The following is a 69,984-nucleotide window of genomic DNA, read 5'->3' as shown; positions in this document are numbered from 1 at the left end:
TGGTCTCTGTCCTGAGCTCAGAACCCTCCAAACGTCTATTCACAGGTGAATCTTCTCTGAAATGTATTTCACCCATGAAACACCCCTGTTCTTTGGTCTTTCTCAGAACTGAACTTGAAGGTGAGCAATTTAAGGACAGGCTATTCCAAAATATGGCTAATTGTGTATCTATATTGCAAGGTAAAATCACTTGAGGATTGTCTCGGAAAGGGCCATTTAGCTTGTGGGTTTGGGCTGCAGCAAGTCATTAGGATTCATTGGGGATGTGCTTTACACCCCTAAAAATAGCCCTGATCACCAGAGACTGGGCCCTGGGTCTGCAATGAACCAGATACTAGCTTGGTGACGAACCCATCGTCCACTCCCTTGTATCATGCTCCCCTACTATGTCTTAGCAACACCCCTAGAAGTAACCAGCCCTGTCCAGACATCCATCTTTCTGTCATGCATTCATGAATACATTGCTCCATCCATAGACTATAAAAACACCATGCTTTTTTATCATCTCTTTGAGCTTAACTAGTAAATATCTCCATGCACATTTAAAATCAATGAAAGTTTCCTCTTGTTAATTTGTTCTTATATCCATCTGAAGAGCTCACATAAAAACTCAGCGTAGTGGGGGGAGGAGAAGGAGGGGGAACTAGGGCTAGTATGAAAGATGAAAACAATTTAAATAAACAAGAATTAAAACAAAAAAAAAAGAAAGAAAGAAGGAAGGGGAAAATAGAGATGACCTCTCTTTTCCCTGCAGACAAATCCATCCTACAGAGAACTTCTGTAACAAGCCAGCAGTGCCTAGCTCTAAACCAGTGACTTTCAAATTGTGTCCTTGGCACCTCCAGGGTTAGGTACTGTGAGTGAATCTGGAGAGTAGGTTCTGCCACTTGTAATCAACAGTGTTGCGGTTGGTTATCTTACGAAGTTAAAGGTGAATCTGGAGGGTTAGATTCTGGGAGTAAGAAGCTTGAAAGCACTGTCAAATCTGACTTGTTTATAATGAGGAAGCAGAGCCCCATATTGTTCCATAAAGATAGAAGCATCTTGGCAGGAGCAAGGCTATTCTAAAGGGAGCCACGTGTGTCCTCTCTCTGTCAGACTATCACAATAAGGGTCTCCAAAGACTTGAGATTTTCCCAGGGATCTCATGGTGGGAGAGAGGAGGTTAGGGAACCAGGGAGCTTGTCTCTTGGAAAGAGATTTCACAGTTTGACAACTTACCACACAACTGTGTGGGAGAGGCTGAAGTCTGACAGTGATGAGAGGGACCACAACTGTCTAGGACTGTTTAGTTGTGCATACCTCTTGGCATCTCCTTAAACCCAAGACTCTTGCCAGGATCCCAAAGATGGAGTTGGGGGGCTTGTGGAGCCCATTATTTATTCCTTTTCCTAGGAGGGCCCTGGAAAATGAACATCCTTTCTCTGCTCCGCCCCCTCACTTGTCTCTTTAATTGGCATATTAAACATGGGTAGCCAAGACACACAGATAGGCAGGACTGAGATGAGTATCGTCTCCACTGTGTCCTATGCTTCCAGTTAAATAAAGCATTAGTGTGGCTGTGTTCCACTCTCTGGAACTCTAAAGTTAAAGGTGTGGCACAGAACTCTGCTCATAGACCTTCATGTTACTACCACCACCACCTCCACCATCACCATCACCACCATCACTACCTCCACCACCACTACTACCTTCACCACTATCACCCACAACCACCATCACCACCATTATCACCCACCACCACCACCACCATCAGCACCACCACCACCACCACCACCACCACCACCAGCACCACCCACCACCGCCACCACCATCACCATGGCCACTAGATGGCTTTCTTGGCTCTGTACCTCTCAGTGGGAAAGAGTGTTTCTCCCATTTTTCCCAGTCACAGCACTCCACAGTTACTCATAATTCTTTGCCTGACTCTGAGGCCCTGTGAGCCTCCCCCTCCTGCAGGTCACTGTCTCCACTGCTCAGGTCATATTTAGGCAGCCCTGTTGATGAGGCTTTGGGGTCAGAGCTTTCTATGTTTCCTTGGAGCGCAATAATGTCTTTATACTGCAGTTTACAGTGCTTTATAAAACTCCTGTGTGTTAAGCTAAAATGAGAGGCTGGAGATGTGCCTATTTATCAGGGCACTGGGTCAGATCCCTAGAACCACACACCCTGGGTATGGAAGTTCCTGCTGTAATCACAGCAGTCCGGAAGTGAGGGTAGGAAGATCAGAAGTTCAAAGTTGTCCTAGGCTCCATAGTGACTTCAAGGCTAGCCTGTGCTACGTGAGGCCCTGTCTCAAAAACAGAGTAAAATAGAACAAGTAGGGCCTTTATTCCCACATAAGTTTGCGGTTAACATGTTTTCTAAACTCAGAGAATAGCTCTGGCATCACTTTTTGGTACAAGTGTAATATGATTTGGTATAAGTGTGATATGATTTCCATATTTTAAAATCCTTTTAGACGTGTAATTAAAGATTTTCTCCAGTCCCCAACTGGAAGTGGGTAGTGGCCGTGGTAATGGTGTGTTACAGAGCAAAGAGATACATGTAACAGAAGACTAGTAATTGTCTTCCAAGTGATGGGCATGCTTAACTAATATTCATTTGTTTTGTAATCAGTACTTGGCAATATCTATGTGAAATGACATTAAAATGGAAATAGTCAAATGGAATTTTCAAAAATTATACATCAGCATAATTGCATATTTGGTAACTGATGACCAATAGCTTTGAATTCCAATCAAATGTAGTGTTACCTCTTCAAGAATTTTGTTTTTATTATTGCCAGATTTGTTACTTTTTTTCCACCTAATTATTGCATGTTTTAGATTTTGCAAAAAAAAAAAATTGTTACGATTTCTGTTTTGCTGCATATGGGTTCCTATGTATTATTCCTCAACTCACAAATACCTAGGATTATCAGTTTGGTCTTTACAAAAGTTTGTTCCCTCCTGATTTAACCTATAGCAGAACAACAAGCAGAAAGACAGATGGCAGACAGACAATAATCATGATGTCGAATATTTAATACTTTGTTTCTTGTTGGTAAATATGCTCCGGAATCTCAGCTAAATCCTTAGCTCTGCAGTGTGGCTGATTCCTTTTGTAGCACCATACTGAGAGGACGCCCCGTACTGTGAAAAGCAATTTAATTAGCTCTGAGTCAGTTCTATGCAATGTATTTATGAAGCCCTCCATTGGCAATCGGGAAGCTTAAGGGGTTAGTCATTTGAATTGGTCAGGCTGGTTTTTCCTTTCAGGGAGCCCCCTCTCTCTCTCTCTCTCTCTCTCTCTCTCTCTCTCTCTCTGAAGCAGGAACAGGAAGGGAGGAGGTTGAGGATGAGCTCTGGGCCTGAAATGGTTGTGCAAGGTGCCGAGCTCAAAGGCCTCTGGGTTGCCTGAGAGATGGAGAACAACAAAGGCTGTCTTCTCCAGCCCAAGGGTGGTGGGGCTCTGGGCAGGGACCAAGCGTGGTTAGGGTTTGACTCAGCCCTTTCTCTAGGCCAGGGAACCTTGTTCATTCTCCTGCCACCTTTGTGTTCTTCTGTATATGTCCATTAGGGGGAGAGTGGAGAAAAGAAAACCCTTCACCAGCCTCACCATATGCTGAACAGTCTGAGAGCAGAGTCTTTCTCCCTCCCCTCTCTTCTTCCCTCCCTCTCTTTCCTTATCCCCCACTGTTTCCCTCCTCCCACTCTCCCCTCTTTGGTTGGAGATAGAAGTCAGGGCATTGTGTATGGTAAGAATGTGCTTTACACCGAGCTCCTGAAGACAGATTTCAACTTATTTTGCTTTGAACTCCCACTTAACGCCCACTAATAACCATTACAATACGCTATGTACACAGACAGCATTGTACATTTCGCAAAGCATTTCCTCGTCCAGTGTCTCATTTGACCCCGTGTGAGACATGTGAGTGTCCATGGCAATAAGATAAGCAAAGTAAAGTTTAGAGAAACTAATGAATGGATCAAGGTTCCACAGACAGTATGAGGTAGAATTAGCACTGGGCCCAGAGTTCTTCCTCTGAGTCTCATACCGGTTTCCTCTGGGAGCTGTGCAGCCACTGATGGCTAGTCAGAGGGTTCCTCAGAAGACGTCCTCCTTCTAATGTTACTATGTCGAAAGCACCACCATTAGATTATCCCACCTCTCTCTTGGTGCACCCTCTTCCAAAATAAGGAGGGAGGCCTTGGGTCAGTACCAAGGCAGGGGCGGTCATAGGGGAGCCCCTTTCTTAGATTGTTTGTACCCAAGACAAGAATGTTAATATTAGGAGTTTTACAAGAAGGGGAAATGACACTTCAGAAAAGTGAGGGATGCTGGGTACACTCAAATTTCTCTCTTTCTAACTTACAAGTTTTATTAATTGAAAGTCTTTTAACTAAAGATTCCCCCCATTCCATAGTTTCTGTTTGGCATCTCATGGGACTCACAGTTCTTTCTGTGGTTGAGAAAAATAAACTTGTAACACTCTCAAGAGATATTAATGACAGAACTGTGGGCTCCACCTCCTGTCCTGTGCAAGCCCTCTTGGTTTACTGCCTCTGCTGGCTGGGCCATTCCATCAGATGAAAGAAGCTCTCTCTAGGGGACAGCCTATCCCCACCCCTGGGTAGCCCTGGGACATAGTGGTGTACAATCTACCTGGACCTCTTCTTCTTGGTTTCCATCCTGCCTTTGGAACTTTTAAATCAACACTTAAATCTTTCTTGTATGTGGCTTCAGAAAAATGACCAGTGTTGCTGTCTCTAATGTTTTATTATTTGTCCCTGGCTTCTGTTATTAACTTTTTCTGACATTGTGAAGTCTCCAGAATATTCTCAATCCTGGCTACTGTCTCCAGATGTTCTGTAGTTTGTAAGCTCTTCTCATAAAACATGGCACTCAGAAGTCCACATGCTCATTTGTATGCAGATATTCACGTAGTTTGTTCTATGCCTGAAAGATTGTATTATTTCTGACAGTTATGCTAGATTGATGTAATAGTCAAATCACCACACATGTATACTCACGGAGCTACAAGCTGGGGTGCTGTGAAGGAGCCCACCACACCAGGGACTGCTTCTTAGCTGCTAAAGCCAGTTTGAAGGAAGCTGGTGCCCTCCGCCAGCGGGACAAACACAGAGTCTCATAGACCATAGTGTGGATTCAGGATGGGAGTCCTGAGAACTCCACAGTCCTTTCAACCACTTATTCCAAGAAGAGTTTCAGGTACTTACAGATCTGTTGAAGTTGTGATCAAACTCGTTATAAACCTCTTAAATCTGGCTCCCTTTTCTTCTTATTGGGAGACTATTGAGGCAGAAACAGAATAAATTCGCACTTAAAAAAAAATAAGATATGGGGGCTGGAGAGATGGCTTAGTGGTTAAGAGCATTGCCTGCTCTTCCAAAGGTCCTGAGTTCAATTGCCAGCAACCACACAGTGGCTCACAACCATCTGTAATGAGGTCTGGCGCCCTCTTCTGGCCTGCAGGCATACACACAGACAGAATATTGTATACATAATAAATAAATAAATATTACAAAAAAGTAAGATAGATATATAGGTAGGTAGGTAGGTAGATAGATAGATAGATAGATAGATAGATAGATAGATAGACAGATAGACAAGGAAGTAAGCAAATAAATAAATAAATGGTCTTGGGAAAGGCTCAGTTCCTTAGACTCAGCCAGTTCTGGAGGTTGTTTGTATTAGGCCTTTTATTTTATTTAAATTGAATTTAAGAGTTGTCCCTCAGCACAGGCTACAGTCCCAGCAGATTCTCTCCTGGAATGCCTGAGTGGGTCAGAGGTGGCTCAGCTGTTCCAGGCTGTCTCTCTGACTGTACCACAGAGCTCTGGAGTTGGCTCTGAGTAGCTCCTCCTGATACCAGCAGTGCACAAACCACATGACACACAGAGAATGATGCTCTGTGGAGACGTAGTCTCCTTCCATTGGCTCAGTGATGACCAGAAGCTATCAAGTAGCTACTTGTATCGCTATTCTTGTTAATATCATCATTGGCTGATTGTTCCATTCATTGCAACAATCTGAAGGAGTTATCTGGCAGGCAGTTGCTCTGGGACCAGGTTAGCTCACTGCAGGTCAGAAGTAGCTAGAGAGCCTTATAAAGTGTCCTGATGAGTAAGGTGTGTCTCCTGTGACAGCTGGAGTCAGTGACACAGTTCTGATCTTTCATAGCACGGGGCACCTTGGGGTGAGAAGGCTGAAAAGCGTGAGTCATTGAGTTTAGAGGAGTTTGATCTCCATCTCTATGGCAGGTCCCCTTGATGTTCAGTGCTTCTCTAGGAGCTAGGCTCAAAGAGATTGAGATTTAGTCCAAAAATAACAGACACAAAACCCCTGGAAGAGAACACAGGAAACCCCAACCCCTGTAGAACTTTTTGAGTTAACTCATATGGTGGAGCTTGGCTGCTAGTTCTATCTAAGACAGTGACATTCAACCTTCCTAATGCTATGACTCTTTAATACAGTTCCTCATGTGGTGGTGATCCCAACCATAAAGTTATTTTTGTTGCTACTTCATAACTGTAATTTTGCTACTGTAATAAATTGTAATGTAAAGAGTTTTGGAGACAGAGGGTTGCCAAAGGACTCACAACCCACATCTTGAGAACTGCTGGTCTAAGGCCTTCACAGAAGTGATTTATTTGAATATGCTTTAAGAACAATTGGTGGGCTTACAGCGCCTCCTAAAGGAAGCACCTTGAAATAACCACCCTGGTGAGAAAATTGACGGAGACTAATCTGTGGGCTTGGAAATTATTGTGAAGGAACTTGTTAACTTGCAGTTTTAAGAAGAAGAAAATGAGAGAAGTTAAATTAAAAGTTTCCTTTAGTAATTCTGAGAGAAGGGGAGTCTGGCTCTGTGTTTTAAAGTATCTCTCAGGGTGTCTTGATTCTCTGTTTAAAGTTTTGTTTTTGATTCTCTCTTCTTTTTGTAAACTTCTGTTGTATAATACGAGCATTTTACTGATTTTATGTGACAGTATAGGCGTTCCCTAATGTCCTGATGGGATGATAGGGCCCTGTGTCTATGAGGTAAGAATATTGCTGCCTGGCTCGACAGCCCAGGGTACTGAATGTGGTTAAAATGAACCTGGTTGAGCCTCAAGACCCCCAGGTTAACCCTTGAGTGACATCTCAGCCACATCCTTCCAGTGCCGTAACCTAGCTTCATGCTAGTCCCCAGAGCTGGCTGTCACAGATTTCTGAGCGAGGCAATCCCAATGGGAAGCTGTCATGTGTTCACGGGTATTGCACTCCCCTGCCACGGATGTAGGTACCTTGGGATACCTGTAAGTCGAGACTTGTAATGAGGGTCGGAAAACTGGGCTTACATCGCATTTTTCTCAACTTTGGTCATATGATGTTGGTCAGGTCCTTCCGCCTCTAGTTTTCATACTTTTTTTTTTTCAAAATGCAATATAGTCTAAAGTTGGAAGGAGACAACATTACCCCCTTTGATGCTGTTGGTATTGGTTTTGGCTATAAGATGCCCAGGCATGGCTTTGGGTGTATAACTCAAGCTAAGAGGAACTACAGATCTCTCTGTGGTAAATTCTGGCACTAGCACCAAGTCATGGAACTACACTGGAATTTGGCATTTCGGCTGTGTTTTGCTCTGGTCCTGTTCTCTGTGGTCTTTATCTGCCAGATTTCATCTCCTAACTTTATGGCCAACAGTATGCATGAAAACTTAATTATGCATATGGTCTAAAGAGACCATTTAAACTTTGTTCTGACTTCATTTGTGCTTGTGAGTGTAAATGTTCACCATTTTTGCATGGATGTGGATGTACATGTGTGGATGCAATGTATGTAGGGCCTAAGGTGGGTTCTGGAACTCACCCTTCACCCAGTTCATTAGGCAGAGTTTGTCAATCAAATCCAGAGCTCTTCAGTGTGTGATGTTTTTCTAGCCATCTTGCTTTGGAGATCTTTCACCTCCCAGCCTTTCTGAGACTGGAGTAACAGATGGGCTGCCATACCCACGCCACATTTGTGTGGTGTCTCTGGGATCTGGATTCCTGTTTCATTGCTTTCTAGGCATGGGACAAGCATTTTTACCCCAGAGCCATCTCTCTAGCCCCAAGATTCCCTTTAAGGAATGTGTGATCTAGTTTTTAGATTTGGAGCTTTGGCTATGAAAGAGGTGTAAAGCCCCTAAGTTAATGGCAATGTAGTAGACCCATGGGCACAGTTATTACCAGGTTGACTGAAACCCAAAATGAGTGGAATCTGTGTTTTATTGCTTTCTAACTACTGTGAGCCAGCATAGGCTACAGCTCATCCCGTAGGCTAGAGTAAATGCTCAGCTGAAGATGTGACCAGTGAGTTGGAAAGACAGGATGTTCCCTGGATATAAACCTATTTCAGATCTGGCTGTGTGCTTTTGTGTGGCTAGTGAGGGAAGCTTTTGCTTGTCACCAACCTTTTGTGCATAAAACACGTATGGCCTCCTACAGTGTTCTCGGGGCCTGTTGGTATAATAATTACACTCCACAGACATAGGGACTTAAGGTTTTGACTGGATAGGCTTGTAAGTGGTAGAGATGGCACCCATGCAGCAAGGTGGGGTTAGCCTTATTTTGTGAGGCTTAAATATACTAATATAAAACTATAATCTAACTTTCTATTTAAAAAAAAAGGCTTTGCATTTAAAAAACTAGCTTAGAGAACAGTAATTTTGTTTTACTAACCTTATAAAATGTGACATTTAAAGCCTAACAATTAATGCTCGGCAGTGGTGGTGCGCGCCTTTAATCCTAACTAACACTCAGGAGGCAAAGACAGGTGGATCTCTGTGTGTTTGAGGCCAGCCTGGTCTACAGAGTAAGTTCTAGGACAGTCTCCAAAGCTACAGTCTTGAAAAACCAAAAATAAAAAATAAGTAAGAAAGAAAAAAAAAAGCCTAAAGAAAGAAAAAGAAAAAAAAACCCTAACAATTAGATTTTTTGGGGAGGGAGTTTCTCTGTGTAGTCCTGGCTGTCCTGGAACTCACAGAGATTTGCCTCCTCTGCCTCCTGAGTGGAGTACTGGGATTACTGAGAGGGCCATGGCCCCTGGCCTCCAGCACTAGGACCTGAGTAAGGAGAATGGAGTAGGATAGGGGAGGAGTTCCTGATTTACATGTGAAAGGTGACTGCTAAAGGCTGAAAGCCTGGAGAAAAACAGAATATGCAGAAACATGTTTAGCATGCAAATGATTGATAAAGATGACAAAGCACCCCCTCCATTTAATCTGCTGGAGCAGATGCTTAGCATGTAAATTATCGATAAAGATGACAATGTGCCCTTTTCATTTAATCTGTTGGAGTGGAGCCAGGTCTGGCACAATGCCATGCTGCAGGTAGGTCTCACTACTTTAATAAACCATCTCATCTCTTACTCTGTAAGACAGACATCAGCAGGTACCCTCCAAATTCCCATCTGTGTTTGTAACAAATATAAACAGGTCTTAGTGCTCAGTGTGTATGTTTTCCCATTAGGCTGAAGCCTGCCTCTTGTTGGAAAACCACTGCCTTCACAGTAGGGAAAAATGTATTATAAAGAATTATATTTGATACTTCTGCCCCGAAGTATCAAATATGCAACAGGTTATCTCTCTGTGCAAAAATAAACAAGCACATCTACCTCTGTAGCATACAAACTTACTCTAATCTTACGTAAGTGCTAAAATTATATGTATACCAAATGTATTGCCTCATTTGTTTAAAATCAAATTTATGGCTTAGTCGAACACAGGCCTGAACCTTATAGACCAGATCCCGGTTTGAGTCAGGCCACGCCTTCCTGCAGCTCTCGAGAACAGCTGGCTCGTTTCTTCTTTGTCACACATGATGCAAAACTTCCTGCCAGCTCTCCAAAACTTAGAAAAGTTAGATTTCCTGTTTGTTTTGGGGATTGGTTTAGAAAACCCTCAGAGAAATTCCTCAGAAGACTCCTCACTGGAACTTGAACACGTGTCCGAGTCCCCACCCCCACCCCAAAGCCCTCTCATGGTGTTATTCTTCTATCTCTAGTTCTTTCTGCTCCCTCAATCCTTCCTTTAGTCTTACCCTTTCCCCTAAATTCTTTATATTTACTTATTTTATTGTACGCCTATGAGTGTTTCATTTGCGTCTGTAAGTGCTTCTTACAGGTCTGGGTGTCCTTACAGGTTTAGAACAGGGCATCGTAATTCCTGGAACTGAACTTGCTACCCATGGCTGTGAGCCACTGGGAACCTAACCTTTGTCTTCTGTAAGAACAACAAGTGCTCTAAACTGCTGAGGAATCTGTCCAGCCCCCTTACCTCGCTCTTAAAGAAGCTCTCCTTCATGCTTAAAGCGAAAGCCATTAAGCTCTGTCTTTCTAACCATCGTTCCTTCTCAAGTATATTGTGCCATCTTGCCCAGTCATTGTAAGAGGCTTCATTCCTGAAAGGAATCGTGTCTAAGCCTCCTTTCTGGACTGACTGCAACTGCTCTTCTCTTTCTAAGCCTCCTTTCTGGACTGACTGCAGCTGCTCTTCTCTTTCTTTAATTGTTAACAGTGACTATTGGGTTGGATTGGAGTGGATTGGATTGGATAGACGGTGTATCAGAAGCCTTGGTCAATTCAGCACCCGCTACACTGGAGCCAGAAGGTTAGTGAATGTCGACACCTGCTGGCCATTTTGGGAATTACAGCCTATCTTTCAATTCACAAAGCCGTGCTTGGGTTTGGGATAGTCAGTTTGGTGTCAAATATGAAATCCCCAGCACAAACTCCATATTTTATTTAATCTCACTACTCTCATGTTATTGGTAACAGAATTCCCCCTTTTAATTTTCTATGTAAAATCCCTAGGATTATAGGATTAACGCCCTGCCTGGCACACAGCAGGTTATGATATTAATCAAGTATTTTCAAGCTATCTCTCATTGTAGATAAAAACCAGAGGCCAGTGAGGTTAAACAACTTCTTCCAGGTCACATCAGCAAGACATAGACACACTGACAGATATATATGTTATTAGAGGGTCCTGAAAAAAAAAGAAACCACTTTCCACTGAAGAAGTTTAATTGTATAGCATTTACCACAGGGCTTTGCCCTTTTTCAGAACTTGTAGTGTTTTGAAGATGCATGCATCCTGTAATGGATTAAGTTAGTTCATTAGTGTGAACTTTCTCATTGGAGGCTTTCTTTGTCTTATTTAATATAGGTGCTAGAAGGAATCGTGGGTTCTGCACAGGATTCTAATAAACAGTACTGCCTCATTTTTCCATCTTATTCTGAACAGGTTAGAAAAGTAGTGTAGAAAGAAAACAGCGTATCCGAAATGCTATGCTTTCCAATAGCAGCAGTTAAATAACAGATAGTGGCTTTAGGTCTTTTAGCTACACTTTCTTATTCTTGGAACAGAATCAGGCAATCTTACCCACCCAGTTATGGCACGACTCCCAGCCGGTAGGTCCAGGAAATCATGGATTAGGCTCCAGTTGTGACATAGGCGATCTCTCCAAAGTTAAAGCAGGGCAAAACTGAGTCAATGGATCTTACAAAGCACACCAAATAAGTTAAATCTTTAGGGGGAAAGAAAGGCTTTCCCAAGACGGAGCAAAGATGCTCACCTCTGGTGAAGTCTGTAGACATCTAGTGAACCATCTTTTCCTACAGACGCGGTAGAATGCAAGAGAGGAGGAAGATTCTGTTACAAGCTCCAGACCAACACACCAGCTCTCCTGATCTGAGTTCACAGTCCCAGCTATATTCCCTGAATTGTTCTCCTCCAAGCGGGCTGAGGAGGTTCTGCTTTAGAAAGTGTTGCACAAGGGACGTGGTATGAGGGGAAGGAGGAAATACTGCCGCTCCAGTAAGTGTTCGCAGTGAAGGAGAAACAAGACAACACCTGAGCATTTCAGATGAGTGTTAGACTCAAACCCTCCCATACTCATGGCCCCACTCAGTGTCAGAACAAGGAATTGTTTTTCATGTTGTAAAGTTTATTATAAAAAACTGGAAAATAAATAAAAACATCACACACTAAAATTAACCGGACCCAAAGTCTAGATAACGCCATAAACTTTCTATACAGGTAGAATAGGCATTCAGAACTTTGGCTGTAGAGTTTTACTTAATTTTACATGTTCATAAATACATAAAATATCCATAAAATCTAGCACACTCTTGAACGTGTCAAAAAGGAAAGAGGCAAGGATTTTTGAAGTCTATCTGTAGTAGGATTTTTCTGAAAAACAGAAGCAGTAGGATATATATGTATAAAAAGAGATTTATTATAAAGAAATTGGCCTACGATTTTGGGCAAGCCCCGAATTGGCAGCAGTGTGGAGATGCAGGAGCAAAGAGACGCAGCTGAAGTCTGAAGGCTGTGTGCAGGAGCATTTCCTATTGCTCAAGGATGCTGGGCGTTTGTTCTGCTCAGGCCTTCAATGGATGGGATGAGGCTCATTCACATCACATGGGGGCAGTCTGCATCATGATCTTTCAGTGATTTAAATGTTAATTTCTTTTAAAAACACCTGTCAAGTTCACATATAAAATCAAAGAGCACACTAATTTATTTTGACCTTTTGAAACTTACATTTTTGTGATTTTGATTTGATCTTACTACTTTCACTTTTTTTTAAAAGACTTACAGTCCTACCTCCCATATCCCGGTAGTGCAGGCATGAAACACTAGGCCCTTTTGCCATCATAATTTTTGCTGTAATTTGTGCATTATGTACTTAACATATTTTTTTGAACTATTGTTAACGGCTTGAGAATCAGCTTTGTACTCAGTGATATCTGTACTGGATGCATTTTTTTTTTGTTTAAAAGTAAAACGAACAAGAATAACACTTAAACAGATATGCAGCAACTATAACCATTTTCCTACTCCACTGGAGTAACCATATCATCAAGGCTGCCCTGATAACCAAGGTGCCTGTGATTCCATCTGGTCACCAGGGGGCGCAACTGTCTCCAGCCTAGAGAGCTAGGAAGGAAGTTGAGGAAGTCTTGCAGTGACTTAAATGTAAATTTCATTTGAAAACACCTGTTAAGTTAGCATATAAAATCAAAGAGCGCACTAATTTATTCCCCCCTGACCAGAGCTGGACCGTGAGTGTTCTCAGTCGTATCCAATCAAGGGGGTCCTTTCAGGGACCAGCAGGTTTACCTGGACACCCCTGGCAATTCCGAGGCTCCTGGGCGCACAGGCCTCCTCATAGGGGTGACTGCTACAGTTCTGTCGGCCTGTTGGTCACTTTGTGCACACACGTGGAAAACGCAAGAGTATCAGCCTAGGGATCTCCACCCTCTGAGTAACTCCCTGTTACTTGGAGAAAAAGAGAAAAAGCCACTTCCGGCCTAGGGGCTGCCTTTCACGAACTGTGTTTGTGTTGGGAGCAGCTTTAAGCTTGAGCTACCTAGAAGCAGGTACAGAACTCCCTGGTGAAGGTAGAGAAAGCCGGTGGCAATCACAGCGCCGGGGAGGAAGAGGCGAGCACATTACTGAAATTCGGACCCGCCTGGTCTACACAGCGAGTTCCAGGTCAGTCAGAGTTACAAGGTTAGACCCTGTCTCTCAACACAAACTGAAACCAATGAGAGTGAACTTAGAAATCCTGAGGCCAGCACTGTGGCTGTGTTTGGTGTAAAGCCAGACTTGGGAGGTCAGGGGTAGTGTGACCTCTTAATACTGGGCAGCACGTGTGTGTCAGTACCTCCCAAACAATCCGTGCGCACCTTGTCTTGAACGTTCTTATTCATGTTTTAGTTTACGTTGTCGGCTTATTGCTACTCTTTAAAGGAATGCTTACCCGTTAACTGGCGACAGCGCATCAGTGGACCGGATGTGAGGACTGAAGGAACAAATCGAGAAAAGCGCTTAGGATAGTATCTAATATGTAAGACCCCAGTGCTAGGCAGCTACTGCTATTACTGGGTGTGTAGTCCTTCACGGGAGGATTCACTACCTCCTGGGACCGTTGGAGATGTCTGATCTCCAGCATCCACACACTCCCCGTTTTTACTGGGAAAGCTTGGCTGTCCTTGGGTGGGTGGGGGAGGTGAGTATCCCCTGCAGCTTTTACTCCCTGCAATTCTTGTCACTTAAGTTGCTTAAGTAGACACTAAATCGGGTTGACAGCAGGTGGCTCCAGAATACTGCGGATGTTTGCCCTTCGCTGCCTACTAACAATTAGTAATTTAACGAGGGCTTATTGAACAGACTGCATACTACTGCATAGGGCTTACAGGAATACTGGGAGAGTTAAGACTGTGAATGGGAAAATGACTTCAGGGAGAATTTAAATGATTCATTATTCTAGTCTTTCTTTTGCAAGACCCCACCCCCATATTAAATTTATTTAACAAATATTTATTGGATGTTTTCTCTGTTCCATAAACTATTCGGTCATTTGAGGTGTATCAAATAGAGCAAAGATCTTAGACTAGCGAGTCAGTGGGTGGGTTACAGGATTAGGCAGAGTAGTGAATACAGACCCTTTAGGAAGGCAAGATTTAAACAAAGGCTTGGACTTCCCACAGGACAGGGAACCCTGATTGCTTTTCGGGCTGGGGGGGGGGGGACTTAATTGGGGGAGGGGGAGGGAAATGGGAGGTGGTGGGGGGGAAGAGACAGAAATCTTTAATAAATAAATAAATTAAAAAATTTAAAAAAAAAAACAAAAAACAAAGGCCGGAAACATGGAATGAGAAAGCCAAGTGGAGATCTGAGGAAAGAGTGTTCCAGAAACTAAGATATATATGTGTGTGTGTGTGTGTATAAGTTTTATGTATGCATGTATATATATGTATATAATATATATGTATTTATGTATGTATTAAAGCAGTTGCATTAGCCTCTTTATAGATAAAATAACTTCCCAGGGAAGTGAAGGAACGTCAAGGATCTTATAGGAGGTCGTTGACAAGGCTGGTCTAAGTCTACCTTCTCATTTCTAGTCCTGTGCTCATTCACCAGATCTCATAGCCTCTCTCTTTGTCAAGATGACAGAACATTCTAGTAAACTTGTGCCATCCATAGCTTGCTAAGTGATGAGTTATGTGTTTGGGCATAATTCTACCTATTGGGTAATGCCCACATGTCTCTGGTTCTTCTTTTTAATGTCATCTACATGTATATTTATTTTGCTTAGGGCTATGGATAGTAGAAATGAGGCACCAGGTATGGCCCTTTTCTTTAAAGGATCACTTTGTACACCATCAGTTTTGGTTTTCGTTTTCTCTCTTTCATTGACTGTACACTCCACTCCCACCCCCGCAGCAGGCCCACTAACAATCTTCTTCCAGTTTAGAGTTAGGTCAGGCTCTTAATCCTGGTTCCCGCATTCTTCCCCAGAGTTCCTCTGCTGTCACTTGTTAACTAACCAATCTTCTTAGTTTCCCAAGTTAGTAAGTCTTGACTACCTCTGCCCCATGCGGACTGGTCGGTCCGTAGGGCTGGGTTTATGCTTTATTCTTACTACTCAATTAGATGTTGCACCTATATCCTCCTTAGTCCTATATACTCCCCCGTCACCCGAGTCCTTGGTCCTTAGACTCCTTTCACTTGGTTGGCGACTCCGTGTCCTCCTGTTTGCAGCTTGTGTCTCTTGGACACTTGTTGAGTCGTGGGGATGAGCCTGGGCCATTTCTCTCTGCCTCTGGCTGTGAGAACTTTCATGTACCAACTCCCTTTCTCTCCAGCCCACACATGCTGGGAGGAGACTGTGGTGCCTTATGTGAGAATCAAAGTGCCGGGTTATGGCCCAGGTAAGACAATAGTGAGGTACAGAACAGCAGTTTGGGGTAACTAATCGTCAGAGAGTGAGAAGTCGGCCTGAGAGGAGAGCTTGGGAACTCAGTCTAGAGGAATGAGGAAGATGGCACTTCCTGGCCTTGAGGAAGCAGCAGAATTAATAGGGGTGAGGGGAGGAAGGAGGTGGGAGGACAGCATGGTCTGTGTGGGCCAATGAGGTGATTAGCTAAAATGGATCGGAGAGGGTGTGTTTGGGAGTGGAGGTGAAAGATAGATGGGCAGGTCTGAACTGGAGCAGGCCCTGGGGCACAAGCTTGAGAAGTCGGCATTGCTGAATTGTGAAATGTTCTTAAATACGGCAGTTCCTGGGAATCAGAAGTCAAGACATAACGACACGTGTCAGAGGACCTGCATAGCCACCTCCCTGACTTCGAGCACTTGATTTATTATGTCCTCCAATGCCCCCTATTAAAGGGACCTCCTTGATTATTTTTTCGCCGTGTCCTACTTATTACCTGTTTATTTGCTTGTCCAGCTCCTCGAGCTTACCCTGAGAGTGAGTGTTGCCAGAGAGGTAGGGTCTGCTTTGGCTCCTGCCAAGTGTCCAGAACCCAGCACAGTATCAGATACACGGTCAATGTTCCAAAAGTGTTTGTTGAGTGAATAAATACCAAAAGTAAGCTTATTTCTCCAAACTTACTCTTTTTTAAAACCTCTGAGTGCTTGTGGGACAGTGGTGACGCACGCCTTTAATCCCAGAACTCAGGAGGCAGAAGCAGGTAGAACCCTGTGAGTTCAAGGCTGGCCTGGTCTACAAAAGAAGTTCCAGGACAGCCAGGACTACACAGTGCAATCCTGTCTTGGAAAACCAAAAACCAAAACCAAAACCAAAAACACCTCTGAGTGCTTGAATTCTGTTACTGCTGAATTCTGGTACCACCTCTCTTGTCTGTTAAAGTCAGAAATGTGGCCTTCACCTTGATGAAGCCATAGGTGTGGTACTTGGCTGTGAGGACTATAGTCCCACTGAGGTCTTCTTGCTTACTCCAGGTGACTAAGATGACCTGGAATTTCAGATGTAAAGACTGAAAGCATCAACATGAATGAACAGTGAGCCTAAAGGAGCAGGAAGTCATCGCGAGCCCAGGCCACTTGGAAACTGTCCATGTGCATCTCTGAATAAAACCATTGCATTAGCTGTTTTGTCTCCTAGGTGGCGAATTACATGACGGTTAAGATGCCAAGCCCAAATCCTGGCTCTGCCCCTTTCTCTGCCTGTGCACAGAGAGTGTCTATTTAATACCCTGTGGTTTAACTGCCTGGTATTTGCTTCTTTGATATGTGTGGAAGAGAATAACACCCCTACCTCCAAGAGTTTGAGTGGAGTGTACAGGAGCTTCTTAGAGCAGGGCTCAGACGTGGGAAATTCTTAGAGCTCTTAGCTATTAGTGCTTAATGAGCCATTTCACTATGAATATGTTGTCATTTGGGGCTGCTAATCACGTAGGAACTGACCTTTGTAAGGTGTGACTAAGGGTATCATTGGAAGGGCAGTTGAGGTTTGTTGAGTGAGGACTGAATTCCTCAGAAGTTGGCAGTTGCTCCAGAGGGAGGCTCCAGACGCAGATGGGATTGCTTCTGTTGGAATGCAGACCTAGATTATCCAACACAAGGAAATGTTACTCTCTGCAGGCTGCCCGGAACACAGAGAGAACTCTGGCACTGTCTTGTTTTTGCTTTGTAAGAGAAAATAACAAAGTCTAAAGCCAGGGAAGTGAGGCATGTTGTTAACGCGTTCACATTACTGTTCTACCTCCTTATTCTCTCTCTTTCATCCTAAACCAGAAGAAGCGGAAGATTTTAAATGTAACTTTATGGGGATGATGTAGACCTTTAAAGAGGAAATGAAAAACTCCCTTAAAGAAGTGGGGGGAAAGCCAACCAAAAATGGAAGAAATTAATAAATTAATTAATTAATTAACTCTTAAAAAAAGCAAGAAAAAAAACCCAATCAAACAGGTAAAGCAAAAAGTTCAAACAGTTTAAGACTTGAAGACTAAAATGGAGACAATGAAGAAAACTCAAACCAAGGGAATTCTGGGAATGGAATGCAGTGGCATTTCAAGTGTATTTTAATAATAAATACTGCCTGAAGATCTGAGAGTAAAAGGTCCCACTGGTCAGCCTTACAGACCAGATTATGGTAACACACACCTTTGATCCCAGTAGCCACAATGACATGCACTTTTAATCCCAGTAGCCACCCTAGTTGTCACAGAAATTGGGTGGTGTATGCCTTTAATCCTAGTGGTTCATGCCTTTGGCCTCAGCCCTAGGGAGGAATATAAAATGGGGCTAGACAGCTCTAAGACACATAATTTCATCCTGAGATTCTGGGAGTTAGGATTGCCATTTCAGCCTGAGGTCAAAGTAAGAGCCAGTGGCTGGGGGTTTTGCTTTTCGAATCTCCAGGTTGCACCCCAATTTCTGACCCTGAGTTTTTAATTGCACATCAGCGGAAAATCTGAGTAAATGGATGGGAACTACAGAGGAAAGCATAACCAACAGAATACAAGAGATGGAAGAGAAAATCTCAGGTGTTAAAAATACTGTTGAAGAAAATGTCAAAGAAAACATTAAATCTAACAAATTCTTAACAAAAAACATCAAGGAACTCTGGGACACTATGAAAAGACCAAACCTAAGAATAATAGGGATAGAAGAAGGAGAAGAAATTCAGCTCAAAGGCATAAAAATATATTCAACAAAATCATAAAAGAAAACGTTCCCAACCTAAAGAATGATATTCCTATGAAGATACAAGAATCTTACAGAACACCAAATAGACTGAACCAAAAAAAAGAAAAGTCCCCTCACCATATAATAATAATAAAAATGCAAAGCATACAGAATAAGGAAAGAATATTTTTTTTTAAAGATTTATTTATTACGTATACAATGTGCCTCCTGCATGTACACCTCCATGCCAGAAGAGGGCACCAGATCTCATTACAGATGGTTGTCAGCCATCATGTGGTTGCTGGGAATTGAACTCAGGACCTCTGGAAGAGCAGCCAGTGCTCTTAACCTCTGAGCCATCTCTCCAGCCCCAAGGAAAGAATATTAAGAGCAGCAAAGGAAAAAGGTTAAGTAACATATAAAGGCAGATCTATCAGAATTACACCTGATTTCTCAGGGGAAACCATGAAAGCCAGAAGGTCCTGGACAGATTGCTGTAGACACTAAGAAGCCACAGATGCAAGCCCAGACTATTATACCCAAGCAAAGCTTTCAATTACCATCAATGGATAAAACGAGATCCTCCATGATATGATAAAACCAGATTTAAACAATACCTATCTGCAAATCCAGCCCTACAGAAAGTGCTAGAAGGAAAACTCTAACCAAGGGAAGCTAAGTGCACCCACAAAAACACAGGCAACAGATAGCTTCATACCAGCAACCCCCTAAAAGGAAACACACAAATACTACCACCAAAAAATAATAGGAATTAACAATCATTAATATCTCTTAATATCAATGGACTCAATTCACCTATAAAAAGACACAGGCTAAGAGAATGAATATGAAAGCGGGATCCAGCCTTCTGCTTCATACAAGAAACACACCTCAACCTCAAAGACAGACACTACCTCAAAGTAAAGGGTTGGGAAAAGATTTTCTGATCAAATGGACCTAAGAAGCAAGAAGGTATAGCTATGCTAATATCTAACAAAATAGACTTCAAACTAAAATCAATCAAAAGAGATGGAGAAGGACACTTTATACTCATCACAGGAACAATCCATCAATATGAAATCTCAATCCTGAACATTTATGCCCCAAATACAAGCGCACCTACATATGTAAAAGAAACATTACTAAAGCTTATATTGCATATCAAACCCCACACATTAATAGTAGGAGACTTCAATGCCTCACTCTCCCCAGTGGACAGGTCAATCAGACAGAAACTTAACAGAGAAATAAGAGAACTAACAGATGCCAAGACTCAAGTGGACTTAACAGACATCTACGGAACATTTCACCCAAACACAAAAGAATAGACCTTCTTCTCAGCACCTCATGGAATCTTCTCTAAAACTGACCACGTACTCAGTAACAAAGCAAACCTCAGCAGATTAAAAAAAATTGAAATAACCCCTGTATTTTATCAGATCACTATGGTTTAAAGTAAGAATTTAACAACAACATTAATTGCAGAAAGCCTACAAACTCATGGAAATTGAACAGTGCTCAGTTGAAACACCCCTGGGTCAAGGAAGAAAAAAGAAAGAAATTAAAAACTTACTATAATTCAATGAAACTCAAGGCACAACATACCCAAGCCTATGGGATACTTATAAAAGCAGTGCTAAAAGGGAAGTTCATAGCACTAAGGGCCCACATAAAGAAAGTGGAGAAATCTCACACTAGTGACCTAACAGCACATCTGAAAGCTCTAGAACAAAAAGAAGCAGACTCACCCAGGAGGAGTAGATGTCAGGAAATAATCAAATTGAGGGCTGAAATCAATAAAATAAAAAAGAAAACAATACAAAGAATCAATGAAACAAAAAGCTGGTTATTTGAGAAAATCAACAAGATTGACAAACCCTTATCCAAACTAATCAAAAGGCAGAGAGAATATCCAAATTAACAAAATCAGAAATGAAAAGGGGGACATAACAGACAAAGAGGAAATCAAGAGAACCCTTAGGTCATACTACAAAAACCTGTACTCCACAAAATTGGAAAATAAAACAGAAATAGACAATTTTCTGGATAGGTACCACATACCAAAATTAAATCAAGATCGGGTGAACAATTTAAATAAACCTATAATCTCCAAAGAAATAGAAGCAGTCATCAAAAGCCTCCCAACCAAATAAAGCCCAGGGCCAGATGGTTTCAGTGCAGAATTCTACCAGAACTTTAAAGAAGAACTAATACCTATACTCCTCAAAGTGTTCCACATAATAGAAACAGAAGGAACACTGCCAAATTTTATGAGGCTACAGTTACCCTGATACTGAAACCACACAAAGACTCAACCAAGAAAGAAAATTACCGACGAATCTCCCTCATGAACATTGATGCAAAAATACTCAAAAATACTGGCAAACAGAATCCAAGAACACATCAAAAAAATCATCCACGATGATCAAGTCATCTTCATCCCAGAGATGCAAGGATGGTTCAACATACAAAAAACTATCAGTATAATCCAGCATATAAATAAACTGAAAGAAAAAACCATATGATCATCTCATTAGATGCTGAAAAAGCACTCAACAAAATCTAACTCCCCTTCATGATAAAGGTCTTAGAGAGATCAGGGATACAAGGAACATATCTAAACATAATAAAAGCAATATACAGCAAGTTGACAGTCGATATCAAATTAAATGGAGAGAAACCCAAGCGATTCCACTAAAATCAGGAACAAGACAAGGCTGTCCACTCTCTCCATATCTATTCATAATAGTTCTTAAAGTTCTGGCTATAGCAATAAGACAACAAAAGGAGATCAAGGGGATACAAATTGGAAAGGATGAAGTCAAACTTTCAGTATTCACAGATGATATGATAGTATACTTAAGTGACCCCCAAAACTCTATCAGAGAACGCTGATAAACATCTTCAGTGACATGGCTGGATGCAAGATCAACTCAAAAAATCAGTAGCTCTCCTATATGCAAATGATAACCTGAGAATGAAATAAGAGAAACATCACCATTCACAATAGCTACAAATAACATAAAATATCTTGGAGTAACACTAACTAAAGAAGTGAAAGGCCTATTCAACAAGAACTTTAAGTCTTTGAAGAAAGAAATTAAAGAAGATATCAGAAAATGGAAAGATCTCCCATACTTTTGGATAGTTAGGATCAACATTATAAAAATGGCAATCCTACCAAAAGCAATCTATAGATTCAATGCAATCCCCATGAAAATCCCAACACAATTCTTCACAGACCTTGAAAGAACAATGCTCAATTTCATATGGAAAAACAAAAAACCCAGGATAGCCAAAACAACCCTGTACAATAAAGGAACTTCTGGAGTTATTACCATACATGACATTGGCACTGGCCATAAAAACAGACAGGTTGACCCCTGGGATCGTATCAAAGACCCAAATATTAATACACACCTGATTTTTGACAAAGAGCTAAAATTATAGAATAGAAAAAAGAAAGCATCTTAACAAATGGTGCTCGCATAACTGGATGTCAACATGTAGACATGTTGCAAATAAATACTGGAAAACAGTATGTAAATAGATCCATATCTATCCCCATGCACAAAACTCAAATCCAAATGGATTAAAGACCTTGATATAAATCTGACCGCACTTGCTCTGATAGAAGAGAAAGTGGGAAGTAGCCTTCAATGCATGGGCACAGGAGACCACTTCCTAAATATAACACCAGTAGCACAGACACTAAGAGCAACAATATAAACAGGACCTGCTGAAACCGAGAAGCTTCTGTAAAGCAAATGACACAGTCACTAAGACAAAAAAGGAAGCCAACTGAATGGGAAAAGATCTACACCAATCAGACAAAAGACTGATCTCTAAAATATATAAAGAATTCAACAAATTAAATATCAAAATTTCAAAAATCAAATTAAAAATGGGGTACTGATCTAAACTGGCCTTGTTCTGTAGTCAAGTTTTACATGGATTTAGTTGGGCATCAGTTGGTTGCAGGGGACTGCTTGTTGGTTCCCAGCTGCTCTCCACTTGTTCGTCTTGGCCACCCAGAACCAAAATAATCACAAAGAAATTGTATTAATTAAATCCCTGCATAGCTCTAGCTTCTTATTGTCTAACTCTTACATATTAATTTAACCCATTTCTATCAATCTGTGTATCGCCACGTGACTGTGGCTTATCCACTAAAGTTCCATCTGTCTCCAGCAGGGCCAATGGCTTCTCTCTGACTCCTTCTCCTTTTCCCCAGCATTCAGTTTAGTTTTTCCTGCCTACCTCTATTCCCTGCGCAGGCCCAAGACAGTTTCTTTATTAACCAATGGTATTCACAGCATACAGAGAGAAAACTTACACCAACTGTCTAAATGTCATCATAAAACTTTCATCCAGCAACTGCTGGAGACGGGCAGAAATCTGTGGCAGAGCTGGTAGAGCTCCCAAACTCTAGATGAAGAGTGCGAAGAGTGAGAAGATGAACCATGATGGAGATACCCACGGAAATAGCTGACCTGAACTAATGGTAGCTCACCAGTTCCAGTCGAACAAGGAAGGGGTTAACATAGGACCAAGCTAGACCTCCTGAACATGGGTCACAGTTGTATGGCTGGGGCACACTGCAAGGGGCCACTGGCACTGGCAGCAGGGTTTGCCCCTGCTGCTTGTACTGGCTTTCTGGAACCCATTATCTTTGGAAGGATACCATGCTCAGCCTGGATATAGTGTTCTTTGGTCCTTCCTAGGAACAATGTGTCTTGCCCTCTCTGGGAAGTGGATGGGGGCTGGGTGGAGGGGAAAGTGGAGGAATGGGAGGAAGTGGGTACTGGGATTGGTATGTAAAATGAAAAAAAAGATAGTTTGTTTTCTCTTTTTAAAAAATAAAATAAAACATTTTAGTTTGCTAAATTTTCAAATGCTTCGAAGAGAACTATTTCAGTGCTGTAGAAACAGCTGTGGTTCACTATTTTGAGGTTGTCCCAGCCCCTTTTTTGATTTCTTTTGGTGTATCCTTAAGGTTCCCAGACAAGAGTCAAGAGGAATTGAAGAAAAAGTAAAGCTATAGTGTGAGGGACCTGTGCTCTTCATGTTCTAGATTAAGCTGAGGGGCAATGAGTGGATACAGTATAACTCTGTCTTGAAGAGTGTGAGGTCTCAGAATAGCAGTGATGTCATTATGTTGCCCATTCCTGGGGTTACCACCATGGCTTCAGCTTTGTAGGGGCGTCCTTCATGGCTATGGAGCAGAAGTGAGAAAAACTCAGCCCCAAGGTGGGATCGTACATTGGGAAGTAGCAGTTAGTTCTGTTCTCTTGGATCTCTGCCCAGCTTTACTTTTCCATTCTAATGTGCTTGCTCTTCCAACTCTATCTTTGAAGCTGCAGTGTGTTGCTTTCCCCCCTTCTCTGGGTCCATTTTGGTGTTTAAAACCTCACCTCTCTCTCTTGGTCAGTTATTCTTTTCTCTAGTTGCTCTTTGAATCTTAGTAAGAACTGATTCCAGAACTAAAACCATTTCCTGAACCAGAATCACACCACTCATTGAAAATATTTGGAACTTTATCTGCTCCCTCAGGTCATTTCACTCTGTGCCAACCTTATTTCCCAAGGTTGAACACCAATTGGTTCAATTGGCCTTTGGCTTTTTGATCAATTTGTTTAGGCAGTCCCTCCTCTTTGGTGCAGTTGGCAGCTTTATTTTCACCACAATATGGACTCAAGTTTATATATGTCTGCACAAATCTGCTCTTATGACTGTACACAGTTATGGGTCAGTGAGTTAGAAATTTAGAATTTCAATAGGATTTTCTTTTCATTATTTTGTGTATAGCTGTTTTGCTCACATGTCTGTGCACCACAGTATACAGTGTCTGGAGAGGCCCAAAGGAGTCAGATCCCACTGGTACTGGAGTTACAGATGGTTGTGAACCGCCATGTGAATGCTGGGAGTCAAACCTGGGTCCTCTGGAAGAGCAGCTAATGCTCTTAACTGCTGAGCCATCTCTTCAGTACTCTCAATGGGATTTTTGATGTAACCACCTCCTCACCTTAACTGGTACTGGATTTTGCCTGAATGATGGTGCTTTTCAGCAGATCCAAGGGCAGGTTTTCTTTCTTCACTCCATCACACTGTGCTATGGATATGTTTTTGTTTTTGTTTTTTTCACTCATCACTGTGGCTTCTTTCAACAACTACTCATACATAGATGCACACTCCACCCTATTTATCCTCACTTTTCCCTCAATTAATCTCCTTATCCTATAATCATATGACAATTTTCTCTTTCGTCATCGTTCTGGAAAATCTTAGCAACCATGTTGGTTATACTGCACTGGTTTCCACCTCTACTCCACATCAGCTGTCATTCAAATGGCCATGTCCCCTACTCCACATCAGCTGCCATTCAAATGGCCATCCATACCCTGTACTCCACATCAGCTGTCATTCAAATGGCCATCCATACCCTGTACTCCACATCAGCTGTCATTCAAATGGCCATGTCCCCTACTCCACATCAGCTGTCATTCAAATGGCTATCCATACCCTGTACTCCACATCAGCTGTCATTCAAATGGCCATCCATACCCTGTACTCCACATCAGCTGTCATTCAAATGGCCATGTCCCCTACTCCACATCAGCTGCCATTCAGTTGCCCATACCCTTGGACCTTGTCATTACCCATAATTGTTTCACCTCTGAAGCTGTGAACTCTGAAATTCTACTTACTGACCAACACAGCATTCCATAACCTCCTAACTCTCTTACTAACTTCTAACTCTCGAGTTCCTACTAAATTTTTTTTTAGGATTTTTTTTTCAAGTGTGGCAGCACATGCCTTTACCCTTAGCACTCTGAGGTAGAGGTGGGTGGATTGCTGTGGGTTCAAGGACTTTGGACTGAGTTCCAGGCCAGCTAGGGCTGTAGAGTAAAATTCTGTTTTGGGTAATTGTATGCCAGTATTGTAATTGTATGTAGAGATATTGTCATTTGTTTCAAGATAGATTAACTATATTAAAATGAATAAAACATTGGCATATTTAAATCTGTCACACCCTATCACTAAATTATAATCTCAGAAGCAACTACCACTAAGAATTTAGTGAATGAGCAGAGCTGTAGTGGCGCACGCTTTCAATCCCAGCACTCAGGAGGCAGAGGCAGGTGGATCTCTCTGAGTCTGAGGCCAGCCTGGTCTACAGAGTGAGATCCAGGACATTTGGGGCTACACAGTGAAACCCTGTCTCAAAAAATCAAAATCAGTCAAACAAAGATTTAGTGAATGTGTTTATGTGTGTATATATGTAATTTTTGTTAGTTTTAGGAAATATGTCATGTACTGTTCATAATTAGTAATAACTTTTATTTGATGTTAGGTTTTTTTTTTTTTTTTTTGGTTTTTCGAGACAGGGTTTCTCTGTGGCTTTGGAGCCTGTCCTGGAACTAGCTCTGTAGACCCAGCTGGTCTTGAACTCACAGAGATCCGCCTGCCTCTGCCTCCCTAGTGCTGGGATTAAAGGCGTGCGCCACCATCGCCCGGCTTGATGTTAGGTTTCAAAATCTTACATATACATAATAGTTTCTTTAGTGCTCTATGAAATATTGTATACTTTATCCATTTTCAGTGTTCATTATACATTGTCTTCTCATACAAAACAGGCTAGTATAGTGCCATGGTTAAGGTAGGACCATACTTAGACTGTGTGGCACTTTGAATTTTGTTTTGTTTTGATTTGTTTTTTGAGACAGCATCTCAGTATGTAGCTCTGACTCCCCTGAACTCAGAGAGGTCTGTCTGCCTCTGCCTCTGAGTACTGGGATTAAGAGTTTGCATATCGTGCCCCAAATGTGTGTTGCTTTCATGTGCATAAGAAAGGCTGTTGCATGGATCCAGTCATTTGTGCAAATATTTGGAAAATGGGAGGTATTTGGGGCAAAGATAAATAAAAGTATGGTTAGCTGTCAGTATCTATGAGTTCCCATCCATACATTCAACTGCAGATAAGAAAAAGTACTTGAGACATGCTGAATACGTAGATCATTTTCTTGTCATTACTCCCTAACAGTGGCTAACAAGTATGTATGCAACATTTACATTATATATGGTGCTACACATACTGTAGAGATGATTATACACTATACACATGAGAAGACTGTGTAGGTTTCCTGCAGTGATCTGTCACGTTCTATAATGGACTTGAGCAGCTGCAGATTTTGAGACCTTTGGGTCCTGGAACCAGTCAGCTAAGAATACTGGGGGACATTTATAACAGTCTACTCTGGTGGGTGTATTTTTGAACTAGGAATGCATGGATTAGTAAATGAATTGGACTTTTGTGCCAGCTGACCCCCAGCGAGCGCCTCTGAGCAATGAAAAAAATCGCATAGTTCTTTGTGGTCTCTATAGTGTCGCTCAGTTGCTCAGCTCCGCCCCATGGCTCGCATGGAATAGATACCCTAGATTCATCCCGTCATTACACGTTTGGAATTCTGGGCCTCAATCCTGTTGCACTGTGGTTGGTGTCAGCAATAGATAAGTGTGTCACTGCAGAACAAACCAAGTCACACTCGTCATTTCCCAAGGCAGGGAGAAGAAAAGAATTTAACTTCAGCTGCAATGAGAGTGGCCTGCCGTTCACGATGACTCTCTTCATCTAGACCAGTCCCGGTCAAACCTTTTGCTGCCCACACCACCTCCTTTGAGGGATCCCAGATAATGATGGTAAATGGACTAAGCCCCAATTTTCCCTCTTACTTCCTTCTCCACCCTGCTTGTCCTCTTATTCCTGTCCACCCCCATTCTTAGACTTCTTCAACTGATAGCCAGATAAAATGCTTAGAGCTACTTTTCCTTGTTTGCAGTCAAACAATTGCTTCTCCTGCATTACCTTCTCCTTAGGTTATAGTGCCAAGACACATTCCCATGCATTTCTTTAATATTTGCTGCAGGCCCTGGCTCTACTGGGATCTGGATTTTCCTTTTATCTGTATAGCTTTGCTTTTCCTATTGGAGCTCAGTTGTTCATGGTGATGCCAGGGTGCGCTAGCGAATCTGACTGGGAATGGGTTTTGTAGGTGACATGAACTATGTCGTAGGTAGGATACACAGCCTTGGATTTATGGCAGCTTCAGTGTACAGGTTGAAAAGCTTAACCATTTTTCTTTTGGATGATTTATTGTGAAGGCAATTGCTCCACAGCTCTTAGCCTGCCACACAGTTTCCTTTAGTCTGACAAGTTACCACTATTAACAAGGCATGGCTTCCCTGCTCTGGTTGAGGCCTTGTCTACAGAGTATGATCATGAAGTTAGCCATCTCTTCACATGTGCACAGTTGGGCCCAGCACCTCTTCCTTCTGTACCTGTACCCTCAGAAGGGCCCAGCACCTCTGCCTTCTGTACCTGTACCCTCAGAAGGGCCCAGCACCTCTGCCTTCTGTACCTGTACCCTCAGAAGGGCCCAGCACCTCTGCCTTCTGTACCTGTACCCTCAGAAGGGCCCAGTACCTCTGCCTTCTGTACCTGTACCCTCAGAAGGGCCCAGCACCTCTGCCTTCTGTATCTGTACCCTCTGTAGGGCCCAGCACCTCTGCCTTCTGTACCTGTACCCTCTGTAGGGCCCAGCACCTCTGTCTTCTGTACCTGTACCCTCAGTAGGGCCCAGCACCTCTGTCTTCTGTACCTGTACCCTCAGTAGGGCCCACCACCTCTGTCTTCCGTACCTGTAACCCTCTGTAGAAACCATTGAATATCCTCAGCCCTTTTTCCTTTCCTTGCACAATCCCAACAACCTTAACTCTGGGATTAATTTAACTTTATTACTTTATTCAATTTGGTTTTTGCCAGGCTTCTGGGTTCTAGTAAAGTTATCTGATGCTGCCTTAACTGCTCTGCTGACTTCAGACAGTCTGCTTTGCTCAAACCCCAAACAGTGCCTGGCAATATCTTTCTACCATAGTAGGGTTTTCAGACTACATTCCACCTTCTGTTTTCCCCTTTCTCTTCCCTCTCTCCTTATCTTGCTTTAGGTGGATGACTTTGCTACCTTGCTAAAATGGGGGGATTGTTTAAAAAACACTATGAATCAAGTCTTGAGAAGAATTCTTTCACGGATTAAAAAACACCCCATTCCCACCCCAAACACACACAAACACACACACACACACACACACACACACACACGTATGCATGCTCATACATACACACACAGACACACATACATGCACATGCATGCACACTCAAACACACACACACACACACATGTATGCATGCTCATACATACACACACAGACACACATACATGCACTTGTACATGTATGCACACTCATACACACACACACACACACACACACACACACACACACACACACATGCGGAGTCCAGTAGGTTACTGACGTTATGTAGCTTGTCTTACACAAGCCAAATAGCAATTCCTTCACATGATTCTCAGACCTCTATTACAAAAACTGGGGAGAAAGTCACTCGATATTAGCAATTTATAGAATAGGTGTCAAAGCTTTACTGGTTTTGGAAGATTAGTGTTAAGAAGAATCTTTCTCCCGTTTTCAGTTTATCTCAGAACGTAGAGGTTTTTTTCCCTCTAGTGGTGGTAGGATTTGGTGCAGAGACACATCAGTGGTCAGGGAAAGGGGCCAGCTTTGCTTTCTACTGGGCCCATCACTAGATACGAATTAAATACATCTGTGATGGTGTCCAAGAATTTTCCCTTTCAAATAATTATCGTGTGATACTGATGCAGCTCATCCCAGGGAGAGCTTGCTTTTAGAAACAATCGTCACACAAACTTATACATATACCCTCACTCTTCTAAAATCCCTTTTTTTCAAAAAAAAAAAAAATGGAGCAGATCTCACTCCGTGAGAACTGCTGGGAATCCCTTGCATAGCTTACACCGACCTGGCACTCAGGCTGCTGTCTCAGCTCCTGTGCTGCAGGCTTCACACATCTTAATCTCTTTTTTTTTTTGTCTCAGCAGTAGGACAGCTTGTTCACTTTCAAAGCTGATTTTCTGTGAATGATCTTGATACCATTTTTTTGGGGGGGTGTTATTTATTTATTTTTGGGACAGGGTTTCTTTGGAACCTGTCCTGGAACTCACTCTGTAGACCAGGCTGGCCTCGAACTCACGAAGATCTGTCTGCCTCTGCCTTCCGAGTGCTGGGATGAAAGGTGTGCACCACCATTGCCCGGTTTGGTTTCAGTTTTGAAAACACTGGGGTCTTGTTATGTAGCCACGGTGTTCTCAAAGCCATGACAGTCTTCCTGCCTCAGCTTTCTGAACACTGGAATTACAGGCATGCACGACCATGCTGACTTTGATTTTATTTCTGTATTTTTTTTCTACTTCTTTGAGTTAGCAAAATTCCCTTCTCTGGTATTGAATGTCCCTTAATTCTATAATCTGCTTCTCTTGGGTTTGTAAGCATGGTTTATTCAGTAATTCTTCACTCAATATCTCTCGTTTCAATCACATTATTTTTCTGCACATCTCTTCCTTCTTCTCTTTCTTTCTTTCTTTCTTTCCTTCCTTCTTTTTTCTTGCCTACAGTCATACTATTTACCACTAAATTTACCAAACAATATTTCCTTCCCATACTAACTTGCAATAATTACAAACAGTGGTAAAGACAGTCATTAAAACTTACTATATAAGTATAATTTTAAAAATTGTATACGTGTTATGTGTTTATTATATACGTATGTATGCATACAGATGCACACATGGAGGCTGGGGAGATGGCCAGGTGTCCCATCTACCACTTTTTAAAAAGAAATTATGTATTTTATATGTGAAGGGGATCATGTCAGATGGGGGGGGCGCGAATAAAGGAATCCCATGCTAGCTAAAAAAAAAGATTATTTTATTTTATTTTTTTTATTAAAAGAGAACTCACAGATCACAACGAAGAACAGGAATGAAATCCAACATCCAGGTGTGGTGACAGGGGAGCAAGACAGCGAGCAGGCGGTCCCGCTGGCCTTTTGGTACCCATGGCCACACCTCTCAAAGGCTATTGAGTGAAGGAGGTTACCCATCATATGTGTGTTGAAACTCCTGGAGCTGGAGTTACAGACAGTGGTGAGCTTCCATGTGGGTGTTGGGAATTGAACCAAGGTCCCCTGGAAGAGCAGCCAATGCTCTTAACTACTGAGCCATCTCTCCAACCCCTGTCGGCCTCTTTTGACCTTATTCCCTTGATGTGGGAACTTCACTGAACTGGAGCTACACTGGCAGCCAGAAAGCCCCAGTCTTCCTCCTGTCTCTGCCTCCCATGATGCTGAGGTGCACGCCCATGCCCAACATTTTACATGTGTGCTAAGGGTTAGAACTCACATCCTCATGTTTGTGCAGCAAGCACTCTTATCTGTGGAACCATCTCCTAACCTTTTATTATACTTTCTCAAGTACGTTACACAGCAACTTTGTATCAGAGAGTCTACATACCAATTTTAGTATATATCTATGTGTGTATATATGCATCTGTCTATGGGCTACTTATTCAGTATCCATCTACTATTCAAAAATATATTATGAACTGGAGTTGTTTGTGCATGCCTTTAATCCTAGCACTTGGGAGACAGAGGTGGGTGGATCTCTGTGAGTTAAAGGCCAGCCTGGTCTACAGAGCGAGTGCCAGGACAGGCTCCAAAACTTCACAGAAAATCCTGTCTCAAAAAACTAATCAACCAACCAACCAAACAAACAAACAAATAGAAAACCCCCAATACATTATCGTTTTACTGTTACTTTAAAAATGCATTTTATTATCTTGCCAATTTCTTATCATTCTTTCTGAAATCCTTGGTTTTTATTCTCTTTGATTCATCTTTCCATGTTTTTCATGAACTTTTCTTCTCTGCCTACCTGAAATGTGTCTATTTAAAATTCTGCAATATGTGCTTCTAACTTGTTTTTTTTAAGCCATACTTTTAGATATTTTTTTCCCCTGAATGCTGCAGCCCCAAACAAAACATTCTTTGATCTCTGAACTCACTTTTCCTAATGTGGATTAGGCATGGAGTTTCTTTCTTTGGCTATGACTTCAAAAATTATTGGATAGTTGATTCACCATGACTCTGTGTATCTATGAGCCTTGTGATTTAAGATAGTTAACAGCTGGGGTGTTCTGGTTTTGACTTGTAGAAAAGGACCAGTCAGAGAGGGGGCTGCTACTCAAAGATCCTCTTGGATGGAATTCAGTGCTCAGAGTGGGGGATTCTGAGAGCTGGGGAGCAGATAGGGAAGAGGGGCAAAATTTGGCTGTTAAGAGGGTTGAATATAGGCTCTTAAAAAGAATACAAAGCTACGCATGGCTGTTAATCATTAGTAAACGTTGAACTTCAAATAGGACATGCACTAAGGACTAGGTCACAAAATGCCACCTGGAATTAAGACTAATAAGTCCAATTAATGTGATAAGCTGAATAAACTGTGAGATGAGCTGTCTGCAGCAGGGATCCACCCTTGGAAATTACTAAGTGTATTGCCAGTGAGTAAAGTTGTTTCTCAATGTTCCCTCAAAGAAACGAAGTGTGTTTGCAATGAGGGTAGGAAAAGGACGGATACTAATTAGTGTTTCCAGCCGTGTGCAGAAAGAGGCGGCTGCTCCGGCTGTAGATGTCTGTGGTTTAATTACTGGAGTGGGTGAACATGTGATGGGAACAGGCCTGTCGGCCTGGATGTAAAATCTTTGTTTGGGAAAAGAAGCCACTTAACTTTTCAGAGTCTGTTTTCCCTTTAACCAAATGATGATCACGCCATAAAGCACTGGCTTGCTGTGAGAGTAAAACTGAGGGACAGTTTGCTCAGTAGTTTATACTGGGCACCGTGCGTAAAGTAATGCCCCCAGCTTCTAAGTATTACCTATTGAATAAGAAGGTTGCTTCTGTGTTGTTCCTTCCCTTTCAGGAAGAAATATTGAAGTTTTTGGGTTGCTGTAGTGTGGTAATGAGGCATTACTACTCAAATTCACTTGCTCTACAGCTCAGAACCTTCGATATTTTTTAAATGAATTGATCAAGTGGGAGAGAATATCCCATGATTACCGGTTCCGGTTTTTTTTTTAACTTTTTTTTTTTATTGAGAAAAGGAAAAAAAAAAAAACAAATTTCCTCCTCCTCCCAGCCTCCCATTTCCCTCCCCCTCCTCCCACCCTTCTCCCCCTCCCCCCACTCCTGTCCCCCTCCCTCTCCAGCCCAAAGAGCAGTCAGGGTTCCCTGCCCTGTGGTAAGTCCTAGGTCCTCCCCACTCCGTCCATTTCTAGGAAGGTGAACATCCAAACTGGCTAGGCTCCCACAAAGGAAGTGAAAGATCTATTTGACAAGAACTTTAAGGCATTGAAGAAAGAAATTGAGGAGGATACCAGAAAATGGAAGGACCTCCCTTGCTCTTGGATTGGGAGGATCAACATAGTAAAAATGGCAATTCTACCAAAGGCAATTTATAGATTCAATGCAATCCCCATCAAGGTCCCTTCAAAATTCTTCACAGATCTTGAGATAATAAACTTTATATGGAAAAACAAAAAACCCAGGATAGCCAAAACAATCCTATACAATAAAGGGTCTTCTGGAGGCATTGCCATCCCTGACTTCAAACTCTATTACAGAGCTACAGTGATGAAAACAGTGTGGTACTGGCATAAAAACAGAGAAGTCGACCAATGGAATCGTATAGAAGACCCGAATTTTAACCCACAAACCTATGAACACCTCATTTTTGATAAAGGAGCCAAAAGTATACAATGGAAGAAAGAAAGCATCTTTAACAAATGGTGCTGGCATAACTGGATGTCAACCTGTAGAAGAATGAAACTAGACCCATATCTATCACCATGCACAAAACTCAAGTCCAAATGGATTAAAGACCTCACTATCAGTCAGAACACATTGAACCTGATAGAAGAGAAAGTGGAAAGTACCCTACAGGAGATGGGCACAGGAGATCGCTTCCTATGTGTAACCCCAACAGCACAGACTTTAAGGGCAACATTGAATAAATGGGACCTACTAAAACTGAGAAGCTTCTGTAAAGCAAAGGACACTGTCACCAAGACAAAAAGGCAACCTACTGACTGGGAGAAGATCTTCACCAACCCCGCAACAGACAAAGGTCTGATCTCCAAAATATATAGAGAACTCAGGAAACTAGACTTTAAAATGCTAATTAACCCAATTAAAAAATGGGGCACTGAACTGAACCGGTTCCGGTTTTTTAACTTTATAGTTAGCAAAGTGGACCGTCAGGTTTTTGCTCAGTATAAATCTGCCTTCCAGATTGCATCTGGATATACCAGGGAAATAAACCTGGAGAATCAGAACCTCTTCCCTTATCTCCAGAAATGAGATTCAGCCCCTGGTGAAGATGTTGACATTCTGCCCAAGATGTTGACATCCTACCCAAGTTACTTAGTTCCCTTTTCTCCTCTTTTAGCAGCAACGGTATGTTTCTGAGATTATGGAGGCATATCAAGAAGAAAAATATCGTAACAAACTTGGCTTAGCTATATAGCTAAATACTTATTTGAAATTCTTCTTTTTTTCTTAGAAAGATTTTTATAGCCGGGCGGTGGTGGTGCATGCCTTTAATCCCAGCACTTGGGAGGCAGAGGTAAGTGGATCTCTGTGAGATCAAGGCCAGCCTGATTTACAAGGGCTACTTCAGGACAGGTTCTAAAGCTACAGAGAAACCCTGTCTTGAAAAAAAACCAAAAAAAGAAAACAAAAAAGAAAAAAACATTTTTATGTTACTTTTTACGTTACTTATCCCCGGAAATTTGAAAGGCAAGAGATAAGCTTGAAAGTGTTGTATAGAAAAAGCCAGGGTCTGGGCATGCTTTTGTCTTGTAGGCCCAGGGACACATTGATATTAGAGCCTTGGACTTGGTGAGAATCAGAAAATCTCCTTCATTGTAGCTTACCTCGCCAGGGACTGAAGCATGAGAACCGGAGTGCTAGATTATTAACTTACAACAGAAACAATTGCTTTTTCCTTTTGGGAACATGATGGGCAAAGGCCCAGGTGAGTTGTAGGACAGCCAGAATGCTTGCTGTGTGACTCAGCTGATGACTAACATCACGAATTGATGTGTTGAGAAGTTTATGTAAAAAACTGGGACATGCTAGACCAAGTATGTCATGGACTAGCTGGTCAGAGCATTTATTCCCAAGAGCAGCTCTTGCTGGGCATTCTAAGACTTGTCTTTGGAGACAAGATTTTATTTTGAAATATTTTGTGGTTTACACACTTAAAGGAAGTCATGTAACAAATGGTATCTTGATCCACAGATGTTTGGGTCTTGTATATACTTCGTCTCATTTTCCCCATTTCCTCCAGAGCACCTCGTTTCATGAATTTGGTATTTATTGGTCCCATAAAGATCTTATATCTATTATATATATGTTTCATAAAATTTTCACTGAATATTATGATTTTGAAGTTTGCTCATATGTTGTAAAGCATGAATACATGGCATGATTTCTTTTTATGCAGAATTACAATATATTCAATATTATCATATATTTGTGTTTAATAGCTGACACAAGACAAAATTGTTTTTTGTTTCTACTCAGGAGTTTCTATTTTTACTTTTATGACAAACATTTCAGATATAAGGCTTTGAGGGGGCATGGACAATGGTTAGAGCTGTAAATGTGTGCCCAAAAGCAATTTCAAACTGGCATCGTATCGTCTTAGTTCACAATTTTTAAACACAAAAATAAGGAGCCTCGAAGATATAATTTTGGAGTTGTTTGAATTGATATTTTGCTTCTCTATTTAACACTTAAAAATTCTGTGATTTAGAAAAAATAGTTGGCTTTTTTTGGTAGTAGAAGTATTAACTTTCTGGAGACAATTGCATGCTCTTTTAGATGACAAGAGTGTGCACACATATCCTACTTAATTGCAATTGTTAAAAACGTTGAATTCCTTACTAACTGTGAGAGTCCAGCTACAGTCTCAAACTATAGTAGACTCAGTCATGAGGAGCAGTGCAGTTCACCCAGGGCAATCAGTGTAGAGCTCACTCTGGGGAGATCCCAGTCCTCAGCACAGAACAGTCCTTGTTCCCAGGGAGACAATAATCTTCCAAAAGGAAGACAGAAGCAGGAAACACATATTGGCTAAGCATTTTTTTTTGTTAGTTAGCCTTTTTATTGGTTTTTTGTTTTTTTTAAATTGAAGGTCCCTTACTGGTCCTGCTTTCATGAGTGGCTGAGAACAAGGGGAAGGGGAAGGCAACCAGCTGGCAAGGGAGGGTCATTTCCACATTTCATTTACACACAGAACTAAACAGACAAGCACGGAGTCACTATTGTGGTTAGAAGTTGGCAGCATAGGATGGGGGGATTAAGGAGTAGGGTGTTGTTTAAAAAAAAATAGATCAGGTTCCCCCCAAACTGGGTGCCTGGGAAGGGACTTGGTCTGCTTCAACCCAAGAGGAATCAGAAGATCAAAAGCAGTTTGGGAAGGCCAGAACGGTCAGGGTGGAGGGAGAAGGACGGTCCAGGGAGTGGGGGGGACATTTGGCAACTGGGGTGAAGGGATTACCCTTCCCCTGCTAGGATCCCCCCAGCCCCTCAGGTCTGGCAGGAAAGGGAGCAGCCTGCAACACCCATGAGCAGGTCTGGGGCTACTAGATGCTCCAGGCAGGGGGCTGGAGGCGGCTCACAAAGGCTTGCCCTCCAGGGAGATGACGGCACTGCCACCTAGTTTCTCTGCCAGGGTGCAGCGGTCCTTGACCTCCTCGTAGCAGTTTGCTTGTAATTCATGCTTGATTCCTGTCAGCTTCTTCTTGATGGCATCCTTGAAGCTGGCGTAGATCAGTTTGCTCTTAAGGGGTGCACTCTCAGGGGCCCAGAAGATGAACACCAGGTTCTCCTTCTTGCTCTCCTTGGTCTCATAGGTGGCATCGTAGAGAGCGTAGCGGCAGTCCTTGTCTGGCAGCATCTTGACAAAGGTGGTGTAGGGATCGTCCACAGTCTGCCTCACATCTCCTACCAGAATCTCCTTGCCCTCCTCCAGGATGATGTTCTTCTTGTCCTCACTCAGGCAGAAGAGCACCGCCTTCTTGCGTTTCTTCACTTCTTCTGGCGTCGAAGACTTGCGCACTTTCATGTCATTGAACACCTTGATGACACCATCAGAGACAGCCACACCAGAGGCCATGTTTCCGGAAGCGAAAGGGAGACAGGGAGAGCTATAGAAGAACTAAGCCGCTGCAGCTGCTACCGGGATCCGACTGATGGCTAAGCATTTTTTGAATGACTTCTGAGATTTTTTTCCCCACAGTTTAACATCTCAGTTATTCATGCAAACATTCTGGTTTTTAGTGTCCCCTTCATTATTTGAAAGAGAAGGAATAAAGACTTCCTGATTCATTTTTGGTGTCTGAGACAGCCCAGCAACTGAACTGGATATAACCAGGGCTGTTCAACAGAGGCAAGCAGAAGGAAAGACAAAAAAAGTTATCTCAGAGAAGAGAAAGTGTTCGCTGCTGCACACTAAGATAGGCTGATGAACAACCGTATTTTTTAAACTTTTTATTCATTTTACATACAACCACAGTTCCCTCTCCCTCCCTTCCTCCTACTCCCCCAACCCATCCCCCCATCCACTCCTCTGAAAGGGTAAGGCCTTTCATGGGGAGTCAACAAAGCCCAGCACATTAAATTGAGACAGCACCAAGCCCCTTGTCCCTGCATCAAGGCTGAGCAAGGCATCCCACCATAGGGAATGAGTTTCAAAAAGCCAGTTCATGCACTTAGGAGTAAATCCTGGTCCCTCTGCCAGGGGTCCCACAAACAGAGCTGTATGCAAAACTGTCGCCCACATGCAGAAGACCTAGTTTGGAGCCCATAGGTCTTCTACCCCTTTTCTGTAATGGTCGCTAGGCCTCAGAGTGGGTGACACAGACACCCAGGATGGGGCAATCACTCACAAGTCACTTCTCAGTGTTTTTCTAGTTGTGAGTCACCCACTGCCAAAAGAGGCTTCTTTGTGCAAGGTGGGAAGCTGCCCTGGCCTATGAGCATAAACACATATATTTAAAAGAAAGTTTAACTGCATGTCCATTTTTCAAAAACCAGTAGTGGATTACCTGACAGGGCCTATGATTTCCTAACTAGGCTTTGGCACATTCTACTGTCTGATGGATACATGTGTTTTCTCCTGTGGAGCAGGCCTCAGATCCAAGACAGAGCAGCTGGTTACCTTCAGAACATCCATGTCTCTCCTGACCAGTGGTGATAGCTCACCAGGCAGATCAGCATTGAAACACTCATTGTTTATGACTCCTTGAAACCCCCGCAACATTCTCCATAACACCTTCTGGCACGGTGAGCGCTAGCCAGCAGAGAGGGACTTTCTAGCCCGGCCCAACTTAGTTTCTTAGTGTCCTCTGTCAAGAGTGTGTAATACCTTTAGTAATATGGTTGTGTTAACTAGTTTAGGTGGGCGTCTGAGAGCAAAAACAATATCCAGTATTGTTTGGGGGACATCCTGGGGGCTACCCAAACAATGCGTAGGGATGTAGCCAATAGCTGGCTGTGGGATTTTGGGTTGAATCTTGACTTCTGGAAGCAGAGTTAATTACCTACGCAGAGTGCTTCCTTCCAAGTTCTTCTTTATTAAAATACTATTTTAAAGTTAGTTTATAAAGTAAAAGATTGTGTATGGTGCTCTAATACACCTTTAGTTTTGGCTAATTTTCCCCTAACTACCTACCTTCTCCAATCTTCCTACTCCCATTTCCCTTTAAGCCTCCCTCCCCTTCCTTCCTCCTTTCTGCTTCCATATTGCATGCATTTCACTATGCCCTCCCTCTCCAGACATTGGTCTCCAAATTCCCACCTCATTGTCCTTTCTTGCTGCCTGGCCTCTACTGACTCCCACTCCAACAAAGCTATGTAAAATGTGAATCTGTGGTCCACATAGAGCAGAAACCATGGCAGAGCTGTCCTTCTGTGGTCCACATACAACAGAGACCACGGCCAAGCTGCCCTTCTGTGGTCCACACACAGCAGAGACCACGGCAGAGCTGCCCTTCTGAGGTCCACATACAGCAGAGACCATGGCAGAGCTGCCTTTCTGTTGTTCACACACATGAGAGACCACGGCAGAGCTGCCCTTCTGTAGTCCACACACATGAGAGATCACGGCAGAGCTGCCCTTCTGTCATCCACATACAGCAGAGACCACGGCAGAGCTGCCCTTCTGTCATCCACATACAGCAGAGACCACGGCAGAGCTGCCCTTCTGGGCCTGGATTACTTAGTATATGATTTGGAGGTTCCATTTATTTTCTTACACTTTCATTTTTCTTTGGTACGGAATAGATTCAACTCTGCATATGTACCACATTTTCATTACTGGTTCTTCAGCGGATGAACATCTAGGCAGCTTTCAGCTCCTGTCTGTTGTGAATAAGGCAGCAACGAATGTGGATGTGCAGGCATGTCTGCTGTCGGATATGGAGTCCTTTGGGTATGTGCCCAGGAATGGCGTAGCTGGACTATGTGACTGTTCTAGTTTAGAGTTTTGGGAACTCTCTGCTGTTATTCATAGTGATTGTACCAGTTTATACTCCCATTAACAGTGGATATGGGTTTTCTTTTCTCACATGTTTGCCAGTGTTTACAGTCATTTGTTTTCCTGAAAAAGACTGTACTTACTGGAGTAAGATAGAATCTCAAATTAGCTTTGATTTGCATTTCCCTGAAGGTTAAAGACATTGAACACCTAAAAAAAAAATGTTCATCAGCCATTGCTATTTCCTCTTTTGAGAAGTTCCTGTTAATTTCATAGCTAATTTTTAAAATTTGGTATTTGTTTTCTTGATGTTTAATTTTTAAAAATTCATTGTATATTTTAGGTGCAAATCCCCTGTTAGATACTTACATAGCAAAGATTTTCTGTTTTTTCAGTTGGCCATTTCTATTGTGGAAGAAAAGCGTTTTGACTTCATAAAGTCCCATTTGTCAAATGGCCTTACTTCCTGAATTGGCAGTTTGAATTAAATGCCCTCTATAGTCTTGGGCATTTGAACACTTGCTCCCCAGGTGGTGGTGTTTCAAGAGGCTCTGGAAGTATGCCACAGGAAGGGAGAGTTGTTCAAGGACTTACTCATTTGAAGTTTGCTCTCTGCTTCCTGCCTATGGTTCAGGAGTGAGCCCTCAGCTTCTGCTGCAGCTGCCATAGGTGCTGCCTGCTGCAGGACCCCCTGCCTTTCCAGACTCTGCTCCTCAGGAACAGCAAGGCAAATATCCTCTTCCTCTATGCGTTGCATTGACGACGGCATTTCTTACAGCAATAGAAAAGTGACTAAGATGCTGAGATGCCAAATCCTGTTCAGAAAGTCTTTACTTAGACTTTAATTAAATTAATGTACTCTATTTTTTCCTCTACTAGTTTCAGGTCTTAAGTTAAGGTCCTTTAACCTTTCAAAGTTGATTTTTATGCAGGGGTTTCTTCTGCGTGTAGATTTCCAGTTTTCTCAACATCATTTGTTGAAGATGCTTTCTTTCCTCCAGTGTATATTTTTGTCATCTTTGTAGTTTTCTCAGGAGATCTTACCTATTTCCCCTTCCCCAGGGGAATTCATGTATGTCTCTATTAGGGTTCTCCTTGTTCCCTGGCTTCTCTGGGATCATGGACTATAGGCTGGTTATCCTTTGCTTTATGTCTAATATCCACTCGTGAGTGAGTGTGTACCGTGTTTGTCTTTCTGGGTCTGGGTTACCTCGCTCAGGATGCTTTATTCTAGTGCTATCTATTCGCATGCACATTTCAAGATGCCATTGCTTTTTGTGTAAATGCACCACCCCTTCATCCTCGTTCACCAGCAATTGTTCTAGCACTGTATATATTTTTCCTTGTAGACCTTAGATCTGTTTCTCCATCTCTTCAGTCCATAATGTTCTTTCTATAACACCATGTAGGGATACCTTTGTGGTCATGAATCCTTTTATCCTGCATGAAAGTGTTATTATCTCTTCAATTATGACAGTTTTGCTGAAGGACCTAGGCTGAGGTGGTATCTGCATTTTTTCAGAGTGTTTGAAAGTTTCCATAGAAAAGTCCGTTGTAACCAGATGGGATATCTTTCCCTTGATCTAGAAATTTTCTTCTATGATTTTATTGGAATTATTTTGTAGGCCCCTGGAATGAAATTCTCCTTCTTTGTCTATAATTCAAAAGTTTTCTTTTCTTCCGTGTTGTTCTAAAGATGTCTTATGCTATGTTCATACATTTAAAAATTATATTTTTTGAGTGAATGATCCCATTTATTTAGCTTTTCTTTGAACCCTATATTCTGTCTTCTACATGATTTATGACTGGTGAGATTTTCCATTGAATTTTCTAAAATGACTTGCTGAGTTCTTAAATATCCAGGTTGATTTCATCTTGGGTTTTTTTTAGTATTTGTACCTCCTTACTAAACTATTTTTTCATATCCCAATTTGTATTCCTTATTTCATTAAGCTATTTGTATTTGGAATTCAATGAGGAGTGCATTTCCATTCTCTTAAAATTCATTCAGATAGTCATTCATGGACTCTTTAAATAGTTTGAACATATTTATAATTTTTTAAAATTCTTTGTCTGGAATTTCATCTTAAGTATTCTCACTGGGGAATGTAAATATGAAGTTGATGATCTTTGGAGGACACAGTGCCATCATTTTGTGTGTGTGTGTTGCTTTAAGTTTTAACTTTAGGATTTTTGCTGTTTTTGGGTTATATCTTTTGGTATGAGTTCACCTATGTTGAGTGGGCATTTAGTTTTCCGCTTGCTATTAATGTATTATGGCTACATTTTAAATCAGTTGGGACTACTAGGTACTGTTTGTGGATGTGGCAACTGAGGCAGCCCCAGCTTAGCTTAGGAGAAGGTATGGTCTCTGCATGGGCGATCTGCATGTGTTTGGAGAGAGAGAAAGGGTGGATTGCCAGGGTTGACAGGGATCTGTCCTCTCACCTGAGGAGCAGGAAGCACCCCAAGCAGGTCCTGAGAAGCTGAGATTTAAGTGCAGTGCCGGGCGGGGGTAGATGGGCCCCTTGGTTTCTGAGACAAGGAAGGTTAAGACGTCAGAGTAAAGTGTATGACCTCTGACTTGGGGAGCAAGCTCCCCTTGGATCATGAGACAATAGCATTAGGATGCCCATGAGAGGGAGATGTGACTTTTGATGTGCGGAGTAGGTTCTGCTCAGGTCTTCTTTGGTAACAGAGAGTGAGAGATCTGGCCTCTGACATGGGGGCACATTCCACATGGGTTCTGAGATGCTGGGGGTTAGAGTGCCGAAGGGTGGGACATGTGGCTTCTGACTGTGAGTCCTGAGAGTGAAGTCCATGTGGAACCTGAGATGGGACATACGGTTTCTAACTTGGGTCCTAAGATGGTGATTTAGGGAGCCAGAACAAGGCAGTTGGGCTCTAACCTGGGAGTGAGCTCTTTTGGGGCCTGAGGCACTGGAGATTGGGGGACATAATGGGAAAGATGCCACTGGTCCGGAGAGGAAGCTCTGTGTGGGCTTTGAGATGTTAGGGGCTAGAATGCTTAAGAAGGGGATAGCAGTCTCTGATCTGGGGGTCAAACTTCACAGGTCTTAAGATGTGTAACATTAGGTTGCCCAAGGGTTTGAACTGGACTCTAAAATTAATTTTTATTCATACAGATGATCCCATCTTATTCTTATAACTCTCATAAAATTACATTAACTTTATGATAAAAATGACTTTGTTCAGTGATTGTATAATTTTCCTTTACTAGCACTTGGTATTGCCAATGATTTTGAATTTTAGTCATTAAAAAGTATGTTATAATATCTCTTAATGTTTTAGTGTGCATTTCTCTGATGACTAGTGGCATGTGTGGGTTTTTTTCTTCATGTACTTATTGACCATTTGTACATATACTTGAGTAAATGTTTGTTCATGTACTTATTGACTATTTGTACATCTACTTGAGTAAATGTTTGTTCATGTACTTATTGACCCTTTGTACATCTACTTGAGTAAATGTTTGTTCATGTACTTATTGACCCTTTGTACATCTACTTGAGTAAATGTTTCTTCATGTACTTATTGACCATTTGTACATCTACTTGAGTAAATGTTTGTTCATGTACTTATTGACCCTTTGTACATCTACTTGAGTAAATGTTTCTTCATGTACTTATTGACCATTTGTACATCTACTTGAGTAAATGTTTCTTCATGTACTTATTGACCATTTGTACATCTACTTGAGTAAATGTTTGTTCAGATCTTTTGCTTATTTTAGTTCATTTAGTTTTCCCAGTATTATTGATAATTCTATATTTTAAAGATATACAGTTTAATGCTTTAATATATGCATATTTTTGAAGAAAAACTATCACCTTATACTCAGGCTGTCCTGGAACTTGATGAATGTATGTATTTTGAAATAATTACCACAATCAAGCTAGTTTAGCTGACATATCCCCTACCACCTCATTGTCATTTTTTTAGACAAAATGTATTTATTTTATGTATATGTATATCTGTGCCCCAGATGTGTGTCTGATGCCTGAGAAAGTTAGAAGAGGGCATTGGAACCCCAGGAACTGGAGTCGTAGATGGCTGTAAACCCTCATGTGGGTGCTGGATATTGAGCCCAGTCCTCTGGAAGAACAGCTAGTGCTCTTAATCATTGAGCCATCTCTCTAGCCCCAGTTTTCATTTTTAAAAATGTAATGGTAACAGATAAAAATAAGCCTACTATTTACTGTAATCATGTCTCCAGAACCTGTAACAGAGTTCTTGCCCCTTGACTAAAGTCTTCCCATCTCCGCCACCCCTTGACTCCTGGAAGCCACCCTTCTGCTCTTGTTTTCGTGAGTTCCCACTAAGTGAGATTGTATATAATTAACTGTATTCTTGTATCTGATTTGTTTCAAATTAGCATGATGACCTCCAGGTTCACCCATGAGATTGCAAATGACACCAATTCCTTAATTTTAAGAACGGACTAAATTCTGGAGAGATGCTCATTGGTAGCTGTTCTTAACTCTAGTTCCGGGGGTCAAGTGCCATGGGTGTCAGGAACACGTGTGGTGCACACATATACTTGTAAGGAAAACACTCATAAAAGGTGTTTGGAAGTGCCCCTTCTCTCAATTTTTAAAAATAGTTTAAGGATTGACTGACTGTGCCAGTAGACTTTGCTATGAACTCATCAGGCCCTGACTTTTCATTTCTAACTCAGTGTCCTCATTTGTTGTGTGTCTTTTTATGTTATTGATGTCTTGCTTTTTGTTTTTGTTTTTTGTTTTTTTTTTGATGGTCCACTTTTTCTTTTGGTTAGTTGGGACAGGGTCTGTAAATCTTATTTATTTTTTCAAAAAACCAACTCTTACATTTGTTGATTATTTGTGTTTTTTTCATTTCTATTTCATTAATTTCTGCTCTGATTTTTATTATTTTTTGCCATCAACTGGTGTTGGATTTGGCTAGTTCTTACTTTTTTCCAAAATCTGAGTTGCATCATTAAGTTTTAAATTTATGCTCGTTCTGATTTTTAATATAGACATTTAAAGTGATAAATTTACCTGATAGGATTGATTTAAATGCATCCTAGAGGTTTTGTTGTGTTGTCGTTTTCATTTAGTTCTCAAATATTTTTATTTCTTTCTTTAATTTCTTCTTTGACCCATTCATCATTCAGCAATGAGTTATTTAATCTCTTTGGATCTGTGTATTTACAAGAAACTTATTTGCTGTCAATTTTAAATTTTATTATATTATGGTCAGATAGGATGAGCAAAACTACTTCAAACTTTTTGAACTTGTAAGAATTTGTTTTATGTCAGAAGACATGATCTTATTTTAGAGATGTGACCATACGCTGCTGAGTAGGAAGAATCAAAGACTTAAACATGAAATGCTGAAGCTACTGGAGCCAAACTAGGCAGTACCCACACAATAGAGGTGTAGGGGAGGACTTTCGGAAAAGGATCCCATTTGCACAGGAATTGGAATCAAGAGTTGACAGGTGGGACCTCATAGAACAAGCTTCTAGACAAGAGAAGTAGAAGCCCATAGAAAAAGTGAGAATTTGGAGGAGACCCTCCGACCTCAGCTTTCCTAAAACATTCTGAACTACATCATATTTATCTTCATGCCTGCAGGTAAATACAACCCTTGCCCCCTCAGCAAGGAAAGTGTTTTGTGCCACAGATGGAGACAATTATGGAAACCAAAACCTATCAAGTCCCAATGGATCCATCTTCAAAGCAATTCTGTACCCAAGGTTTAGGGAGCATCATGGAAGAGGGAACAGAAGGACTGTAAAAGCTTGAGGTGACATCGTGTCTCCTAGCAACGCCAGAAGGAACACTCAAAACGACTCTCCAGCAGGACTGCTTAAACCTGAGCTGAAAGGGGCAGTAATAGACTTGCAAATATGGACAGGGGAAAGACCCAAGGCTGAGCTCAGTCTTACACAAAGAGTTACAGGAAACTGAGGAGAGCTACAAGCAGGAGAGATAGTGGTCCCCAGGGAAGATCACACCAATTTGTTATGCAGTGCTGAATGGTCAGCCTGAAAATATATGTACAAGCAACACTTACACATTGAGAAAGTTTTATTTATGTATTTAGGAATATATATATATATATATATATATATATATATATATATATATATACATGTATGTCCATACACACACAATATACATATATGTGACAATAATTAATGGGGGGAAGGCCATGAATTTGAAAGAGAGCAAGGAGGGGGTATATGGGAGGGTTGGAGCTGGGAGAAAAAGGAAGAGGGATGTAATTGTATTGTAATCTCAAGAAAGAAAATACTTTTAAGAAGTATTTTCTTTTATAATGTTCTGAACTTGGTTTCTGTTGTAATGTTTGTCTGATCATTGCTGATTCTATTCATTTGGGTTCTTTCTTTCATTTGTTTAGTTAAGTCCAGGTGCTGATGATCTTGTTTATCTTCAATTTGTAGGCAGACTGTCTTGGCCTTTCTTGTTTGTGTTTTTGTGATGAGATTTGGCATGTTGTTGGTTGTATGTCTGATGTGAGATTAGTTTTATTTTGCTTTTGTCCAAGCTTGGTTGTTTTCAGATCAGTGTTGATTTTTTTTTCTTAGACTGAGTCCAATTCTATATTAAGCAAGAAAATATGTGAGTGAGACAGATGACTGGATCTCATTGATGTGCAACCCGTACTACTCAAGATTTACCTGGGAATATGTGGATTCTATGCGTGGGCGGCATTCAGCTTCATAGGCTGGCGTAGAGGCTGTGGAACTAAGCTGAAGGTTTGGATATGCAATTTTCCAGGGTTTTAACTATGTGACTGATGATTGACCTGAGGATTGGGGATAAAGTGAACATCTGAGGTTATAGGTACTCATCAGGCTTTGGCAGCACACAGATACATATCCCAGGATAGGCCTGAAGGTTGGATGCAGTACAGGCTGGGATAGAGTCCAGGAGATTCGCTAGACTGGACTAGCATACAGGATGTGTGACCTAGGCTAAGTCTGGAGGTTCAATATAGCATGTGTAGGATAAAATCTGGTGAACTCAACACCTGGGCCTGGCACATAAGGTTTGCCACTGGAGCCATGCCTGGGGATTGAGAATGGTATAAGACTCTCCAGACTAGTCTGGGACACTTGGTGTGAAATCTGGGCTGGGTATGGTGAGGGTTTGGTAGAAGGGGGTCAGGCGGACTCATCATTGCTAGGTCAGGGCACAATATGTGGAGTATGACCTGGTCCTGGAGGGCTTTATATCTTTCCCTTCCCTTCCCTTCCCTTCCCTTCCCTTCCCTTCCCTTCCCTTCCCTTCCCTTCCCTTCTCTTCCCTTCCCTTCCACCTTTTCCCCTTCTTTTCCTTCCCCTTCCCGTTTCCTTTCCCTCCCCCTTCCTCTTTCCATATCCCTTCTTATTAAGGCTGGATAAGGCAACCCAGTAGGAGGGAAGGGTCCCAAAAACAGTTAACAGAGTCTGAGACAGCCCCCTGCTCCCAATATTAGGAGGCTCACCAGAAGATCAAGCTACCCAGCTTACAATATGTAAAGAAGGTCAGTCCCATGCAAGCTCTCTGACTGGCCTTTCAGTCTCTTTGAGCCCCTATGCACCCAGGTTAGTTGATTCCAGTTTTCTTGTGATGTCCTTGACCCTTTGTTTACCCAGTCTTCCACAGGATTCCCCGAACCCCTCCTAATGTTTGGCTGTGGGTTTTTGCATCTGTTTCCATCAGAAACTGGGTGAAGCCTCTTTGATAACAATTGAGCTAGACAACAACCTAAGAGTATAGTGTATAGTAGAATAGCCTTAGGAATCATTTCATTGACATTGTTTTGCTTTTATTGCCAGTCACATTTGATTCTCTCCCAGGTCTCTGGGCTGTCCAGCCTCTGGGTCCTGTCCCTCCAGGCAGTGTCAGGGGTGGACTCTGTCTCATGGTATGAGTCTCAAGCTGGACCAGTCATTAGTTGGCTACTCCCATAATTTCTGCACCACTCTTACCCCAGCACATCTTGTAGGAGGGTAAATTGGAGGTCAGAGGTTATGTGGCTGTGTCACAGTCCCAGTACCACCCATGGAAGTTGTGCCTGGTTACATGAGACAGCCGGTTCATGCTTCATATCCCCCATTACTCGAAGTCTTAGCTAAGCTCTCCCTCATAGATTCCTGGAGTTTCCATTGCACTAGGTTTCTGCTTCATCCCAAAGATGCTCCCTGACTATGCTCATAGCAACTTTATTTATGATAACCAGAGACCGGAAACAACCTAGATGTCTATCAACCAAAAATAGATAAAGAAAATGTGTGGTACATTTACACAATGGAGTATTACTCAGCTGTTAAAAACAATGACATCCTGAGGTTTTCAGGCAAATGGATAGCACAAGAAAAGATCATCCTATGTAAGGTAACCCAGACCCAGAAAGGCAAGTATGGTATGTGGTAACTCATAAGTAGGTATTAATTATAAAGTAAAGGAAATCCATGCTAAAATTCACAGCCCCAGAGAAGCTAAGTAACAAGGAAGGCTCAAGGTGGGAGGGTGCACATGAATTTCACTGTGAAGGGGAAATAGAATAGACATCATAGGTGAATTGGGGGAGGGGTCTGGATGGGAGTGGGCATGGGAACAGGACGATCAGGTAGGGAGAATATAGAGGAAGGGAGTATTGGGAGCTTTTAAGTTTTCTATCTGGATAGTCTTCGGATTATGGGACTTTGGGAAATAGCTACTTGTGCTGGTTTCTAGTTTGAACACTTGTGTGAAGGAAGTGAAATGAAATAAAAGACAGACAAAGCTCAGTATCTAATCACCACTAATTTATTGTCAATATCAATGCAATCTACTTATTTGAATCCAAAGACTTAAAGCAAATACATTACAGTCAAACAAAGAATCCTATGACAATGGTAAGCTTCCTTCCCATCTGACTACTGATGATATCTCTCCACAGGGGGAGAGTACACTACTTATATTTCCATACTGTAAGATGTCAAAAGAAACAGAAACAATTTCTTACAAATGGGAATGAAGCTCTTTCTTGCTGAAATCAAGTTAAAACCCATGCTTGGATCCTTTGGTCCTGTACCACTTTTCCAATGGCTATAGAGAAGCATCCGAAGCAAAAACTTAATGGCACTTATTCACCTACTGATTTAAAATGTACCAAAGAAGTATCTTGGTGATTTGGGTAAAAATAGAAACCACTAATACTCTGTCCTGTTTTTTCCTCTTTCTCTTACCATCTAACATTAAAGATTAAACTGTGTGTTGACATAAGATAAAGCTTTGGCAACTGCAATGATAATACATTTATTATATATAGTTCTTTACCAATAAATGTATAATTTATTACAACTTTAGCATCACCCCCAACTAAATATAATTTTCAGATAGATACCTTAACCAAACCCCATATTCTTTAAATTGTTCCAAACTTAATCCCACTAAGCCCCAACCTTTTTAAGTTAGTCTTCAAACTTATTCCCCAAACTAAGCATTTATCCAGTGCAATATCCTAAGTATCCCAAATATCATGCATTATTTGGGAGGAACTCAGTAACAAGGAATATAGGCTACCTTTCATTTAAAAGAAAAGAATGAGAGCAGATATGTCCAGATTGAGAAAGAAATGACATGAAGAGTTCTACAACAATTTCTCATTTCTTAAATTAACATTTAAGTTAATGGTAGCTCATTTCCTTCCTCACTCTGGAATTAACATCTCTGCTCTTGGACATACTCATAAAGGGGAGTGCTGCTATTGAAACTGTAAGAACCCAAGCCTATATTTCTCATTCCAGAGTTTCCTTCCCTGATGCTCTGATAGTCAGGGTCACCTTGTCTATTGTCCGCATTGTAAAGTGACAATTGTCCAGTAGTATGGGATCTACTGTGTCCACGTGGAGGTGTAAATTGTCCAAAGTCACAAGCTGAGGAGGTTTCTACTTGCCTATACACACTTATTGGTTGGTTTTCATTACAAATTGAGGGGTTTCCACATTCCAAGTGGTTTCCACATCTCCCATATGATTGAGGTTGCTCATAACTAGAATATTGGTCATATCCAGAACCACATGATCCAGAGCTAAATGAGTTACGTGAATCAGACCTGTATTGTTGTGAACTAGGACACAGACCAGTTCTGGGACAATTTTGAGTAGAGATAGAAGAGGGATATGAACAAGACCCATATTGTTCAGAGCTAAAACCCTGATTACACCCAGCCGCAGGTATTCTCTGGCTAGAATAATGACTCGAGGGACATTCATATTGGCCATAGTTAGAAGACTGACTTGAACCAGACCCTTGTTGACCACAGCAGGAAGATTGGTTTGAATTAGATCTGCACTGACCATGAGAATATGACTGTCCGTAGCTAGAAGATTGATTTATATTAGATCCATAGTGGGGGTAAGTAGACTGACATGAACTAGATATTTGATTACCATAGCCAGAACAATTAACTGAGCCAGATCCATACTGGCCAAAGTTGGAAGAATCTCCACAGGTATTCCCCTGACTACTACAGGAGGAAGAATGATATGACCCAGGCCTTTGGTGGTCATAGCTAGAGGACTGCCAGGAAGTAGAAACATGCTGATCACATTTAGGTGACTGACGTGAGCTACAATGGGGAGGCCTGGAAAATGGTATTTGTCTGGATGGTGAACAACTTTGCCCATTGCTAGATGAGGAAGAAGTGCTAGATTCATGCTGACCACTGACACATGACTGTCCACACGAGGAATGCTGTTGCCCACTAAGAGAAGAGTGACCATGCCCAGATGCATGTTGACTAAAGCCAGAAGAACCTCCTGAGCCAGACCCAGATTGTTGGGAGCCACAAGACTCCCTTGAGCTAGACCTGTTCCTTTCATGGCTCGATGACTGTCTTGATGATGTACCACTCTGTGTACTACGAGAAGAGTGACCTTGTCCAGATCCTTGCATACCAGAGCCAGAAGAGTTTCCAGATGCAGAACCATATTTCCCTGAGCCACAAGACTGTCCTGACCTAGATCCACTTGTACGCTGGCTAGAAGACTGACTTGCCCCTGAGTTGTGTGTCCCATAGCTGGATGACTGACCATAACCAGAGCCATGTTGTCCATGTCCAGAGAAGGAACCCTGTTGGCTACCACCAGAAGACTGACCTTGCCCAGATGCATGTTGACTAAAGCCAGAAGACCCTCCTGTGCCAGACCCATAGTTCTGGGAGCTGCAAGACTCCCTAGAGCTTGATCTGCTACTGCTGTTTCTGGAAGACTGGCTCACTCCTGATCCATGCTTGCCATAGGTAGTGGACTGACCTGAGCTGCCGCTTGATGAATGTCCTGAAGAAGTACCACATTGTCCAGTACCAGATGACTGTCCTTGCCCATATCCTTGCCCTGTGGAGCCAGAAGAGTGTCCCGATGTAGAACCATATTCCCCTAAATGAGAAGACGGTCCTGACCTAGAGCCACTTCTGCTCTGTCTAGAAGACTGACTTGAACCAGACTTGTGTGTCCCACTGCTGGAAGACTGACCAGAGGCAGTGCCATGCTGACCATGGCTAGTTGAATGACCATAGGAAGAGCTGTGCTGATGACTACCTCCTGACTGTCCAGAGAAGGAACCCTGTTGGCTACCACTGGAAGACTGACCTTGGCCAGATGCATGTTGATTAAAGCCAGAAGTCCCTCCTGAGCCAGACCCAGATTGTTGGGAGCCACAGGACTCCCTTGAGCTAGACCTGTTCCTTTCTTGGCTCGATGAATGACGTGAAGTTGATCCATGCTTGCCAGAGAGAGAGGACTGACCTGAGCCAAAGCTTGATGACTGTCTTGATGTTGTGCCACGCTGTGTATTACCAGAAGAATGACCTTGTCCAGATCCTTGCATACCAGAGCCAGAAGAGTTTCCAGATGCAGAACCATATTTCCCTGAGCCACAAGACTGTCCTGACCTAGATCCACTTGTACGCTGGCTAGAAGACTGACTTGCCCCTGAGTTGTGTGTCCCATAGCTGGATGACTGACCATAACCAGAGCCATGTTGTCCATGTCCAGAGAAGGAACCCTGTTGGCTACCACCAGAAGACTGACCTTGCCCAGATGCATGTTGACTAAAGCCAGAAGACCCTCCTGTGCCAGACCCATAGTTCTGGGAGCTGCAAGACTCCCTAGAGCTTGACCTGCTTCTGCTGTTTCTGGAAGACTGGCTCACTCCTGATCCATGCTTGCCATAGGTAGTGGACTGACCTGAGCTGCCGCTTGATGAATGTCCTGAAGAAGAACCACATTGTCCAGTACCAGATGACTGTCCTTGCCCATATCCTTGCCCTGTGGAGCCAGAAGAGTGTCCCGATGTAGAACCATATTCACCTAAATGAGAAGACTGTCCAGACCCAGAGCCACTTCTGCTCTGTCTAGAAGACTGACTTGAACCTGACTTGTGTGTCCTACTGCTGGAAGACTGACCAGAGCCAGTGCCATGCTGACCATGGCTAGTTGAATGACCACAGGAAGAGCTGTGCTGATGACTACCTCCTGATTGTCCAGAGAAGGAACCCTGTTGGCTACCACCAGAATACTGACTTTGCCCAGATGCATGTTGACTAAAGCCAGAAGTCCCTCCTGAGCCAGACCCAGATTGTTGGGAGCCACAAGACTCCCTTGAGCTAGACCTGTTCCTTTCTTGGCTCGATGAATGACGTGAAGTTGATCCATGCTTGCCAGAGAGAGAGGACTGACCTGAGCCAAAGCTTGATGACTGTCTTGATGTTGTGCCACGCTGTGTATTACCAGAAGAATGACCTTGTCCAGATCCTTGCATACCAGAGCCAGAAGAGTTTCCAGATGCAGAACCATATTTCCCTGAGACACAAGACTGTCCTGACCTAGATCCACTTGTACGCTGGCTAGAAGACTGACTTGCCCCTGAGTTGTGTGTCCCATAGCTGGATGACTGACCATAACCAGAGCCATGTTGTCCATGTCCAGAGAAGGAACCCTGTTGGCTACCACCAGAAGACTGACCTTGCCCAGATGCATGTTGACTAAAGCCAGAAGACCCTCCTGTGCCAGACCCATAGTTCTGGGAGCTGCAAGACTCCCTAGAGCTTGACCTGCTTCTGCTGTTTCTGGAAGACTGGCTCACTCCTGATCCATGCTTGCCATAGGTAGTGGACTGACCTGAGCTGCCGCTTGATGAATGTCCTGAAGAAGAACCACATTGTCCAGTACCAGATGACTGTCCTTGCCCATATCCTTGCCCTGTGGAGCCAGAAGAGTGTCCCGATGTAGAACCATATTCACCTAAATGAGAAGACTGTCCAGACCCAGAGCCACTTCTGCTCTGTCTAGAAGACTGACTTGAACCTGACTTGTGTGTCCTACTGCTGGAAGACTGACCAGAGCCAGTGCCATGCTGACCATGGCTAGTTGAATGACCACAGGAAGAGCTGTGCTGATGACTACCTCCTGATTGTCCAGAGAAGGAACCCTGTTGGCTACCACCAGAATACTGACTTTGCCCAGATGCATGTTGACTAAAGCCAGAAGTCCCTCCTGAGCCAGACCCAGATTGTTGGGAGCCACAAGACTCCCTTGAGCTAGACCTGTTCCTTTCTTGGCTCGATGAATGACGTGAAGTTGATCCATGCTTGCCAGAGAGAGAGGACTGACCTGAGCCAAAGCTTGATGACTGTCTTGATGTTGTGCCACGCTGTGTATTACCAGAAGAATGACCTTGTCCAGATCCTTGCATACCAGAGCCAGAAGAGTTTCCAGATGCAGAACCATATTTCCCTGAGCCACAAGACTGTCCTGACCTAGATCCACTTGTACGCTGGCTAGAAGACTGACTTGCCCCTGAGTTGTGTGTCCCATAGCTGGATGACTGACCATAACCAGAGCCATGTTGTCCATGTCCAGAGAAGGAACCCTGTTGGCTACCACCAGAAGACTGACCTTGCCCAGATGCATGTTGACTAAAGCCAGAAGACCCTCCTGTGCCAGACCCATAGTTCTGGGAGTTGCAAGACTCCCTAGAGCTTGATCTGCTACTGCTGTTTCTGGAAGACTGGCTCACTCCTGATCCATGCTTGCCATAGGTAGTGGACTGACCTGAGCTGCCGCTTGATGAATGTCCTGAAGAAGTACCACATTGTCCAGTACCAGATGACTGTCCTTGCCCATATCCTTGCCCTGTCGAGCCAGAAGAGTGTCCCGATGTAGAACCATATTCCCCTAAATGAGAAGACTGTCCAGACCCAGAGCCACTTCTGCTCTGTCTAGAAGACTGACTTGAACCAGACTTGTGTGTCCCACTGCTGGAAGACTGACCAGAGCCAGTGCCATGCTGACCATGGCTAGTTGAATGACCACAGGAAGAGCTGTGCTGATGACTACCTCCTGATTGTCCAGAGGAGGAACCCTGTTGGCTACCACCAGAATACTGACTTTGCCCAGATGCATGTTGACTAAAGCCAGAAGACCCTCCTGTGCCAGACCCATAGTTCTGGGAGCTGCAAGACTCCCTTGAGCTTGACCTGCTTCTGCTGTTTCTAGAAGACTGGCTCACTCCTGATCCATGCTTGCCATAGGTAGTGGACTGACCTGAGCTGCCGCTTGATGAATGTCCCGAAGAAGTACCACATTGTCCAGTACCAGATGACTGTCCTTGCCCATATCCTTGCCCTGTGGAGCCAGAAGAGTGTCCCGATGTAGAACCATATTCCCCTAAATGAGAAGACTGTCCAGACCCAGAGCCACTTCTGCTCTGTCTAGAAGACTGACTTGAACCTGACTTGTGTGTCCCACTGCTGGAAGACTGACCAAAGCCAGTGCCATGCTGACCATGGCTAGTTGAATGACCACAGGAAGAGCTGTGCTGATGACTACCTCCTGATTGTCCAGAGGAGGAACCCTGTTGGCTACCACCAGAATACTGACTTTGCCCAGATGCATGTTGACTAAAGCCAGAAGACCCTCCTGTGCCAGACCCATAGTTCTGGGAGCTGCAAGACTCCCTTGAGCTTGACCTGCTTCTGCTGTTTCTGGAAGACTGGCTCACTCCTGATCCATGCTTGCCATAGGTAGTGGACTGACCTGAGCTGCCGCTTGATGAATGTCCTGAAGAAGAACCACATTGTCCAGTACCAGATGACTGTCCTTGCCCATATCCTTGTCCTGTCGAGCCAGAAGAGTGTCCCGATGTAGAACCATATCCACCTAAATGAGAAGACTGTCCAGACCCAGAGCCCCCTCTTCTCTGTCTAGAAGACTGACTTGAACCTGATTTGTGTGTCCCACTGCTGGAAGACTGACCAGAGCCAGTGCCATGCTGACCATAGCTAGTGGAATGACCACAGGAAGAGCTGTGCTGATGACTACCTCCTGACTGTCCAGAGAAGGAACCCTGTTGGCTACCACCAGAAGACTGACCTTGGCCAGATGCATGTTGATTAAAGCCAGAAGTCCCTCCTGAGCCAGACCCAGATTGTTGGGAGCCACAAGACTCCCTTGAGCTAGACCTGTTCCTTTCTTGGCTCGATGAATGACGTGAAGTTGATCCATGCTTGCCAGAGAGAGAGGACTGACCTGAGCCAAAGCTTGATGACTGTCTTGATGTTGTGCCACGCTGTGTATTACCAGAAGAATGACCTTGTCCAGATCCTTGCATACCAGAGCCAGAAGAGTTTCCAGATGCAGAACCATATTTCCCTGAACCACAAGACTGTCCTGTCCTAGATCCACTTGTGCGCTGGCTAGAAGACTGACTTGCCCCTTTGTTGTGTGTCCCATAGCTGGATGACTGACCATAACCAGAGCCATGTTGTCCATGTCCAGAGAAGGAACCCTGTTGGCTACCACCAGAAGACTGACCTTGCCCAGATGCATGTTGACTAAAGCCAGAAGACCCTCCTGTGCCAGACCCATAGTTCTGGGAGCTGCAAGACTCCCTAGAGCTTGATCTCCTACTGCTGTTTCTGGAAGACTGGCTCACTCCTGATCCATGCTTGCCATAGGTAGTGGACTGACCTGAGCTGCCGCTTGATGAATGTCCTGAAGAAGTACCACATTGTCCAGTACCAGATGACTGTCCTTGCCCATATCCTTGCCCTGTCGAGCCAGAAGAGTGTCCCGATGTAGAACCATATTCCCCTAAATGAGAAGACTGTCCAGACCCAGAGCCACTTCTGCTCTGTCTAGAAGACTGACTTGAACCAGACTTGTGTGTCCCACTGCTGGAAGACTGACCAGAGCCAGTGCCATGCTGACCATGGCTAGTTGAATGACCACAGGAAGAGCTGTGCTGATGACTACCTCCTGATTGTCCAGAGGAGGAACCCTGTTGGCTACCACCAGAATACTGACTTTGCCCAGATGCATGTTGACTAAAGCCAGAAGACCCTCCTGTGCCAGACCCATAGTTCTGGGAGCTGCAAGACTCCCTTGAGCTTGACCTGCTTCTGCTGTTTCTGGAAGACTTGCTCACTCCTGATCCATGCTTGCCATAGGTAGTGGACTGACCTGAGCTGCCACTTGATGAATGTCCTGAAGAAGAACCACATTGTCCAGTACCAGATGACTGTCCTTGCCCATATCCTTGCCCTGTGGAGCCAGAAGAGTGTCCCGATGTAGAACCATATTCCCCTAAATGAGAAGACTGTCCAGACCCAGAGCCACTTCTGCTCTGTCTAGAAGACTGACTTGAACCTGACTTGTGTGTCCCACTGCTGGAAGACTGACCAGAGCCAGTGCCATGCTGACCATAGCTAGTGGAATGACCACAGGAAGAGCTGTGCTGATGACTACCTCCTGACTGTCCAGAGAAAGAACCCTGTTGGCTACCACCAGAAGACTGACCTTGACCAGATGCATGGTGATTAAAGCCAGAAGTCCCTCCTGAGCCAGACCCAGATTGTTGGGAGCCACAAGACTCCCTTGAGCTAGACCTGTTCCTTTCTTGGCTCGATGAATGACGTGAAGTTGATCCATGCTTGCCAGAGAGAGAGGACTGACCTGAGCCAAAGCTTGTTGACTGTCTTGATGTTGTGCCATGCTGTGTATTACCAGAAGAATGACCTTGTCCAGATCCTTGCATACCAGAGCCAGAAGAGTTTCCGGATGCAGAACCATATTTCCCTGAGCCACAAGACTGTCCTGACCTAGATCCACTTGTACGCTGGCTAGAAGACTGACTTGCCCCTGAGTTGTGTGTCCCATAGCTGGATGACTGACCATAACCAGAGCCATGTTGTCCATGTCCAGAGAAGGAACCCTGTTGGCTACCACCAGAAGACTGACCTTGCCCAGATGCATGTTGACTAAAGCCAGAAGACCCTCCTGTGCCAGACCCATAGTTCTGGGAGTTGCAAGACTCCCTAGAGCTTGATCTGCTACTGCTGTTTCTGGAAGACTGGCTCACTCCTGATCCATGCTTGCCATAGGTAGTGGACTGACCTGAGCTGCCGCTTGATGAATGTCCTGAAGAAGTACCACATTGTCCAGTACCAGATGACTGTCCTTGCCCATATCCTTGCCCTGTGGAGCCAGAAGAGTGTCCCGATGTAGAACCATATTCCCCTAAATGAGAAGACTGTCCAGACCCAGAGCCACTTCTTCTCTGTCTAGAAGACTGACTTGAACCTGACTTGTGTGTCCCACTGCTGGAAGACTGACCAAAGCCAGTGCCATGCTGACCATGGCTAGTGGAATGACCACAGGAAGAGCTGTGCTGATGACTACCTCCTGACTGTCCAGAGAAAGAACCCTGTTGGCTACCACCAGAAGACTGACCTTGGCCAGATGCATGTTGATTAAAGCCAGAAGTCCCTCCTGAGCCAGACCCAGATTGTTGGGAGCCACAAGACTCCCTTGAGCTAGACCTGTTTCTTTCATGGCTCAATGACTGTCTTGATGATGTACCACACTGTGTACTATGAGAAGAATGACCTTGTCCATATCCTTGCATACCAGAGCCAGAAGAGTTTCCAGATGCAGAACCATATTTCCCTAAGCCACAAGACTGTCCTGACCTAGATCCACTTGTACTCTGGCTAGAAGACTGACTTGCCCCTGAGTTGTGTGTCCCATAGCTGGATGACTGAGTATAACCAGAGCCATGTTGTCCATGTCCAGAGAAGGAACCCTGTTGGCTACCATCAGAAGACTGACCTTGCCCAGATCCATGTTGACTAAAGCCAGAAGACCCTCCTGAGCCAGACCCAGATTGTTGGGAGCCACAAGACTCCCTTGAGCTAGACCTGTTCCTTTCTTGGCTTGATGAATTACGTTGCGTTGATCCATGCTTTTCTGAGGAAGGTGACTTCCACTTTGATGACTGTCTTGATGTTGTGCCATTATGTGTACTTCCAGAAGACTGTCCTTGTCCAGATCTATTTCCTATAGATCCTGACCGCTGTCCAGAAGAAGCGCCATATTCACCTACACTAGAAGACTCTCCTGACCCAAAGTTATTTCTCTTCTGGCTAGATGACTGGCTTGATCCTGAGTTCTGTGTCCCGGACCTTGATGACTGCCCTCCTTCACAACCTGATGATTCTCTTGGTTGTATATCATGGTTTTTATTACCATAGTGCTGTTGTTGGCCAGAACCCTTTTTACTCTTGCCAGCCGACTGTCCTGAGCCAGAGCCATGTTGAAGGTAGCCAGAAGATTCCTTTGAATTACATCTTCTGCTCTCCCTAGGCATGTGGGTTGTTTCTGATCCATGTTGTCCCTGTTCATATTTCTCACTGTTTTTGAAGTGACTTGAAGTTGTTCTTTCTTCAGAACCTTGTTGGTTCCCATTCCTTGGTTTTCTACATTTTGACTCAGATTTGTGTTGATTTCTTCCTCGTGAATCCCTAGAATAAGCATCATTCTCTCCTGCACTAAAACTTGAAGAACTTGAAGAGGCATCCTGCTCTTTGTCGTCGTTTTCTTCTTCACTCTGTTCCTTTTGTTGCTGGTGACTGTGATTTCTTTGCTTTGACCCTGAAGCTTGGCAGTAATCTCTGCCAATAATTTTGTTACAAGCCTGAGATAGCTTGACTATCATGAGAAGATACTCAGTAAAGTCCACTTTGTTGTTATGATCTCGATCCAGACTTTGCATGATGATTTCTACCGTGTCTGGATCATCTGGATTCTGTAATGAAATTCAATCAAATGGAGGCTCTGTAACTATAGATTGTAAAACAAGCTAACCCTTGTGACGAGGCTGTCAATATTTAATAAATTAGATTTAAATTGACTGCATAGTTCTTTTGACTATGATGAGAGAGAGAGAGAGAGAGAGAGAGAGAGAGAGAGAGAGAGAGAGAGAGAGCCAGCACATAGTCAAGCAGTAAATTGACAAGTACAATTAGCCAGGAGGGGATGCAATGGAAAGGTTGAAGCAAGCAAGTGGTCTTTTTTTTTTTTTTTGTAAAGATAGTAGCTGATAACAGTTTACAGTGCTTTGGAGGCCAGGGAAGTATGATCCTGAGTTTGAAAACAGCATGGGTAGCATGACAAGTTCCTGAGTTCCTTGGATAGAAAGTAAAGCCTTGTCAAAAAAAAGGAAGGAAGAAACAAAGAAAGGAAGGAAGGAAGGAAGAAAAGGGCAATAGGCAATAGTTAATCAAGGCTCATTAGCTAAAGTAGAAATAGTAATTGTAGACACCTGCATGGATTATATATAATTTTTGTCCATTTAGTTAATTTGCTAGTTACAGATTTTAAAACAATTTTGGCGGGGTATGTGTTACTGCTGTCTACATAGCTCTGTATTATGAAGGGTCTAAAGCAGAGAATGATTTCAATGGTTATACTGCACATTATGATACATGCCCTGTATCTCATCACTCTGTAGGTAGAGGCACTAACATCTGGAGTTCAAGGCCATTTTCTTGAACTAAGAAAACAAAATGTAAGAATATGAATTCAATCTATTTTGCACATTTTCTGTGGTTCATAAGAATTGCTCTCACAGACAAGAAATTTTTAAGTATATGAATTTGCCTGTTGTTTGATAGAATCATTTTAACATAATCATGTTATAGAAACATTATTAGTCAGTTGTTTATGACATTAAAGTCTGCCAAATTTAGTTCTCTACTACCAAATAGGAGAGTCTTCTCTGGTATTTGACATATAAACAAAAGGTAGGGTAAACTAGAGAATTTCTTCAGTTCTTAGCACTGATGTAGAGTTTTTACCTTTAGAATTTGGCGAAACTCATTTTCTAGAAGTTCTTTCATCTCTTTTGGGCTCAGCATGTCACATTTCCCATACTCAGTGGCGTATTGGTAGAAAACTTCGATGACAGTGACAATACCTTGCAGGAGTTTAGGCATCTTGTTGCAAATTCAAGTGAAGCTAGATTGGGAAAGAAGAGATTGATCTCTTAGTGCTTAAACACATAACTACTTCTAGTCATTTGTGATAATTATCAGCCATGATTAATTTTCTTTCTATACTAGTTAAGAATGAATTCAAAGTCGAATAACTTGTTCCAGCTATGTAGCAAGAGAGTGATGAAATTAGAGCAGGTGCCCTATGTCTTATTTCAGTTCCTGAATGGTTGTAGGGGAGGCTTTCCTTGTTGGGTTATAGAAAACCTGAATGTGCTAATCCATCCACGCCTTAGTTCTTTTTAGGTTTCAACCATCACAGTACAGGGGAAAGACATGTTACTTATATTCTGTGCCTAAATCTACCCAAAGAGCCCAGGTGGCTAACTTGGATTTTCAGTTTCCAGGATAAAGAAAGTAGAAAAAATGAGCAGAGCCAACTGCAGGGTTAGGTGATAGGAGCTGAGGGAGCTCCTATCAGACAGCTTCTATTTTCATTCTTCAAGTAGGACTGTTTCTCAGGGCTTTCTGCTTATACAGCAGAGAGAAAAAAGAGACAAGCTGCCAAGGGCTTACTAGGCTCCTAAACTCTCAAGGAAAGATCTCAAGTAGGTACTATAAACAGAGTAGTTTTATATAAAAGTCTATCATAATATACTAAAACGTAAGCTTTTGAATATAATGTGGACTTTAGGATTTAATAGACTATATAATATATAAGACTATAAAATTGGACTATAGTATTTAATAGTATTTATCGTCAGTAGAACTGAATGGCTGTCCACTTACCTGAGTCACCAGCGGAACAGCAGGATGGAGACTGATGTTGCTTGCAGGGTGCTGCTCATTGGAAACACTGGCCTTTATATAGGGACAATGACGGTCCATCCTAGGGAGGAGCTGCTTCCTTTGAGATGTCCTAGTTCACTCCTAAACAAGTCCAGCTCCTTCTCCATCTCCACCTCCTAGGTGTTTATCTTCTTACTTCCTTACATGTGAACTGGAGATTGCAATAGTAGTTCCCAAATCTGGGCTAGTACCAGCCCCACCTGTCGAACTCTTTAGGACACTTTGCAGAAAGGCTTTTTTAAAAAAAAATAAAATTGTGTGTGTGTGTGTGTGTGTTTGTGTGTGTATGTGTACACCCAACTGTGTAATGTTGTATATAAAGATGTATACTTTAATAAAAGTTGAATGGAATGACATGAGAATCCAAATGTAAAGTAATCATGGAATTTGATGTTCAGAAGAAACCTGAAATATTACATAGTCAGATGCACCCACTTTAAACTAGTCTAATGTAAGAGATTCCAGCCAAGGTGACGTCTAGGATTTTATTAGCTCTTGGGAGCCAGTATTTGCCTAGAGAGGCTCCTCTTTCCATCTCTTTGTCTAACTACCATATAAACATAGCAAGAAGAAACATGTTTTTTTTAGGTTCCTCCTGATCGTGCCTGTGGCTTTTTTTAAATCCCATTGTTTCTATACATATATATTTACTTTTATGTCCCTCTGGTGTTAATTACTTCAACATATATTATTATTTCATCTTTTTTTCACTTGGATTACCGTTTAGCAGTATCTCTCTAGTGAACTACTATTTTTCACAATTAACTTCGGGGTTAGCAGCATGCTCTATCACCCCCAGTATTTTTCATTGACTCTAGAGATCAAACTCTTGTCTTGTTGCTTTTGAGGTAAGCATGCTACTGACTGAACTATCTACCTATTCTGATTATATAGTTTTGTCAACCATAACATTTTATAATATTTCAAACCACTTTGTTATTATTAACATTATATAAAAAATAGAAGACACAAAAGTTGTGTGTGCTTGCTCACAAAGGTGTGTGTATTTGCTTGTGAGAAGCTAGAGATCAATGTCAGGCATCTTCTTTGATGACTTTGCATCTTTTGAGACTGGGTCTCACTGAAGTCAGCTATACTGTCTGGCCAGTGAGCTCTGGGGAATCTTGCCCTTCCCCCATGTTAGGATTACAGGCACCCTATGCCCATGCCTGGTCTTTTTTTGTTGGGGAGGGGCTTAGGTGCTGAATCTGAACTCAAATATTCATAATTGTATGCTAATCATTTTACTGACCCAGCCATTAATTCAGTCTCCAAACTAGAAAATTGAAAACACTGGTAAAGAAAGAAAAATCACCTTCCATCCTCTCTTCTCTCCCTAACTCCATGCTCCCAATTTTCTCAGGAGATCTTTTCCCTTCTGAGGGAGATCCATGCATTTTCTCTGAGGGTTCTCTTTGTTACCTAGCTTCTCTGGGCTCATCCTTTGCCTTACATTTAATATCCACTTATGAGTGAGAACATACTGTGTTTGTCTTTCTGGGTCTGTGCTACCTCATGCAAGATGCTTTTTTTTTCTAGTTCCATCCATTTGCCTGCAAATTTCAAGATGTCATTTTTCTTTTTACCATTGAGTAGTATTCCATTGTGTAAATGTACCACATTTTCTTTATCCATTCTTCGGTTCAGGATCATCTAGGTTGTTTCCAGGTTCTGTAGGAGGAGGAGAGGAGAAGGAGAGGTGGGAGGAGAACATGAGGGAATGGGATGGTCAAGATGGGGAAAGAACAGAGTGGGAGAGCAAGGAAAGAGATATCTTGATTGAGGGAGCCATTATGGGGCTATGGAGAAATCCAGCACTAGGGAAATTCCCAGGCACCCACAAGGATGACCCTAGCTAAGACCCTAAGTAATAGTGAAAAGGGTGACTTAACTGACCTTTTCCTGTAATGAGATTGGTAACTACCTTAATTGTCATCATAGAATCTTTATCTAGCAACTGATGGAAGCAGATGTAGAGATCCACAGTGAAGCCCAAAGTCCAGTTGAATAGAGGGAGGACCAATAATATGAGCAAAGGAGTCAAGACCATGATGGGGATGCCCACTCAAACAGTTTGCCTTAGGTAATGGGAGCTCACTAACTCTGGACTAACAGTGGGGCAACCAGCATAGGATCAAGCTAGGTCCTCTAAATGTACATGACAGTTGTATGGCTGGGGAAGTCTGTGAGGCCATTGGCAGTGGGATCAGGATTTATCCCTAGTTCTTGAACTGGCTTTTTGAAGCTCATTCTCTTTGGAGGGATACCTTGCTCAGCCAAGATATAGTGGGGAGGGCCCTGGTCATGCCTCAAAATGATGTGCTAGACTTTATGGACTCCCCATGGGAAACTTTACCTTCTCTGAGGAGTGGATAGGAGGATGGGGGCAAGATAGAGGGAACAGGTGGAGAATAGGGAGTGGGAACTAGTATTGGTATATAAAATGAGAAAGGAATGTTTTTAATTAATCAATTAAAAAAGAAAAATCATAGTACCTACAAATGTACTAGAAAGAAATATCCATCACTAATTATTTGATTTGCAACTAACTTGGTTAATTATTCTTGTACACACATATTTTTCTACGCCTTATATAATTTCTAAACTATGACTCCTTCCAGAACAGGAACTGGACATTACTAATCCCTGTGTCAGCTAGAGATCTAGGCTATTGCTCGGTGTGTAAAGTCTTCCAATAAACACCACTTTTAGTTGAATTTAAAAAGTATCAGGGTATGTCTTCAGACTTCTACATAGGCAGACTAACCTATTCTTTTTTTCAGCACCAGCATCTGTCTATTTTCTTGTTATATTCAGTGTAGAAGACATGATTTTACACAACTATCAGTTTAATCTTAGTGTTGAAAATTAACAAGCTAGTCTCTGCTTGCTCTTGAGGCTCTTGTCCTCAAGTTTTATCCATTGAGAATGGATAACATGAATTTCATTGAAGATATCCTAAGTTAAATGAATCTAAAATATGTGTAATATAGTCATCAAATGTCAGCAGAGGTCACAGCAATTATTGGCAAATGACAAATTACATGATTCCAAAGTCAACTATCATTAGCCTGGTTTTTTTTTCCCTAGAAACTACCCAGAGGGTGAAAAGTCAGTCTCTTCCACAGTTGTGATTCCCTGGATGCCTGATTTGGGTCAGGTCGTCATACTACATAAGCGCAATGATCTTCTTAAAGGTGTGACTGAGGCTGTGGGAGTGAAGAGAGGTGGAATTTGCTGAGTGAAGAGCTGTTATTCTAGAGGCAGGAAAGAGTTGAAGGGGACTGTTGCAGGCGAACATGCCTTTGAGGCCAGTGTTCTCCTAAACAAGATGTCAGCACATTTTCTATAATTGACGAGACAGCAAATATGACTGGATTTGTGGGTCAAATGATCTTTCTTGAAGCCATTCAATTTGACTAGCCTATCATGAAAGTGGTTGTAAATACTGCATTTTTAAATTATTTTATTTTAAAATAGATGCTTTGTCTGCATCTGTGTCGTGTGTCTGGTGCCCATGGAGGCTAGATGAGGGTGTAGGCTCCTCCAGAACTGAAGTTACAGGTAGTTATGAGCTGCCATGTGGATGCTGGGGATCAAACCCTGGGTCCTCTGGCAGAGCAGCTGGTAAGTATTCTTAACCTCTGAGCCTTCTCTCCAGCACCCGTAGATGATAGATATTTGTATAAAAGGTTGTGTTTGGATAAAATTAACTTGTGGACACTGATCTTAGAAATCTGTATGTCATATACTCTCTCAACCAGTTGTAAATGTAGAAAAACATATTTATGGCAGTGGTTCTCAATCTGTGGGTTGCAGTCCATTTGGGAGTTGGATGACCCTTTTCATAGGAGTTGCCGTCAGAAAACACAGGAGTTTACATCACAATTTGTACTAAAATTGCAGTTATGAAGTAGCATAGAAATTACTTCATGGTTGCGTGTAACTGGAGACAGTTCTTCCATTCCAAGCTACCCAGATTTGAATAATCACACAAAACTCTTTTAATCACAACACTGCTGGGACAATGATTCAGATGTGTTTTTAGCTAACTTTTACACCTTAAATTAACCCATTTTTATTAATCTGTGTATTACCATGAGGCTGATGCCTGCTGGTAACATTCCAGTTTCTGTCTCCTTTGGCGGCTGCATGGCATCTCCTTGTCTCTGCCTACCCTCTTTCTACAACTCTGTTTGGATTTCCCACCTGGTTTTACTCTGCTAAGCCATTGATCAAAACAACATTTCTATTAACCAATGTTAATAAAACATATTCATATCATACAGAGGGAAATCCCATATCATCTCCCCTTTTCTGTCTAAATTGTACCAAATGTGGTCCAACTATGTCCACATAAAACCTGAGAAAGCTTAAAAAAATTAGAGACACACACACACACACAAAACAGAGTTAAGCATGGCTTCTTGGCAGTAGCATTTTCTCAGATGGATTCTGTTTGCTAGAGGCAAATAGAGGCAATATTTTTTTAAGAGCTGGCTTCCTGGTTCATATTGGTGTGGTTATGGAGCAATTAAATGGGGTCTGTGAACAGTGTGTCACAAATTGTTATGTCTCTGGAGCTGGGCAGTGTGCATAGCTCGCAGAGGTGATAAACATACCTCCACCATGTTGGACTGGGCGTGGCAAACAAAAAGTGTCATGGAGTTGGTCCTAGCCATGTCCATTTAACATTAAAAAAAGAAGACATTCCTAGTCAAAAAATGATTGACTACAGATATGCAATAAAGACAAATTCAGACAAAGGTAAACCTTTAAATAGGTTATAGTGTGTTTTTAAAAATGTACATAGGTTTGGGAGAGAGAAGAAAAAGATTATAAAAAGAAATAGTTTTAAAAAATAAAAGTCTTTAAAGAGACAGAGTACAGAGAGTCATATATTTAAGGAGTAAAGAAAAATAAGCCACTTAAAGATGAAAAACACACAGAGAGTCTGGATTATGTACATTCTTGTGTTTTCTCTGATTTTTTTTTTTGACAGGAGAGAGACATTTAATTCTGGGGTTTGCTAAGTTAAACCATCATAAAGGTATCTTGACTTCAAAATTTGGGTCTTGCTTTGGGAAAGAGGTTCTGCTTTTGTTTCCACAAAAGATTCCTGTGGAATCCTGTGGATTCTTTCCAGGCTAATGTGGTCTGATGGAACAAGACCCACCCCACACAAAAAAAAGGTGTCTGTGAACACTAAAAATACTTTGCTCAAAAAGCAGCAGGAAGCAGTTTGGATAAACAGGGCCCAAATTCCCAAAACGGTTGTTTTCATTTAAAGGGGATTGATTATAAGTGATTAACGGTCACAGTCAATTACTAAAAAACATTAGTGGGATATGGTATAGAGATGAATACTTTACATTGGTATGGATCTTGACCTATTGATACAAATAAGGTTGATTTGCTACACTGTATATATATGTATTTCTGCTTTTGTATAGGGTATTGTGTTTATACAACTCATTTAAAAATGTAATAAATAATTTAAAATTACAAATTAATAGCCACTTATAATAGTCAAAATTGTAGTCATGTTAGTTAGGTTTTCTAGATGTACAGAGACATATTTCAGATGGATAGGTTTTTTCAAATCTTTCAAAGACCTACAGAATTTGGCATTTAAAAGGTTTTAAGCACTTAGACTTATCTCAATAGTGAGACATGTCTGCTTCTGGAAGCACCAATTACTTCAAAAGGATGATGGGAATCTAAGAGTCTCCTTATAGAGTTTGCTAGCCATTTGGGCAAGAAACTGCTCTTTCCTGGACTGCTTGATGGTATTCTGTATAAACTAGACATTCAGAACACACAGAAAAATGACAGTTAAACTTGCCTAAAGAAGGTGAGATAGTCTTTCAGTGTTCTTGCTTCATAAATGAGTCTTCCAGCCATTCTGCAGGATACAGAAGAAAGCAACTAATAAACTTTGCCATTATAAGGCAAAACAGATTGTCAAATTTCCTGCTTCATGGAAAAGTCTGCCAGATACTATGGGCCTGTAGGCTGAAGATGGATACCCCAACAGTACAGAAGAACTTTGGGTGACTGCCCAGGCAGCAAGATGTCTCTGTTAATTCTAGGGTTTTGGAAGTTGCTTACAATGTACTTCCTGTTTACTTAGGTAATATCATATCTTTCTAGAGTCTTTATAGACTTGAAGACAAATAGTTACAGTTTTTCTTAGTTGTGATAAAGTATAAATTAGATATAAAACTTTAGACTCACAAAGATAAGATAGTTGACAAAATATTTTCCTTAATTTGACAAATGTAAATAAACTAAATATTGTAACTATAATTCTTGCTTGATAACTGTTTTGTATATGTAATTTTACTATGTTAAAGTTAAAACCTTCCTTTTTATTTAGACAGAAAAAGGGAGATGATGTGGGATTCCTCTCTGTATGCTACAAATATGTTTTATTACCATTGATTAATAAAGAAGCTGATTTGGCCAATGGCTTCACAGAATAAAACAAGGCAGAAAGTTTGAGCAGAGATATATAGGGAGAGTAGGTAGAGTCAAGGAGATGCCATGTAACTGCCAAAGGAGACAAATTCTGGACCCTTACCAGTAAGCCACAGCCTCCTGGTGATATACAGATTAATAGAAATGGGTTAATTTAAGATGTAAGAGTTAGTCAGTAAGGAACTTGTGCTAATAGGCCAAACAGTGTTGCAATTAATATAGTTTTTGTGTGATTATTCGGGTCTGGGAAGCCAGGAAACAAGTGAGCAATCTCTGTTTACAGGTGGGGGTCACCATCATGAGAGGGTATTACAGAGTCATAGGGCTAGGACGATCTGTGGCCATATGTGAACTGTGGTGAGCTTGCAATGGGCCAAGAGCCAGTTATCACCTCTTGCTTCATTTGCTTGTTGGGAAGGTTTTCCAGGAGAGTAGAGTTTCATAGGAGAAGAAGGCTGCAGCGTGTGGCACAACAGAGCTGCTGCCTCACACATATCTGCTTTTCACGATGTATGGAAAGAAGGCAGAACAAAGTTACTTACAAAAAGGAAATAGATTTTGGCCTGGCGGTGGTGGCGCACGCCTTTAATCCCAGCACTTGGGAGGTAGATGCAGGCTTCTCCCTGTGAGTTCGAGCTCATCCTGGTCTACAAGAACTAGTTCCAGGACAGGCTCCAAAGCTACAGAGAAACCCTGACTCAAGAAACTACACACACACAAACAAAATGAAATAGATTTTAACCTTATGTAAGAAAGAACATTTTAACATCTGAACAGAAAAGACAGTGTGTTCTTTCTGAAATAGTTTGTTGTCCTGTAAGTCTTATTTTTAAAACTACTTAAACATTCAATGTTTTATTTTCTGTATGTCCTTATCATGCTGAATTTTGTCAAGTATTATTTCCTGATTCATATCATAAAAACAAGATCCCTATAGAAGTTGTGTTCTGGCCCTTTCTTTCTATAGTAAATGTTAGCAGTGTGAGATTTCAGTCAGGTTGTCCCCAAGGTTCTAAAGCCAAGGTTCATGGTTCCCCCTTAGTGTGCTCACCACAGTAGCAAGGTGGAGCAAGGAAACCCCTCCCCTATAATTTGAGTTGGTGCTTTTCTTTTTCATTGATATCAGGTGTCAGAAGAAAAGATCCTTCCATCTCTTCATTCCCTTTTTCTGTCAGTGACAAGCTTTCATAGCCCAGACTATCTATCCTAGAGTCGACTATATTATCCAGGATGGCCTTGAATCTCAATTCTCTTGCTTTTCTCTCCTGCAAGTTGGTATTATGGGAATTTGCCACCATGCCTTGCATGAGAAAAGGTTTTATGGTATGTGCCAGTATCTAGTTTTTTGTGATTTTGATATGTTGGGAGAAGAAAAAAACATTATTTTATCCTTTTTGCAAAAGTACAGTGCACTGTGTGCTTATATACAACATTTCATTAAATATGTGACTTACTTCAAACTGGCTATTAAATGAAGCCAGATTCAAACATAAATCTACATATTCTTAGGAAGTGGTGTGCAGGAAACTGTGGCTTGGAGCTTTGGAGATAGTTCTTGGGGAGTGGAATGTTTCACCCAGAGAATTTGGAGCTTTGGAGATATGTCTTGGGGAGTAGAATGTTTCACTATAAGAAGTTTGCTCCCCAGACAGACAGAATTTAAGAGACAGAGTTTAGAGATGAAATAATGTCTTCTGGACTTGATTCAGACATTCCACTTATGAACTGATCACGGCTGTGATTACAAGTACAAGATTGGGCCTGTTGCCATTTCACCCTGCATGGGGGAAAGGCTCATGATGCTCACCCTCACTGAGGGACTATGCGAAGTTACTGTGGTGTGTGTGTGTGTGTGTGTGTGTGTGTGTGCGCGCGCGTGTGATTTTCTCCAATAATATAGCAATTGAGAAGTTGTCCATGTTCCAATAAATAACGTCCAATTTATGTTCATACAAGCAGTTATAAAACCGTAATTAAAGTTGGTAGGTGATAAAAAGATAGCAAAGCAAGAGGGGGCTTAGTGGGAAGAAGAGTTTTAGTGGAAGAGAGGAGGGAATGGAAGGACAAAAGGGAGTAACAATGAACAAAAATGTATGTGTGTGTTTGTGTGTATGAACTGTCAAAGAATAAAAAAATTAAAAAGTCAACCTTAAATCACATCAGAGCTTCTAATTATATAAAAGAATTAGATGCTGAGAAAAATTGCTTCCCCAAACTGAAAATTTCCTCTTCAAGAATAAACTGATTTCATCACTGTAGCTCTGTAATAGAGTTTAAAGTCAGGGATGGTAATGACTCCAGAAGATCCTTTATTGTATAGGATTGTTTTGGCTATCCTGGGTTTTTTGTTTTTCCATATAAAGTTGATTATTGTCCTCTCCAGATCTGTGAAGAATTTTGATGGGATCTTGATGGGGATTGCATTGAATCTATAAATTGCCTTTGGTAGAATTGCCATTTTTACTATGTTGATCCTCCCTATCCAAGAGCAAGGGAGGTCCATCCATTTTTTGGTATCCTTTTCAATTTCTTCAATGCCTTAAAGTTCTTGTCAAATAGATCTTTCACTTCCTTGGTTAGATTTACCCCAAGATATTTTATGCTGTTTGTGGCTATCGTGAATGGTGAAGCTTCTCTGATTTTCCTCTCTGCTTCCATATCCTTTGTGTATAAGAGGGCAACTGATTTTTTGGAGTTGATCTTGTATCCTGCCACATTACTAAAGGTGTTTATCAGCTGTAAAAGTTCTTTGGTGGGCAGCTGAGGATAGGGAACCTGAAATGACCCTATCCTATAGCAATACTGACGAATATCTTGCATATCTCCATAGAACTTTCATCTGGTGATGGATGGAGATAGAGACAGAGACCCACACTGGAGCACTGGACTGAGCTCCCAAGGTCCCAATGAGGAGCAGAAGGAGGGAGAACATGAGCAAAGAAGTCGGGACCAAGAGGGGTGCACCCACCCACTGAGACAGTGGGGCTGATCTATTGGGAGCTCACCAAGGCCAGCTGGTCTGTGACTGAAAAAGCATGAGATAAAACCGGACTCTCTGAACATGGCGAACAATGAGGGCTGATGAGAAGCCAAGGACAATGGCACAGGGTTTTGATCCTACTTAATGTGCTGGCTTTGTGGGAGCCTAGCCAGTTTGGATGTTCACCTTCCTAGACATGGACGGAGGGGGGAGGACTTGGACTTTCCACAGGGCAAGGAACCCTGACTGCTCTTTGGACTGGAGAGGGAGGGGGAGAGGAGTAGGGGGAGGGGGAGAAGGGTGGGAGGAGGGGGAGGGAAATGGGAGGCTGGGAGGAGGCAGAAACTTGTTTT

The 69,984-nt window shown here is 42.3% G+C and overlaps 2 protein-coding genes across 2 annotated transcripts; both read right to left on the bottom strand.

The window, feature by feature from the left end:
• Positions 1–36,068: 36,068 nt before the first annotated feature.
• On the bottom strand, positions 36,069–36,676 carry LOC121450990 (cofilin-1-like). The gene has a single exon (XM_041656423.1). It carries the CDS (start codon positions 36,643–36,645, stop codon positions 36,145–36,147), a length of 501 nt encoding a protein of 166 aa, XP_041512357.1. The 5' UTR covers positions 36,646–36,676; the 3' UTR covers positions 36,069–36,144.
• A 12,034-nt stretch (positions 36,677–48,710) lies between these two features.
• Positions 48,711–59,325, bottom strand: LOC121450354 (hornerin-like). The gene is made up of 2 exons (XM_041655171.1): positions 59,188–59,325; positions 48,711–58,136 (listed from the first exon to the last, which is right to left on the bottom strand). The coding sequence occupies exons 1-2, from the start codon at positions 59,323–59,325 to the stop codon at positions 48,711–48,713; spliced, it is 9,564 nt and encodes a 3,187-aa protein (XP_041511105.1).
• Between the last annotated feature and the right edge of the window lie 10,659 nt (positions 59,326–69,984).

Source organism: Microtus oregoni, unplaced genomic scaffold (assembly GCF_018167655.1).
Source record: "Microtus oregoni isolate MIOR12 unplaced genomic scaffold, Mior012 000007F_ref0000211, whole genome shotgun sequence".
NCBI lineage: Eukaryota > Metazoa > Chordata > Mammalia > Rodentia > Cricetidae > Microtus > Microtus oregoni.
The sequence above is the reverse complement of the archived record's forward strand: the minus strand, read 5'-3'. Positions and strand labels throughout refer to the sequence as shown.

Coding starts and splice junctions, on each gene's coding strand:
- LOC121450990 (XM_041656423.1), bottom strand. CDS start 36,645: ATGGCCTCTGGTGTGGCTGTCTCTGATGGTGTCATCAAGGTGTTCAAT.
- LOC121450354 (XM_041655171.1), bottom strand. CDS start 59,325: ATGCCTAAACTCCTGCAAGGTATTGTCACTGTCATCGAAGTTTTCTAC. Junction 58,137..59,187: donor AGTTTCGCCAAATTCTAAAG/GTAAAAACTCTA, acceptor ATTTCATTACAG/AATCCAGATGATCCAGACAC.